The sequence below is a fragment of the Sciurus carolinensis genome, unplaced genomic scaffold (assembly GCF_902686445.1).
Source record: "Sciurus carolinensis unplaced genomic scaffold, mSciCar1.2, whole genome shotgun sequence".
Classification (NCBI taxonomy): domain Eukaryota; kingdom Metazoa; phylum Chordata; class Mammalia; order Rodentia; family Sciuridae; genus Sciurus; species Sciurus carolinensis.
The window spans coordinates 401,632-473,720 of NW_025920232.1; the positions used below are offsets into that span (position 1 = coordinate 401,632).

General features: G+C 37.8%; 1 pseudogene; it reads right to left on the reverse strand.

Moving 5' to 3' along the window:
* Positions 1 to 38,406: 38,406 nt before the first annotated feature.
* On the reverse strand, positions 38,407 to 52,886 carry LOC124975257 (5'-AMP-activated protein kinase subunit beta-2-like; annotated as a pseudogene).
* Between the last annotated feature and the right edge of the window lie 19,203 nt (positions 52,887 to 72,089).

Genomic DNA, 72,089 nt, shown 5'->3' on the forward strand with positions numbered 1-72,089 from the left:
TAATTTACTTTTTAGTGCACTTTTTACTGTAAAACATTTTGTGTGTGTTTACTAATTTCTTTCTTATCCAGTAAACATAAGCTGCATGAGGGAAGAGACTTGTTTCTTAATTCCAGATTCAAGCAAGTTTTAGGACCTTAAGCATCATTTTTGTTTTGGAATAAATGAAAACAATGGATAATAATTTGAAATAATGCTGCTTGTATTATTTGAAGCACAAATAAGTGAACAAGAACCCTCCATTATATGTCTATTGATGGAAAAAACATTCTATGTATGTGTGAATACAGTGTTCACTGACCAAATTGATCTACTCAGCACTGAAATTATGGAAAAGTGCAACTGAGGAATTGCATTTCTTATTTCCATTTGAATTAAATTTAAATAGCAACATTTCTACAATTTTAGAAAATACAGAATAGAAAAATCATAGGTGAAGGGGTAAAACTAGATCTATTAGCCTATTATATGACACAATTATTTCATGTGGTTAAAATTAAAGAAACTGGAATAGGAAAGACAGTATAATAAATCACACAGAACTTTATTATGTTTATACATGAATGCAACACCAATAAAAATCCACATCATGTGCAACCATGGGATTTGAATAAGTTATATTCAATGTATGTATAATATGTCAAAATATACTCTGCTGTCATGTATATCTAAGAATAAAAAATAAAAATAAATAAATTTTTAAAAATTAAATAAGCTGGGAGCAGTAGTGCCTGCCTACAATCCCAGTCTTGGGAGGGTGAAGCAGGAGGATGGCAAATTCAAGACCATCACCAACAACTTAGCAAAGGCCCAAGAACTTAGCAAGACCTGTGGCTAACTAAAAAATAGAAAGGGCTGGGATGCACCTCAGTAGTTTAGTGCCTCTGGGTTCAAATCCTGGTTAACCACCCCTCCTGAATTTAAATAATCTTCTTTAGATATTTGTCTAACTTGAAATGAGTGTCCAGGTATTTCTACATTATGAAAAATATTATGTGAACTCCCAATTGCTTGCTTTGAGTCTGGCACTATAGCTCAGTGGTAGAGTGCTTACCTAGTATACCTGAGACTCTTGGTTTGATCTTCAGCACTATAGAAAGAAAAAAATGCATTGCTTTAATTTTGGCTTACAATTAATTAATGTAATATTGAGAATTATGATCCCATATGAACATAAAATGTACAAATTTTTAAACTATTGAGATTTAAAGAAAAATAAAAATAAATATGAAATAATTATTTTCATATTGAAACTAATTTATGAAACAATTATTTCTAATACTGGCAGATACTTGAGATGAATTTATTTAAACAACTGAAAATAACAACATTGTCCTTTAATTTTATATAAACAAAATTGCCAATGAAATATTAAGGTACAGATTATATGTATTTCATATATATAAATTTTCAATTATGTTATTTATGATATTATGAATTGGGGAATATTCTCAAATTAGAGTCTCATGAATTTACATAAAGTACAAATATAATGTAACCTATTGTTGAAGTCAAATTTGGAATTAAACCATTAATTTTATCCTAAAAATTATAACATAATGAAAAGTTTTTGTGTTCATGTATTTGTATGTCAACAACTTATCACTTAAACCATCCATAAATAGTCTTTATTTCACTGAGTTATACATTACTAGAATCTATAATATCAGTAATAACACTACAAAAATTTATTTATATGTGTTCAAAGTAAAAATGATTGTTTTCTTATTTTTTCCATTCTGAGGTTGAGCTAAGCACAGTTTCCCATTTTTTGAAATAAGCCTCCTTCTGTCTGTGTTGAAAACTTTACTGTACCAATTTTCTGTGCCCCTGTGGATTAAAACCACTTTATCTATCTATCATATAATTATCATCTATCATTTTTTATTCCTAGTACTGGGGATTTAACCAGTAGGGCTTATCCACTGAATCACATTCCCAGTCCTTTTTATATTCTATTTTGAGCCAGGATAAATTAGAGAGCTAATTTACTTACAGCCTTACTAAGTTATGGAGACTGTTTTTGAACTTGTAATCCCCCTGTCTCTGCCTCTTCAATGGCTTCAATTATAGGTGGGTGCCACTGGATGCTGGCTCTAACCACTTTCTCTGTTTCTAATGTGCCCACAGCTCTTGAAGTCTCTGCTCTCTCACACTTGCACATTTAGGTCAGAGGAAATACAAAACAATCTGGCTGGTCCTGGATGCATCCAAGATGCCCTTGCCTATAAGAAGGATAATATTCTACTTCTACTAACTAAAACATAAAATTACTGATTTCTGAGTTAGAACCCATGGGCCAAATATGTGCATAAGGTTGATTTTGGTTAATGCACACTATAGTGTTCAGAAATGTATTGTTTTCTCTGCTTTTCTTTTTGCATTCACTAAAAAGATCCTGAGATTTAATCTTTTCAATTAGACATCATGTTCAACATTGAATCTTTTGATGGGATCTAAATGATTATACAAGTTCCAGTCTTTGATAAATTTTTCTGGACCCATAAAGACCTCACATTAAAGCTGAAGTACATTAGAATGGATTAAGGGAAAGTCAATTCTGGTTAGAAAATCATCAGCAATGTCTACTATGGGAAGAGTTTGCTACCTCCTATTGCCTGATGACAACAGAATTCCTTACTATAGGAGAAAGATTAAGAAATAATTTTGTGCAAATAAATTTTATTTTTTGTAAGGTAAAAAAGAGTATCACTTTAATATTTGAAGCAACTGATTTGTTCATTTGACTTTGATAATTTCTTGATGTTCAAAACAGTTTAACTCTTCAATCAGAACCATTACTTAATTCTTCCACATAAATATTAGTATGTTGCATTTGCATGGGATAGAAATTACAAATGAGTTATAGTAAATTAAGTTTTGAAAACAGCAGGTTATTACTTTAGACATGGTTTTAAAATCTGTTATCCTAGTTCTATGTGTTGGTACAGAATTTTTGGAAATAGCCTAATGCCTTAGTTTGTATGCCCTGCTTAATTATCAGCATTTATTCTGAGGTCAATCATTGTGTATACTATATCATTCTTTAGTCATCCACAAGAAACAGAACACAATCATAAACTAGTAGTTATATTAATGTAATGGCAACAATGTAATAAAATTACATTTAATTACTTTGATAATTTGGAGAAAAATAAATCTCTAAATTGTGGATATTTGTATGTTTCTGTATCAAATGTCATTAAATAATAATAAAATATATATAAAAGAAAACTAAGCACTGTAGAAAACAATAGTTTCTGAAAGCACCCAGAAAACCACTCTGGATGCAGGAACTCACACAAGAGATTTTATGAAGCCAAACAGCAAAGTGTCAGGGAGAAAGAGTGGGAGAGGGAGAGGAGAGAGGGAGGGAGGGGTGAAGGGGAGGGGGGAGAGAGTGCAAAGTTTGGGGAATCTGTTCTTAGGTAGTGGAAGTTCTTAGGCTAACAATCTAGAAAAGTAGTGAGTTATATCAATTAATTGTTCACAGTCAGTAACAATCTAGGTTGTAAAATGGTGGGAGGGCAGAATCAGGGGAGAAATGGCTACAGCCTTGCCTACCAACCATCCCTTCAGTATCAACACAATAAAATAAAAATGTCATACATCAAAGGAAAAGAGAATTTACCATGTACAAATCACTTCTATGAGAGAGAGAGAGAGAGAGAGAGAGAGAGAGAGAGAGAGAGAGATTTTGTTTCTTTCCACCCAACAATTTTGTAGGTAGTGTAAATTATAACAGTCTTTTCTGGCATGATCTAGGTCTGATTTATAGAGTTCAAGACTGACAAGTGGGGGTAAGAATTGCCATAGCTCAACTTTGGCTTAAGTTTTGCAGAGATATTATATATTTATTCCCATAGTAAAGTGATCCACATTTCATTTTATAGAGCACAGTGATGGATGTCACTTTGTGAGACTTGAAGTGATATTTAGTAGCTCCAAACAGTGAGATAGACTTCAACAGTTTAAACAGCATCCACCACTTATTGCCAAGGATGAATATGCTGTTTTTGGGTAAGTCTTAATTATGCCATGGCAAAAAATTTGCATTTTTCTAGAATGATTGATTAGTTAACTTCGTTTATAAAAAGAAACTTCTCTTGCACTGTTTGTAACACTGTAGCATAAAATAGAGGAGACTTTTCTTTAATAAAAAGAAACATGAAACAATGCTAATAGGTCTCAGAGACCTAATTTATTTTTCTCTGAGATGTGGATGAATTAGCTGCTTTATTTGTCATCATGCATTTTCACTTAGCCACAAATGAGTTCATGTGTGTTGAATCACTTCTAGATTGATTCCTCTCTTATGCCATATTCTGCTCTTTCTCTTGGTCCCTATCTAAGTGAACTGATCCTGAAATGCTATTTTTATACATTTGTCTTCTTGACCTTCCTATAACTTGCTAATTTTCCCCATTGTGAATAATTACACTAAATTCCATTCAACTTGAATCACTGGGATTGATTTTCTATGGTTTGCTAGCACTCAATTCAATTAAGCAGTAGCACCAGCATGGAGCTATCTACTAATGATTGACAGCTTTTTTGGATGATGACTTTTCTCATTTGGTCTGTTCCCTCCTATACTTCCAAAAGACTTACTATTTAGGCAAAATTCACCAAAAACCTGAGTAAATTGGAATCCTGAGAATCTTACATAATTTTATTTTATGATCATTTAAATCCAAGCAACAACCAAAATATGACTATTCAACTTTATGTACTCATACTTTATCCTCTCCTTCTCATCACGGTATACACAGCTTTAATTTAAACTATGGTATTATTCACCTCTAATTACCTCCCTACAACCCAAATCACACAAAATGTAAATTGATCAACAGTAATTCCATGCAAACCCATTAATGGTTCTCCAAAACCTACAATAGAGTGCTTAACCTTGCCCATGTACCCCCATAATTTCACATATGGGATGGTCAGTTTAAGCACCAAAAATGGTGAATATGAGAACAATCTCTTATATCAGCAATGCAAAATTAAATTTAGTTCCCTGAACTCATAATTTTGTTTCATGCCCCAATGAAATTACACATACAATTTCCTGTATCTAAAAAGGTCTCTCTATTCTTTTCTCACTTAAATAATCCACACTCATCCTTAATACCCATTCTTGTGTTTTACTCAAGAGGGAGAGTGTACCCCTACTTTTGTATCTGAAACTATGTGAGAATCTAGCTACACATACTCATTTGTAAACTTCTCAAAGGTCTAAATGGATCATATTAATGCCTGTAGGCAGAAATTTTAATTTTTAAAATATATTATTTCCCTGGCATAGTGGCACATACCTGTAATTCAAATGGCTCAAGAGGCTGAGCAGAAGGATCAAGTTTCAAGCTAGCCTCAGCAGCTTAGTGAGACCCTACGTAATGTAGCAAGACACTATCTCAAAATTTAAAAAGTTCTGGGGATAAGGCTCAGTGAATAAGCACCCCTGGTTTCAATCACAAGTATGCCCACAAAAAAAAAAAATGTGTGTGTGTGTGTATATATATATATATGATTCAAATTATATATAATATAAATATAATTTTTAAAAATTTATTTACTGGTGAAATTGGTAATTGAAATATTAAGAATCTTTTGTATATTCATACCGCTTTTTGTAAAAAGCAGTGACATTTTAATGTATGAATTAAAAATTAAATATTCCACTGTGTAATAATGAATATGATGCAACATATATTTATGTATATTCATGAAAATAATGGGCCAATTAGCATCTGCCCTGTTTTCCTTACAAATACAATATATAACAGGATATTTAAAAATTTGGTCTGAAGATTTTAGTCACTTAGTTGATTTATTATTTCTTACATTCTGTACAATATTTTTGTCTGGAAGGGAGAAGGTTTTAAAGATGTTAATAACTAAACCAAATTGAATATATTGTACATGCTAAACATGATAGAATCACACTTTAGAATCAACAAAATTCACATAAGCAAACCTTAAGTTATTTACAAACTTAACTAGCATTGGTGAAGGTGGTTTTACAATTTTCAGAAAGCCAATGGGTATAAATTTTTGAAGAAGGATTTCTGTAATTAAACAGGCTCAGAACTTGTACTAAACCATGTTAGATTTCTGTGAGCAGAGGTCTTCAGAGTTCTTATATTGCTTACATGATAAAAAGAAGACCCTTTTAAAACTCCGTGCTTCACAGAGGAAACTGGAGGGAGCATTCATTCCAAGGGTATAGAGGGGGAAGAGCAGATGGTGGGAGGTCTTTGTTATTATTGACATCACTTTCCTCCTCTTTAGAAGTTACAATGCTTGAAGCAGAGGTCTGAAGGGTCATTTTCTTGTCTCGGTTTCACTTTAAGCTCGCGCTGTGAGAGAAGTGACTTTAAAGCAGCGAGCTGCAGAGCTCTGTGCATAGGGGGGAGATTGGAGTAAACAAATCTCTCAAAATGAAGAGAAGGACTTTAAAGTAACCTGCAATAAGTATTTCTAAGCCTAAGATAGGGGACCCATGGGAGGACTAAGAGAGCCTATCTTTCAACATACAGAGAAGTATTTAGAATTCAATATGTCTCCTGTTTAGTGGGCAACTTTTGTGAGTCCTTACGTTATGGCTGTATGTCCACACAGTGTCTCCAGTAAAAATCTCCACAGAGGAAGATATTTTTCCAAATTCAGGGGGGTCAATCCCTTATGTGAATTCGCTGGGAGAACCGAAAGTGAAAGTAGAGTTGATAGCAGGGGGGTGTCTAACACAAACCAGCGGTGATGTGTACCTTTTCCCAGGAATAAGGCAATCAAAACAAATAGGGAAGAAAAGGGGGGAGTGTGTTGTGCCTGGACCTCTGGGTTGGTGTGCCCAAGCCCAGAACCACCACCAAAGAAACCACGAGGGAGACCAAGCCATATGCAACCACAGAAAGTGCCAGTTTATTCAAGCATCTGCTCGGGCATTCAACACAGACCAGCTTTGTAGTCAATGAGTACCTCAAGCACAAATTTACAAGCTGTTTTATACACTTCAGACAAAGGGACTCAGTTTCTCTTTTACAATTGCAGAGTTTTTGTCTTTGTTTGCATATCAGGCCATAAAAGTTTCAGCTGCAAAGTTTTAGTCACCATAGTAACCACTGGTCTATAGTAGGTCAGCAGTGAGTAGGTCAACTTGACCAAAGAGGGGAAATCCCCCATTACCCCTAGCAACAACCTAAATTAGCTGCCAGGGTTATCCTGTTGTCTAGTTAGGCTGACCTCAGCTCATCTGCAGCTTTTCATTTTTAAACCCTTTTTAGCATCAGCAGCTCAGGCAACTTTTTAAGCTAACTCATTGGGGCCTTACAAGTGTTCCTGTCCTCAACCTCACAGGACCATCAGCACACCAAACATGAAGGGGCCCTTACTAAATCAGGGGGGACTCACCATTCACAAGGTGCATGAGTAGACAAGGCACATTGGGTGCCAAAATGTAGTTATGCCAGGCTAGCTCAGATGCTGGTAAGGACATGAAGTCAAGACCCCCAGACTCCAGGAGTTGGGTGGAAACAGGCTTGTGGTGAGCAGCCCGCAAACTCATTTATTGTGGGATCAGTCATACATTTTATAGGTTTCTTGCCCAATCACAAGGTACCACGGGGGATCAGACCACCAGGTTCCTATACGAATTCCCTTGGTAACATTGAGTCAACTTGGGGCAGTTGTTTACTTTCCTAGGTAGGAGAAGTGGAATGCTGCTCCCTGCAAGTTTTCCTTACACACTTGAGACATTCACTGCTGACAGTCAAGAACTATGATTTCTCCCAACAATCTAGAAGAAAAATACATCATTAGATTATACTTGGTTTACTACTGAGTTCTGTTCATAATTTATCCTGTGTGAAAAAGTGTCTTTCATATAAGTTCAGGTAAAATCAGGCACAAGTGGAAAAATGACTTCATTAACTAGAATCTTTGATGTCCCAAGTTTCTTTTTCTAGTTCAGACTATCAATTATTCTTTATGTAAAAGGGCTTCAAAAGTTTGTTTCTAATACTCTGTTTGTGTTTCAGTCTATTAATGTTACTTTTCACATATGACCTGGGACAATTTATAAAACTCTTGGTGTGATCTAACCCATGTAGCCTAGAAAGAACTTTCAACTCTTCTATTTATACATTGATCAACAAAACTAAAATCAAATTAATAATAATATTAATAATTGTATGCAACATTCCCATCATTAGATGTTACTGTATCAAGGCCCAAATCAAAGTTCAAAGACTGAGGATCTATGTAATTTCAAAAGCACTCATGACTATTCATTCCACACATTTTGGTTATATATACTCTGCAGCTATTTCTTTAGAACAGGACACAGAGATTCAGTAGAGATAAAATGATCCCTGGCCCACAGTAGTAAGCAAAGCAGTCAGGTTGGAGGCTGGGACACTCTCACTCCTAATCCAGAGTGATGTCAGTTTAACATGTGAACTTCTGTCACATCCACTTTCTTTACTTGAACACTAGGTAGATGCTGGCTTTTCATCCTGAAGCTGTTTTTGACCAGGGAGAAATGACATTGTTGGACTGCTTTGACTTTTCATGCTGTGTATTTTTCTTCTGTGTTCTCACTCAGGCATCCTGATCTTGTCATACCCTAAAATTCATGTGGAAAATAGAAGACCTGGCCAAAAGATCACTTGGTGAATGGAACATCCTGAGATTCAGGAACCTGGAACCTAGAAGCTACTCAGTGTAATCAGGGCCTCTGGCCACTTTACATGGGCTGTTTGAGGACAAGTCACTTTGCCAACCTGTGCCCCTCAGCCAGGAGCTCATGAAGGTCTGTCCGTTGGTGGCTGTCAGCATGTTCCTGGGTGAGAAGTTACTTTAGACATTAGTAGATTAGAAATGACACATCTCTCCACTGTTGTAATTTCTTCCTTAATTGGGACAGCTCCAGGGTCTGATCTTGAATATTATATTGGAATTTTCTGAAGTAGAATACAGATAAATTTAGGTCTGCAGTATTTTACAATAGATCATCTGAACTTTGACAGAGATTTTGGTGAGAACATACCCAAGGAGTTCTCAAAGCAGAATTCTCTTAGCCTATGATCAAAGCAAAAAGAAAAGGGTGTGGGCAAAGACTTCTCCTGTATAAGACAGTGTTCTCTAAGATTCCTAGACATTCTCTAAAGTTAGGTGTCTTTCTGAAACTTCTACATAAAGATGCCCCTTCATTTTTTCATTTGGTCAAGGACATTTCCATGTGGTAATACACATAGTACATTGTGCCAGGATGGAATGTAAATCATACACAAAATATGTCCTGAATCATACAGCTGGGGTTAATGGAAACAATGAAAAAAGAAGAGATTGACAGACTCAAGAAGTCAGCAGCACTCAGGAGGTGATTGGGACTAAGAGTAAATGAGGCAGCACTTGAACAACATTATGATTACAACAAAGGTCACACAACTAGGTTGCTCACATAAAAACTTGCTTAATTTTATATTTAGTAATTATGTTAACTCGGTGCATTTTGGAAAAGTGGAAATGAATGAAGCTTTCCATATCAATTTTAGACCATCATGCACAACACGATTTGTTGATTTGTAGTTTTATAATTATTTGGGAGGCACGTGCCTGTCATGGGACATCATATGCTTTCCTGCTCAAATGAGCTCTTAGTTTCCCCCAGTTGAACTGCCAGAGTTGATTCACAGACTTTCCTACCTACCTGAACTGAACATAGCCCCCTTTCCTGAGCTTCTAGGCTAGTGTCAATCTCTCTGCTAGCTCCCATCCTTGCACTGAAACTTCTCCCCCAGCACATGATCATTGATGTCTTTGTCCTTTTCACATTCTGAAAAGATACAAATGTGCCTTCCTGAGTGGACAGCTGGACATACTGCTGTAGGCACTACCTTCAGATGAGGAGGCAGGCCCACCCCAGGGACAACAGGAACTTCAGGTCCCAGGCTATATGCAGGGACCTACACCTTTTGAAATCTCCCCAAATACATTGTATTTGATTATCTTCAATTTATATATGAGGAAAGAGAAGCTCAAAGACACAGGAAGTATCATAGGAGGGTAATTCAATGTATATGGCAATCAGATTCACATTTGACCCTGAATCCTCAACTACTGTAATACCAAAGCCCCTTGAGTCAAATACTAAGCTGGACAGGAAGCACAGACTATGTGTACACTCAGGAAGGCCCCTAGCACTACAGGGCTGAAGGTTCTCTTGTGTTCACAACTTCAAAAACAAGCATCTCCAAAGGTTTATCTTGACCCACTTGTGTAAAGTAAAAGGCTTAAGACTGTAAATGCCTGAGAGAAATATGCCTAACATGAATAAAGTTGTATTAATTTGGAAGTAATAGAAGAGTAAATGATCAGTGTTTACTCTATACCAGACACTGATGTAAAAACAATAAGAGAATACCTACATGACAACTCATAAGTGTAAGTACTATGATATACCACATAAACAGAGTAGGAAATCAAAGAAAAGATAAGAAATCTGGATTAGAGCCCCGGAGACTGGCTGGTGTCATACTCTATACACAGTTAATAGGGTCTTGAGGGATATATTTCTTCATTATTTTCCTACAATTATACTATGATTCTAAGAAAAAAATTACTACAATATGGTCTGCCTTTTCCCAAAGTTTATTTATTGAATTCCTTAACAACTTTCTATACATTTTTTTATTCCTTCCATATGAAAAAAAAATTCTAATAAATTTTTGGGAAAAAAATGTAGGTAAATGAGGCAAATTCGAGCCAGGTTATATCTTACCATTGTGATTAGCACAGGTCCTTTTCCCATGATTCCTTTAGTCCCAACAGCCCACCTTACTGATAAGCCACTGGGTTCCCATTGCCAAACTGAGGGTTAGAGGGAAGGATCTCCTACCTTCTGAGCAGCTTGGGTTTTACTGGAACTGACAGTCTTCTCCACCTTGCTTCATTCTCACCTTGACCTGATAGCACATATTTCAGACGATAGAGCAAGTTCTAGACTGGCTGGCTATCTAGCAACACTGAAGGTTCAACAGCTCAGGGATAGACCTATAGGGTGCTAAAGATTCTCTGATGTCCCAGAAAAAAATTTTTTAGTACCAGGGATTGAACTCAGGGTCACTCAAACACTGAGTCACATACCCAGTCCTATTTTGTATTTTATTCAAAGACAGGGCCTCACTGAGTTGCTTAGTTCCTTCCTTTCTGAGGCTGGCTTTGAACTTGTGATCCTCCTGCCTCAGCCTCCTGAGCTGCTGGAACTACAGGTGTGAACCATCACACCTGGAGGAACTTTATATTGCACCATAGGGAGAAGACTCTCCTGCATTCATAAGAAGAGGCTGTGTCCCTGGAAATGGGAATTTCTCACCAGCAGAGTCCATGGTCTTGAATTTGTCACTTTTGAATACCAACTGTTTCTGTTAGTGCAAAACTGTACTTGAGTTCCTTTAAAGGAAGTACTGTGCACTGTCACATTGGTTACCAACATAACCAAAAAGTGCTGTCCACTTAGTACTCAACAGAAGCTTCAACTGAGTGGAAAAGCATTAGTTCTGGACTCCTAGACAAACACACTTGTTATATTCCTGTAGGATCTGATATGATACAGAAATGATTCTTGTAAAAAAGATGTGAGCTATTCTTGATAAGAACAGGCAATTTATGCCTCCAATAGCAGTTAGTAGCTGGGACATTAACCATATTCCCACTCTACACCTGCTAGTAAACTAGAAGACACTATAGTCTTTGTGCCTCATTTTTCCATTGTCAGTAAATTGAAAGTAAAATACCAATCCCTAATTTGTACAAATATGTTGAGGTTGGAATTACATGAAAGAAGATGAAAATGAAGTTGGAGAACATCTTATTTCTCTGAGGAAACAGTTGATCATTCATCACTTGCTGACTCTGACCCCATCTACAATTTACAGTATTTCTGCAGCTGGTTGACCAGACAGTAGGTTGTAGATTTAGATATAGGAAATTTTTCATTTAAGTCTCGAAATTGCTGTTTGTTCTCTTTCAGTTGAGACTACAATTCCTGTTGATTTCTAGGAGATTCATTTCTGTCTATAGATCAGGTGAAGGGCTGACAGATACTGCTAAGATGACATTTGAGGCAGAAAAGGTACAGTTTGGGACTGCAGTGAAGAAACCCAAATATGTCATGGGTTAAATACAGATGAAATCAAATAAGTTTAATGAGACCTAAGGGATGATAATAGCCTAATCATTAAATTGCTTTTGAGAAAAAGTTGATCAACACCCTGTAACTTTGAGGAATCCTTAGTACACAAAACAAGGCTCCAGAGGCCAAAACTCAGAGCTGAAGTCTCTGTCTATAGTTCAGACTCAGACTCAGGAGTGAGAGGTAGGGCCAGTACACCATGTAACAGTCTAACAGATGGTTGGAGATGTCATGGAATGTGGGGATCCCCTGCCTTTCAGTTGCCTTATCCAGCCTGACCCACAGGCCACCTGTTCTCTTCAGAAGGTCATCACAGATGTGGATCTTCCACTTATCTGCCAATCTCAACAGTTGTGTAGCCTTATACCAATACAGCCAACCTCTCTTGCCCCAAACAACTAAGCACACATCATGTTTCTCCTTTTGCATAAGCAGAAATAGTTTCCCAACAAGTTATATTTTCCTCAGCACTACACAGGAGTCACCTCACCATTTCTTTAACATTAAAATGGATCTTAAGACTTTTCCTCAAGTGAAAAATGTAAATTTTGCCAATGTAAAACTGTCATGATGTTCTTTTCTGATCCACTGATTATTTCTAAGTCCCTTAGAATATATAGAAGAGCTGGACTCAGTGATGAATGCCTGGTATCCCAGCTGCTCGGGAAACTGATAAAAGAGGATCACAAGTTCAAGGCCAGTCTCCACCACTTAGTGAGACCCTCAGCAACTTCATGAGACCCTGTCTCAAAATAAAAAATGTAAAGGATTGGGGATGGTAATTTTCCCCTGGGTTAAAACTCTAGTACCAAACCTCCACACTCCCTGCCAAAAAACACAAGAGTGCTTAATAACTCAATGTAATTATAAGTGTTTTGGGGTTTTTTTAAATCAATATTATTCTTGTTATCTTCCATTTTTATATTGATATCTTTTATTTTACTGGGCATTTGTTGGTGTTTCACTAAACCTAAATAAAGTTTGACATCAGTGCCTCTTAACCTCCTCCTTTATGTTTCCTTGCTTTGTTTATTTCCTACTGTCACTAAATACTACATTTCATATTTGTTATGTATGGATTTCATTCTAGTCACAGAAGAGCTATTTCTAAGGTCATGTGATTAAAACATTCTTGTATATAACTGTGAGTACATGTAAATCCACCCAGTGTGAGACTTGTAAATATGATCCTATATTTGTTTCAGTTTGCTTGCATATTGAACAATATAGGGCCCATACAAAATACAGATGGACATCGATCTTTATGAGATGTGACCTTCTCACCTCACATCATCCTCCAATTACCTAGTGTAATGATAGTGGTGCTGAGATTTATCTAAGCCTGTAATGGAATTACTGACTTCTATTTAAAAAGCTACTATTGGCCCAGGATGAATTTGGTAGAGAATGGTTGCAGATCATATACTATATATTTAGTGTCCATTAGGTACAGTTTTGTTACACTCCTATTTTTAAGAAATAGTGTTATTCTAAGCCAGCTCACTTGCTGTTTCAGAATCCTCAAGTCCTTTCTCCACTACCATTTGGTCACTGTACAAACCCTCCCTCCTCCTGTGTCTCCTAACCTGAGTTGCATTTCCTGTTTTGGCCATAGAATCACAGTCATTCTTCCAACTTGTTTATGTGCATGGGGGGGCCTCAGGTATCCATAAGGGCAGTGGAAGTTTTGCTATTTTGTATAGGACCATCAATTGGGTCACTGGAGTAATATATTTTCTCCAGAAGTCTGTAGGTACTGCTAAATGCAGTAAATGTTCTCTTGCTATAAGACAACCACACTCATGTATTGAATTTCTCTGAATTTATTTTTTCAACAGGATCTTGATTTTGCACAACCATGTTATTGGATTGTCCAGTACATTGCTATGCATCTTCTTTTGATTTTGATACTATTTAAATATAATCTATGAATGGAAAACATGGAGGGGATCCATGATAAGTATTTGTGAACCTCATCTGTGGGACACTCATTGGAAGAGATTTTCCAGATTTCTTTTGTTCTAAATATTTTGGAGATAGATGCCAGTGCTGACTCTGTCCTACATTGCCACCTCCCTTCACCAGGTAGGACCTATTGTTGTTTAATATCAACGTTCTCACTTACTGAGAACACTGGATGCATTTTAAGCTCCTTTGAAGAAGGACTGGTATACCATTCCTCTGCATCCCCCAGGGTAACTAGCACAGTGCTTTATCCACAGGGGCTCAACAGCTGCATTCATTGAGTTTAACTAACTTAGAATGCAACTTCTCTATAAGTGAAGATTCTACATTTTATACACATGGAGAGGATAAATAAAGAAGTAAAACAGGAATGTTAGTTTATTCTTTACCTAGAACACAAGAGTCATCGATTATTATCCACTTGAATTTCAGAAAGTCAGAATTTTAGCCCATTTCTCCATAACTTTTTGCTACAAACCTGAAGACTTCTTCAATCCCTTCTCCCCATTTGAAAAGAAGGTTGAGAAAAAAGTAACAAGTTACACATCTAGGAATTTGGTCAATATTAGTTTGCATTGATGTGCAGAGAGGATAGGATAGTGAGGTCTAGAGAGAACATTGTGATAATTTTCACAAGTATGAACTCATACATCTCAATTTGTCTCTTTCTCCAGTTGGCCAAAACAGGTAGCTACTGATGAAATCAGTCTTAACTTCAGAACTTGACATTGTGAATTGCTCTGAGATTGGGGAGGATCCCTATGCCTTTCTAACTTTTACTTCTGGAAATCTTATTCATCTTTTTGTCAAATATACCTAAGAAAAACAACCCAAAGAAGGTAAGATTTATTTTGGATTATGGTTTAAAAAGTTTTATTCCATGTTTGGATGACTCCACTGGTTTGGGACTTGAGGAAACACAGAGCATCATGGTGGAAATTGTGGTGGACTAAAGCTCTTCAGTTCATAGCAGTCAGGAAGAAGGAAGGAGAAAGACACAGATGGAGGGGACAAGAAATACTATTACAGGGCTTGTCTCTAGTCACCTCCTTCCTCCAATACTGCCCAACTCTCTGCAGTTCACTCACCTCCCCATAGTCCATTCAGCTACCAACAGATTAATCCACTAGTGAGATTAGAGCCCTCATGGTCCAATCACTTTCTAAAAGTCTCACTTCTGAACATTGCTGCCATGGGGACCAGCCTTCATGAAACTAGTCTTTGGGGTACATTTCAAATCCAAACTATAAGAGAATCAAATCATGTTCTCATGACAAAGATCAGAAAAATCCCTAGAGGATTGATAATCTAACATTAGGACTTGCTATAAAGTTACAGGAAGCAAAATAGTATGAAATATTTGGGAAAAAATCAACAGAAACATCAATGGAAAAGAATACATAGACCAGACACAATCCTATAGAAATAAGTCAACTCTCTTTAACAAAGGTAAAATGTTAATTTAATGAAGAAATGATAGTCATTATAATAAATGGTGCTAGAACAACTAGACATCCACATTTAAAAATAATCTATACTGAGATCTTAAACCTTTCATAAAATGGATCACAGATAAAAATGTGAGGTGTAAAACTATAAAATTCCTTGCTATGGTGTGGATGAATTTTGAATATGTCCCCAAAAATTCATGTGATGGAAGCTTACTCCCCACTGTACCAGTACCGAGGTGATGGGGTCTTTAATTGATGGTTAGGTCCTGGGGCACAACCTTCAATGAGGATTAATGTAGTCCTCCAAGGATGACAGGACTGGGTCAGTTCCTGTGAGATTAGGTTGTTGTACAAGAGGAGTCTCCCCTGTCTTCTGCTACTTCTCTCACCTTATGGCATCTCTAGCACACACTTCCACTGTGTACTGCCATCTCTCATGTTGTGACAAAGCACAGCCTCAACCTGGTGCCCATCTAGCCTCTGGAAGAGTGAGCCTAAATAAACTCTTTCCTTTATAAACTACCCAGACTCAAATAATTTGTTACAGGAGCACAAAATGGACTAAGATGTCACTAAAGATACAATGAGAAAATCTAAGTGAACTTTTGTTTGGTGATATCTCTTAGATACAATATGAAAAGCACAATCCATGAAGGAAAAATGTTGGCAAGTTGAAATTCACTGAAAAAAAAAATTATGCTCCCTGAAAGGTGCTGTTAAGAAACTGAACAAACAGTACACAGACTTCGAGAAAATATTTGCAAAATTCAAGTTTGATGAAGGGCTGCTACAAAATATATAAAAATCTCTTAAAACTCAGTGATATTAAAGTAAGCTATCCAATTAAAAATGGGTAAAAGATCTGACAACTCACCAAAAAAGGTATATGGATGATGTCAAATAAGCATATAAAAGGATGTCCAAAATTATTTTTCATGAGTGGGGGTTGTAGCACAGTGTTAGAGTACTTGCCTAGCATGTGTGAGGCACTGGGTTTGATTCTCAACACCATATATAAATAAATAAAATAAAGGTTCATCAACAACTAAAAATTTTTTAAATTATTTTTCATTATGATATTGAAAATTAAACAAAAATGTGACAACTTTTGCATACCTCTAATAATAGCTAAAATTTAAAAGATTAACTACCAAATGCTGCCAAAAATATGGAACAGAGGGAACTTCAGTCATTGCTGGTAGAAATGTGAAATGATATAGTCTCTTTCAAAAACAGTTCATGAATTTATTACATTAAATGTAATCTTACCATATAATAAAGTGATTACAGGATGAGGTATTAACAAAAATCTGATGAAAACTTATATTTACAAGAAAACTTTACATGAGTGCTTACAGTAATTTTATTCATAACTTTAAAAACACTAGAAGAAACCAAGATGTCCTCCACTAAGTGATGGATGAACAAACTGTGGTGTATCCCTACAATGGAAGAATATTAAGAAACAGAATGAAGTGGGCTAAGGAGCCATGAAAGAATAAGGGGGAATTTTATCTAATGTGAAAAAGAAGTCAGTGTGAAAATTCATAGACTATCTGACATCCCATTCCAACTCTAGGACATTCTGGAAAAGTCAAAACCAATGAGATAGTAAAGTGATCAGCAGTTGCCAAGGGTGAGAAAGGAGGGAGGATAAACTGGCAAAGTACAAGAAGTTTTCTGTAGTAAAAATATTCTGTGTGACACTGTAATTGGGTTAAAAGCATTCCACATTTGTCATAACCCACAGAAAAATTCAGCACTAAAATAATATCTAATTTAGACCATGCACTGTAATTAATAAAGATATATCAATAGTTATCATCAATTGTAACAAGTATACATATTAAAACAAGATATTAATAATAGGAAAATTGGGTGCATGGAGAGGAGTATGTGGAAACTGTATGATCTGCTCAATTTATATCTAAACCTACAAGTATTCTTAAATGCAGGATGGGACAACCCCAAATCAAAGTGTTGGTGGTTTCCTGTGATGGCAAAATCAATACTCCTTTTAGGGGTGCACCAATCTGGATTCAGAGTCATTTCTTATTTCCATTCTTGAGCCCTGAATGTCCCCTGGAATCCAGATAGGTTGAGGTAGCTTCTGTGCTCAGAACAGTGAAGAGAGAACAGTGGCATCTGGTAGGAAAGGAAGAAACCACTTTGCAGGGCATACCCCAGTGAATATAACTGTTGAGCCTTCATGACATCCCAGAAGCAACCACAGGTCAAAGGAGAAGGAGAACAGTAGGAATGGAGGGTTACAGGATGAAAGATAAAAGAAACTTCAGAGAATGGTAAATTTTGACAGAGAATCAGAAGATGAATAAGAATCTAGATGAGGACTAAAGCATCCTGGTGTGACCTTGAACCACCTATCTTTTCCATTAACAGCCATGTGCTGATTATAGCACAGAGAAAAAACACTGTGGAATTATAAGCTGTTACCATGGGGGAAGAGGATGCTCCACAGCTCCTTCTTCTACTATGAAAATACATTCAAAACCCACTGGTACTACAGACTTGTCTTTGGTCAAATTTAGTTTTGGACATGAATGTCTAAGTCACTTGACACCCAAATGCTAATCCATGACTTTCTCCACCTATTCCTCTTCCCTCATAAACTACCTCACTGCAGGTTGCTGCCATAGCCCCTTGGTCTGATATAACCCATCTGCCATTCTTCAGTACACTTCACTTTTCAAACTCACTGTCAGTCTCCCAGGACCCAATAGTCTAGCATGTAGGAGGGACATGGTTGGGCCTCTATGTGCTGCCTCTATGCCTCCAGAGGTGGAGTCCACAGGTCAGGCAACTGAACTTTTCTCCACATGCCACTCCTCCCCTAGTGCAGGACCTGGCTCCTAAGAGCACCCAGTAAATGCTCCATTAAAAAAGGCATTCTGCCACAATATCCTGGTGGAGGATGCACCAAGAATTTACACATTGGGCATGAAATGTCTGCAGCAATAAAAAAAGCAGTGGCCATTAAATACTATACTCAGAGATTTCTCTCTCTCTCTCTCTCTCTCTCTCTCTCTCTCTCTCTCTCATTCAAACACACACACACACACACACACACACACACACACACACACACATCTTATACTATAGTCATTTTCCTGTGCTTTTCTGGACAGAAATAAACTATGTAAGCAATGCTGTTTCTCAGGCTCCTTAATCCCTTCATCCATTGGTGCAGCTTTTTTTTTTCGATTGTGGAAGAAGCTTTAGTATATGACCAGATATAAACACTTTTATTCTTTACATAGAGCTAAAAGGATCACCACCTAATCTCTATCATCTTGAAACTTTCAGCACCTTTAAGGCTACAAGTGGTTATCACAACTTTCTTTGGAAAGTCTGAAATGGTGGTGAAGATGGAAGGAATGTAGCTTAGGGAGAAAGGAAAGATGTGCCAAAAAGCAAAGGGGAGAGTGGGAGAGATAGAAATATGAAGAAATCAGGCATTCACAAGATAATTTGACTGCCTTTTCCTACCACCTAGGGTCCTAATTCTGCAGCTTTTCTGTGTTTGATTTTAATGCCCCCAAACCCTGTCTCCCTCTCTCCCTCCTTTATAGTGTGGAGACAGAACACAGAGCCTTGAGCATGCAAGGTAAACAGACTCTACCTAATCTTCAGGCATCTGTTTTTATGAGCTTTCTTGTCATTATTGGGAGAATGGGATAGGTTTGTTAGTGACTGAGAGCCAAGTCAGGACGTTGCTGGATTCCTTAGAGTTTCCTAGCAAGAAGCGTCCTTACTCCTTTGTCACTGCCTGCAGCAAATATTGCACAGGTGTTTATCAGAGGTGGACTGAAATTAAACTACTTTTCCTATATTCACTAATTTATAGAGGAAGAGAGACTGTGAGAGGAAGAGAGACTTTGCTTAGAGGAAGAGAAACTTTGCTTAGGAAGAGAAACTTTGCTTAAAGGAAGAGAAACTTTGCTTAGAGGAAGTTTTAGAGAAAGACAGGCTTGCTACACTTATCAGAGATCTATTTCTTCTTAGAGTTCTGCTGCTTCTTCTTGAAGGTGCATCCTGCATCCTGTGAATTAGTGCATCCTGCATCCTGTGAACTAGGTGCTATAGCTGCTTCTTCTTCTTACTGCTGCTTCTGCTTACTGCTTCTTCTTTCTGCTAGCTGCTACTTTTCCTTCTGCCTACTGCCCGCTTATATTCCCTCCAGGAATTGGAGGACCAGGCCATGCTAGTTGAGATCAGGTGAGGAGCCATCTGCCCTATCATGGCAAAGGTTAAAGTGAGCAGGCATGAGCAGGAGCACTTGGGAACACCTGTGCATGTGTTGTGTGTGTGGACTTAATTGAATACAGCTAATGATAAATCACCTGAGTATGCTTATGTTAATTAACCTCCTCACTGCCGATGTGACCAAAGCAACCTCTGGCTGGCCACCAGGCGCCATCCCAGTGCAGCCTACATGGCACAGCCCCCAACAATTCCCCCTTCCTTATATGAAATGAAAATCAAGCTGGCAGGGATTGTGCCTATCTTAGGTCCTGGGAATCCTGTCCTTACCAATCATCAAAGGATACCAAAGCAGAGTTGGCCCTTCTGTCTTAGGTTGGTACAGTGTTTTCCCATGGTTAGCCGTCTTTGACTACCGATCAAGCACACTAAGCCATATGTTGGGAGATTGTTCCACTTCAAGGGCATCTGTGGCCTGTTTTATGATCACATTATGAGCCTGTTGACTGGATTTGAGGCATTTGTACATGTAGAATAGAAACAACACAAGCATACCCAAGCTTATTAGTGTGGGACTTAAGAGTCCCTCAAATTTGGTACCAAATTCTGCTAGCCCATTTAGTGCTTCTGTGATAAGTCCTTCCAGTTTGATTTCCACCTTAGTGGTGTTTATGGTGAGGATTTGTTGTCGAAGCCTTGTTACTAGCTCGTTTAACCTATCTGTCTGTTGTGTGATCTGTGAACATAACAGTCTAAAGAGGTTCCCACTAGAAGTCACAAAAAGAAAAGGAAGAGCTAGGCACACAGAAGTATATGAAAAAACAATCATTTCACTCTCTCTACATATTTCTGTACTAACTCCATTAACCTTTTGATCAGTGCACTTCCCTTTACTTATAGACCCTCCTTAAAGGTGAGGCACCAACATGAGGGATTAGAAAGTGAGTTACACAGGATGAAAATAAGCAGCTTGCTTTACTGAGAAAAATATGAAAACCATCTGAGTGGCTAAATCAGCTTATGAGGGGCTATGGGTCCAGCCAATTCTAATTTGGGAATCGCCCAAGTGATGCAATCACTATCAGAAAAAGATCTATTACTCAAACTCTACAAGGGCTATGACAGCTGCTTCCATTTCCACCAATTGAGCTGATTTTTGAGTTGTAACCTGAATAATAGTATCTTGATGAGTAACTACTGCAGCAGCACCATTAGGAGAAACATTCAGGGCCTTAGGAAAGGATTGTTTCAAGGAATCATCTGAATTCATGATCTAACATTGTTCCCCTCTAAAGCTCTGTACATTTGTGAGATTTGAGTCAAAAAGCCATGTGCCCCAGTTTCTTAAATGATTTGGTAACATCTTGCCCTCAACATCAGTAACTAACTTGCACTTGTTAGCCCAATGTTTTCCTTTTCTGCACTTTGGGCAAAGACCTGGGGGTTGAGGGGCCTTAAGTTTGTCAATAGCTGCTCCTTGGCCCTTGTTAGGGCATTGTCTCTTTGCCACTGTATATATCTGTGCATACACTTTAGGATTATATTGATTGTGATTATCTATTGAAGTGTATTGACCTTCTCTTATTCAACATTCCCACCTGGAAACCTTGCTACTGTGTTTCTGCAAGCAGTTTCAACAGCTATTTCTTGACACTGAGCTCTCCAATTCAGATATTGTCCTCTAGATAACACTGCTCTGCATAACTGTTTCCAATTAGACATAATTGCCTCTTTAAGTTCTTTGTATTAGATTCAGCTCTCTCCTACCTGTTTTCCCTTGTTCTTAAACTTTCTGAATAATTGTTTTCTAAGTCACTACCATGCAATTATTCCTCACTTTGTTCTCTTTAACAGATCTTTTCTGTTGCTATTAGATCCTGCTTATGAAGATCCCCTTGTGGCACATAGAGCAGCTTTTCCTCTATAAACCCTGGGCTTATTTCTGCTAGAGTTTGAACATATGATCATGCAGTGGTTTCCTTATTTTCTAATTCTTCCCCAGTGTTTCCTTCCTCCCCAGAACTTTCCTGTATTTGGTTACCTCAGCTAATCTTCCTTTTTAATCTCTCCCAGCACTTCTTCTCCTTCTTGTAATATATTTTTCATGCCTCCTTTTTGAATTATCCTTTTAGACTGATTTCATGATATTTTTGAACCCATCTTTTACAAAGGCCACACAAATAGCAGTACGAACACACAAACAATACTAAATATACATTCCAGAGCTCTTTTATCATCTTCTTTATATTTCATCACCTGGTCAGTTATCCTGAGTGCCTAACTGCCTTAGAAAGACAGGGCCTCAGCTTACCTGAGTAGCTAACTGCCCTAGGGACAGGGGTTAACTGCCCTAGAGACAGGGTCTCAGTTTATCTTAGTTCCACACTGCCCCAGGGACAGGGGTTAACTGCCCTAGAGACAGGGTCTCAGCTTACCTGAGCACCTAACTGCCCCAGAGAGAGACAGGGGCTCAGCTTTCCTGGCCAGCTATCCTGAGCACCTAACTGCCTCAGAGAGAGACAGGGACTCAGCTTACCTCGCTACTTAGAGGAAGAATCTTGAATTTGACGAACACAAACAGCACAAAATACACGCAGTTTTGCACTTCACTGTCATGTCCTTTGTGACCATTAGTTTTTGACCGACCCCATTTCTTTTTACTATCCCTCACCCTTAAACCGCTCTGGCCAGAGACTCCTGCAAGGTTCCTACTTTCCCTGCTGTACTTATTCCTGGAGGTGAACTTTGAATTTTCCCTTGCCCTATTCCTGAGAGGTTCCTCAGTTTACTTTCCCCACCGTTCTGATTTCCTTTTCTCCCTTTCCCCATGCATTCCCCATCCCCTTACAGGGTGCCATTTGTCACTGCCCACAGCAACAATTGTGCGGGTCTTTATCGGAGGGGCCTGGAAATAAACTACTTTTCCTATATTCACTAATTTATAGAGGAAGAGAGACTGTGAGAGGAAGAGAGACTTTGCTTAGAGGAAGAGAAACTTCACTTAGAGGAAGAGAAACTTTGCTTAGAGGAAGATTTAGAGAAAGACAGACTTGCTACACTTATCAGAGAACTATTTCTTCTTAGAGTTCTGCTGCTTCTTCTTGAAGGTGCATCCTACATCCTGTGAACTAGGTGCTATAGCTGCTTCTTCTGCTTACTGCTGCTTCTGCTTACTGCTGCTTTTCCTTCTGCTTACTGCCTGCTTATATTCCTCCAGGAGGTGAAGAGTGGGGCCATGCTAGTGGAGATCAGGCAAGGAGCCAGCTGCTGTATCACAGCAAAGGTAAAGCGAGCAGGCACAAGCAGGAGCACTCGGGAACACCTGTGCACGTGTTGTGTGTGTGGACTTAATTGAATATGGCCAATGATAAATCACCTGAGTGTGCTTATGTTAATTAACCTCCTCACTGCCAATGTGACCAAAGCAACCTCCGCTGGCCACCAGGTGCCATCCCAGCGCAGCCCACATGGTACAGCCCCAAGACCCTTTCTCTCCCCTTGCAGGGCAACTGCTTGCAGGGCAGAGCCTCAGAGGACATGGGCACCAAGGTTCTGAAAATCCTCAGGAACTAGTCCAGATGGAGATACCAGGGTGGATCCCACTGTAGGCTTGTAGGACAGCCACACTTGGGGTAATGGTAGTCAGGTTAACCAATGAACTTCTGCATCACCATGAAGACTTTCCTCTTTGAAGGCCCCAGATCAGGTTTTTCACCTCCTCTGCATAAAGAGCCTTTACCATAGAGCTATTCTTTAAATTATTCTGCAAGTTTGTGCATAGACTTTGTGTCCCTTTATGAGGCCAAACATTTTCAGCTGCCAATGGCCAAGCTTCATTCCTTTTGAAGACTGAAATTCAGAACTTTTTTCTCTAGAAGATGTCCTTTCCTCTCTTTTCCCACCAGATCTGCCATAGCTTAAAGTATCTCTGTCTGATGATGAGGACACTTCCTCCACCAGTCTCCACAGGCTGGAAAAGGCAGATTATCCTCATTTCTCAGCCTCCAAACACAGATGATAAACTGCCTTGCTCTGTGATCATGTTATGAATGCTTAGTTGTGGCCATAGCCACCTTGACTTGAATCCAAATAAACTGAATTAGCAAACTTGCTGCTGTTTTTCTTAACAGTCTCCAATTAAGCCAACAATATCATTGAATTTTCCCCTTTTAATATGGAGACACTGAACAGGAGGGTACGTGTCTCACAGCTTCTCATGGTGGCATTGTAGGAAAATTACAGTCTTTGTTCCTCCTTTAATGTTCCATCCAGTGGAACTGGCGTGGAGAAAGGAGACACCACTAATCTTCAGTTTGACGAGATTTATTGTGCCCTCCCTGTTTCTCTGTCTCTTGCTTTTTTCCTCTTCTTTCTCTCTCCCTTTCCTCCCTTCCTCCCCCCAGCTCCTTGCTTATCAGCCAATTATAGCAAAGCTTTCTCTCATGCAGGAGAGCATGTAGGGGAATGCCAGCATAATACTATATAAATCATGAGCTGTCCATGCATGGCATAATTTTAGATAGCCAATCCTTGACCTGGCGTTAACACATCATAAGTCTCCAAGGAACTAGTAACAGCAAACAACCTTTTAGGTACTCCCTCATTTTTGCAGCCAGCACCCTTTGACTCACTGCCAGGTGCCATCTTGTTTAAGATGGCCCTCAACACTTTAATATGGAGGAAATTCTGTAAGCCCCTCTGTTCACAGGTCTGCAGAGAAGTCTTGTTCTTTTCAGTACTGAGGGAGAAAGCACCAGGGATAGACTCTGAGCAAGGAAAAGCAATGAGAGAGACCATGTACCTGGGACTTCTAACTGTAATATATGCATAAGACTCAAGAAAATAATCCTGCACTTTTATGGAAAGCAGATTGTTGCTAAAATTTGAGCAACTGACTTCCTTCTGCTAGGAAACAACAGAACCCCTGTTTTTAATCATCCAGTTTGTTCAGCCCTTGGACTTTTGTTGTTTGTTTAATTATTGTAAAGTGAAACTGCTGTTTTCTTCTGGTAAAAACTCTCTGTGACTACTAACATGTTAAGGTTAGTGTAGTCATCATCATAATCAGAACACAAGCTTTGTATCTTACAAAACCTTCCTCATGCTCTCTCTTTACCATCACATCTTTACCCCAAAACAAGTCTGGCACCTGCCAACCTATTCATCACCATAGTTTTGTCTTATTGACAATATCATAGGAACAGAATCTTATAATAACTAACTATTAAGGACTGGCTTCTTTGACTCAATACATGACTTTGAGATTCTTCCAAATTGTTCCACATACCAATAGTTCACTTCTTTCTTTATATTTTAGGTAATGGGGATTGAACTCAGGGGCACTTAACCATTGAGCCACATCCCCCAGCCGTATTTTGTATGTTATTTAGAAACAGGGTCTCACTTAATTGCTTAGTGCCTCGCTGTTGCTGAGACTGGCTTTGAACCTCCTGTCTCAGCCTCCAGAAATTCTGGGATTAAAAGTGTGGACCACCATGCCTGGCTCATTTCTTTATTTTTTTGCTGAGGGTTCCATTCAGTGGAAATATCACTGTTTTTCTGTTAATCAGTTGAAAGACTTTTGTGTTGATTTTAGTTTGAGGCTACTACTATTAGAACTGCTCTGAAAATTCCTGTAGAGAATTTTGTGTGAACATAAGTCTTTATTTTGCTAAGGTACAGATGTCCAGGAGTGGTCCTTCTGGATCATACAAGTATCCTTAACTTCATAAGAAACTTCCAAATCTTTTCCAGAGTGAATGTACCATTTCGTACTCATACCACTAATGTATGTGAGTTGCTCACTACTCTGAAAAGCTTATCTTTTTATATTTCTAATGAAAGTGCAGAGGTGTTTTACTGTGATTTTAATTTTCATTTCCCTTCTGTCTGAAGATATGGAACTTCTTTACATGTGCTCATCTGCTGAATTATCTGCTCTTGTCTTTTGTTTTTTGTTGTTGTTGCTGTGTGTTTCCATTTAATTTTTATAGTTCTTTATGTATTCTAGTCAAAAGCCCTTTGTCATATTTGTGCTTTATATATTTTTTTCTAAATTCATAGATTTTTTCTTAACTACTTTTTTACTAAAACAACTGTTAAATGAGTCTCAACAAATCTTAAGATTTTAATTTCATGACTACAAACTTGCAATGACATTAAAAAATAAAAATTAAATAAGAACTAAACAATTTTCAAGGAGGGGAAGAGGAGGACCCAGGGTGAAGGCTTAATAGTAGGAATGTCTACTCTTAAGAGAAACCTAAAGAAAAGAATTTTTTATTTCACATAGTCTATGGTCTACTGAAAGGACTCCAGTCCTTGAATCTCCAGTCACAACTAGTCCCTGGTTTTATGGCCTCAAGTCCTGAACCTCTCCCCTCAATCTAACCTCTCCAAGCCCAGCAGGCAGCCTGTCTGAAAGGAAAGATGATGAGGGGAGGAGGAAAACATGTACCTGCCAGTCAATATTAAACCATTAAATTCCAAGTTTCAATTCTGCCAATATCTCAATGAAATTGAAACAGGTCTATTAATATATTATGGAAAGTTTCATTCTAAAGCTTATATAATTTATTATCATCAATAATATCATTAATATTATTTGTAAATATCATCAATGATCATTTGACTATTACATTTCTCAGAATATTAGAACTCTAAAAATGCAAATATTTATTTTGAAATTACATAAGTTCTATATTCGTAGTTCAATGTAAATTTTTTGGTGTTTCATAAATGAGATGACAAGACATAATGGGTTAAGGAAAGCAGGCCTCTGATTTAGTGACTATATATATTATAAGGGATTTCCCCATGCCACTAAGAAGAATGAAAAGCAAATTAGCAAAAACAAACAAAGCAAACAGCTTCAGTCTTTCTGGGTGGACAGCATTCTTGGGTGGATCTGTCAGGGTTCAAACGACATGCAAGAGAGAGGTACCACAGTGGGCAATTGCAGTGTCCCAACCCGGCAACTGAAAACTACCCTCTTGGCTCCTTGCCATTCCCCTTCTTTTCTCTTTCTCTTTTCCTTGCTCTTTTCTCCTTTCATGACCTTCTGTGGCCTCTGACTTTCTTTTCAAACACTCCAAAATGAGCTCCTCCTCTCACAATATTTTTAGGGGTTTTTATTCCAGCCTTTTGTAACCATGGACAGTTTAAAAAATGGGAAAAAAAATCAAAACTTCTCTGAAGTATGTGGTGGAGACCATCTTAACTAGGTAGGAAGATCTTTAAAATCATCCAAGTTTCTCTGTGAAGAGGAAGGAATCACAAAGAACTTTTCATGATCTTCTCCAGTGGTGTTTTGTGGGCAGAGTCTGGCAAAAGAATCACAGAGTCTTGTGATTCTAAGGTGTGTCCCTGGAGCTGCTCAGGCTCCTTTCACCTCCACCCAGGACAAACTGCCTTGGGACATCGATACTCAGCCCCTGGGACACACAAATCCAGGCCCATTTTTCTACTTGGCAGAGTTCAAGGCTTCAGTGGATTCTCTACACTGGGGTGCAAAATTCTGGGTAACTGCGGCCCCTACTGGCCTCAGTGGAGACTTGGAAAGTCAGGATTTTTCAGGCAAAATGGTGACAGGTAAGAAGCCAATGAAACCAACTTAAATGCACCCAACTCATTCAAACCCAGGACAGAAAATCAAGTCTCATCACCCTGCCTCTAAGCTAAGGAATGGTATTTCATATTTCAAGTAATTTCTACTTGTACAGAAATAGGACAATAGGTCCAAATACGAGGAGGAGTTGGGGTGGGAGAAAACCCTAAGGTGAAGGATTTGGTGGTCAGAGACTGATGGTCACCTGAGGACCCAGGGGGACTTATCGGGTCACTTGGCCCCTTGGCTGAGGTGTGGGGAATTCCAATGTCAGTGAGCATGGAGGCAGCAGAATCACTGAGATTAGCACATCCCAAGCTCAGACACCCAGATTCAATGCATACCAATTTCACAGTGGTTGCTGCCTGAGAATGGTCCTCAGGTATCTGAATTAATGAGCCAAGAAACAGGGCGGGGGACAAGGGTTGTGTGGTGCAAAGGACACAGGAACCTGAAATATCTGCTACCCTCAACTGCTTTCTTTCCTAGACAGAAACCCTTCTGTCCAGTAAAGCAGGATGTGGAAGCAGAAGCTGTGTCTTGCTTACAGAATGAAAGAAAATGGCTATTATCCCAAATAATGGAAAGGTCCCACCAAGACTTGAACTCTGATCACTGAATTCAGAGTCCAGAGTGCTCACCATTACACCATGGAAGCACAGCAACCTAACCTGCTGGCCTCACTGTAGATTTGCAAATCCTTTCTTCAGCTTCCATTGTACTCTAGAATTCCTTCCCTGGGTCCTTTTCCTTGTCAGACAGTATTCGGATACCATGAGTCTACAAAGGGAGGAGGAGTTGCACCCCCCATTCCTCCCCTTCTCTCTGCTCATTCCTTTAGGATTGTACTTCAGAGAATAAAATTAAATCCACTTTGAGATTAAGGACATGCAAGAGTATTTTAGGCCTCCACCAAAACCACCAGTTCCTCCTAGATTGCTAGAATTTCCTACCATGACATAAAATTCCTGCCCCACCACCTAAAGTTTTTCTTTACTCTTCTTTGTAATTGTCTTTTTTGCATTAATTATCCAGAGAGTGCTGATGATCTTCAGAAGTGGATTTGGGATTCACTGTTATTCCTCTTTTTCCTCTCCTTTATCCCCGATCCCTTTTTTCATTTTTCACCTTAATCTCCATTTTCCTATTCCTCCACCTCCCTCGCCAGTAGTACTCACTTTTACCTGCTCCTCGATCTCTATTCAGCACAGATTATCAGAATGTTGGGAGGGTGCCATGGTCTGAAAGAAAGGTGAGGAAACATTCACCATTGCAAGCGGCCTACTGCTTCTAAGGTCAGAACCCTGTGCAGATCTTTGCTGCAGAGATAGAATGAGACAGTCCCAGCTTAGTGACTTAGCGTCACTAGGCAGTCCTTACCTGGTAAACACAGGAGTTAGGTTGACACAGAACAAACCCGGAGCTAAGGCAATTCAAAGGTGAAGAACCTTGGGTTCTACACAGATTATGGCTAACTCACCAAGTCCAGCAAAATTGATACACTTTGCATAATGCTCCTTTAATACCACAATTGAGAAACAGCCAAAGTTCCCCTCATGGCTACATCTGGCATGGAGTACAATGACAGGAACTGCTAGCGCAGCTGCCTGCTGCCTGGCAGAGAAGTGTAAAGTCCAACAAACACTAAGGAAATACAGAAAGAAATAGGCATGCTCCTCTCTCCTGGGTACAAGCAGTGTTGAGAATGCAACTATCTGGCATTTTAGGATTCAGACTATGAGTCTCCGTAGTCATTGGCAGGTGAAGAAAAACTAATTTACAAAGACCTCTATCTTACTGCTAGCCCTTCTACCTTTATACTTTCAATTGTATGGCCAGTAACTGTGCACAAACCTAACATCAGAGCATTTGGATTTTCCTAACTCTTGAGTTGAGGATGGGATCTTGGACAGGTCCCCTAGTCTGTTCATTGGGGAATTAGTAAGCCAAGAGTGGCAGTTTATATGTGATTAGCAGTGGTTGCTCTAGGAGAAATGAATATGAAGGAGCAGAATTTAATTTTTATCTATGTATTCTCTTGTATCATGTGAATAACTTGCAAAAAGAACACATTCATGTGTTTCTTGTGTTTAAAAAGATAAATAAGAAAAAAGAAAGATGACTCAAATGCCTATTGAAGGTAATTTAATTGGAAAAGGTGAGAAATTTATTTAGAGAGACAATACTGAGAGGCAGCCAAAGTCCTCATAATATCCTACAGAATAAAGCTGGAGCTCTACACAGACAGCTAGCTGGGACATAGGAAGGTGATTTAGGCACTGTACTAAGCAACTTCCTCCTGTGAGTGTCTTCTTCTGGAATCTATCCCCACCCTCTTTTTCTCTAAATGGCTCTCAAGAATACCTTCTCCTTCCTAAGGCTGGTCTGTACTTGTGGAAATACTATTTGATCACATGGATTAATGATTTCATAGTAACTTGACCCTATTTCCCACATTACAGATGACCCAGTCATATAAACACAAGGGAGCACTTTGCAGCCTTAAATGTGAGGAGCTTCTCTTGGAACTGGCATGGATATGTTTTTTTATGTGAGAGGGGAAAAAAGCAAGGTACAAAGGGAGTGTGTTAAGGGAAAAGGGGGTTAGATAATATTAATTAGATGTATTGTTTATTCAGGAACAATATTTTGCAGACAACTGAGGGTTTTTTAAATCTAAGCGTACATGGTAATGGATCTAAGACTTAGAAATAACAAGAACTTTCAGGACTTGAGTTGTGTCTCACTGGTAGAGCACTCACCTAGCATGTGCAAGGCAGTGAGTGGATTCTGTTCTCAGCACCACAATAAAAATATGTAAACTGGAGATATTGTATCCAACTATACTAAGAGTATTTTTTTAAAAATGACTTTTATAAGTATATCTTAATCTAGTTATTTTTAAAACCACATCAATATTTTATTTATCCAAAAAGGGTGGAAAGGATAACCTTAAAAACAAAAGCAGAACAAGTGAACAATATATCAAATAATAATATAACCACATAAAATTTAGTTCATGTAAATTTAGAAGGCAGTGGTTGTCTTTCTATGGTTCAGTATATCCTGAGGAAATCTTGAACTGTATTTAGTAGGTTTATTGGTGCCAGAGGAATTGGTATAATAATTCTGGATCTGTTTTGTAAGGATAGAGCAAATCAGTAAATGCTTTGAATTTTCTCTGGAACAAGGTTATCAACTTTGGCAGAGAAGAACGAAACTATGAAATGGAAGAAGTTAGTGAAGAACCCTATGGTGTTGGGTGGGAATTGTAGATAGATATATCAATTCATGATACCCACTATTAGAGCCTTGAAGCAATAATATCCTTGAAGCAAGCAGCAGTGAGCATATATAGAGTTCACACCTCGGTTTCTGAATACCATTTCCTACTAAAGGAAAGTCAGATTCCTTGTCTAAAAAAAAATCTGTGCTTTGGGGTTGGGGCAATAAAATTGCAAGATAAACTTGGTACACCTTCTTGTGCCCAAAGATTAATAGGGACCTTTCCTAATTTCACAGATGCCAACTAGGAGAAGTCCCTCTAGTCAAATCAAAGACCACTGGAACATCAAAAATATAATAGCTATAAGGTATTACAACATGTTGAATAAAAAATTATTCCATATAATATTCAAGCTACATACACATAGTGGAATTTATAATGATTTACAGAAGCACTAATTATGAGACTGGGTTGTATTGTAATTCAGTGGTAGAGTGCCTGCCTAGGTGTGAGGCCCTGTGTTCAATCCTCAGCACCACATAAAACTAAAATAAAGGTATTGTGTGCATCTACAACTAAAAAGAAATTTTAAAACAGAAGTGCTAATTATGTACATAAATATTCTTGTTAATATATAGGCAATATAACTAGATACAAAGGACTGAAAATTAACTTATTTTTGGAAACTTCATAAAGTCTATAGGTTGTAATTTGCCATTTTGGGTGCAAACAGTATTTTCTTTTTGGTTTTACTAAGATTAAGGATTCAGAATTAGTATTTACCAGGATTTATCTGTTTCATCTAAAACCATAAGGCTCCTTCCTCCCTCCCCATTCACATTCTTCAATGTTGCAAGCCAATAGGAAGAAATGTCTTTCACTACCTATAATACAGTCTGGAATTCTGTAAGGAATACACCAGATAAGAGACCATTTCTGTGACAGGACATGGCAGGCATCATTTCTATAGATGAAGCATAGCTCTTTTACCTTATTAGTGAGCTTTTATGCTAAATTAAATAAGACTTGTGCCTTGGTTATGGATATAATATATTTAATTATGTTATTGCTTTAGTTTTCTATTGCTGTGAAAAAAATACCTGAAAAAAATCAATTAGAATAGGAAAGACTTGTTTTGGCTCTTTGCTTCCAAGGTTTCAATCTATGGCTTGCTGGCTCCATTGTTTCTGGGCCTGAGGCAAGGAAAAATATGGTAACAGAAGTGTCTAACAAAGAAGGCAGCTCACCGCATGGTATCTGGGAAACAGAGTGAGAGAGTGAGGAAAGGGCCTAGGACAAGATATACCTTTCTGTGGCATACCCCCAGTCACCTACTACCTCCTATAAGACCCCACCTCCTACAGTTTCTATCACTTCCTAATTCATCAGTGGATTAATTCACTGATGAAGTTAGAGTCTCATGATCCAACCACTTCACAGAAGGTCCATCTCTGAATACTGCTGTACCAGGAACCCAACCGTTAACATATGAGACTTTGAGGGACATTCTGGATCCAAACTGTAATAGTTATGATAGAAAGATGCTATACAGATTTAATGCTATTCCAACTAAAACCCCAATTACATTTCTCATAGAAACAGAAAAAGCAATCATAAAATTTATCTGAAGAACAAAAGACCCAGAAAAACCAAAGCAATCCTGGGAAGGAAGATTGATCCAGGTGGTATCACAATACCAGACCTTAAACTCTAATATAGAGCAATAGTAAAAAAAAAAAAAAAAAAGGCATGGTGTTGGGACTATAACAAACAGGTAGACCAAAGGTACAGGATAGAAGACATGAATACATACCCACATAAGTACAGTTATCTCAGAGTAGACAAAGGTGCCAAAAACAAACAATGGAGAAAAGATAGCCTCTTCAACAAATTGTGCTGGCAAAACTGGAAATCCATATGCAGTAAAATGAAATTAAACTCCTATCTCTCTCCCTGTGCAAAACTCAACTCAAAATGGATCAAGGATCTAGGAATTAGGCTTAAGACCCTTCACCAAATAGAAAATTAGGCCTGAATCTCCATCACATTCCCTTAGGAAGAGACTTCCTTAACAAGACCTCCATAGCCCAAGAAATAAGTACAAGAATCAATTAATGGAACAGACTGAAACTAAAAAAACTTTTTCTCAACAAAGGAAACAATCAATAATGTGGTAAGAGACACTACAGAGTGGGAGAAAATCTTTCCCACACATACTTCAGAGTACTAATCTCCAAAGTTTATAAAGAACTTAAAAAACTTTACACCCAAAATACAGAGAACCAATAAATAATTGGGCTAAGGAACTGGGCAGACATTCCACAGAAGATATACAAATGATCAAAAAATATATGAAAAAGTACTCATGATCCCAAGTAATTATTAGAGAAATGCAAATAAAAACCAACCTGATTTTATCTAACTCCTATTAGAATTGCTATTATCAAGAACACAATCAATAATAAGTGTTGGCATGAATGTGGAAGAAAAGGCACATTCAAACATTGCTGGTGGAGTTGCAAATTGGTGCAGCCACTCTGGAAAGCAGTATAGAGATTCCTCAGAAAACTTGGAATAGACCCACCATTTGACCCAGCTATCCCACTCCTTTTACACCCAAAGGACTTAAAATCAGCATTCTACAGTGATGCAGGCACATCAATGTTTATAGCAGCTCAATTCAAATGAGCTAGATTGTGGAACCAACTGAGATGCCCTCAATTGTTCAATGGATAAAGAAACTGCAGTATATATACACATGGGAATATGACTCAGCCAAAGAAAAGAATACAACTATGGCATTTGTTGGTAAATGGATGAGGTTGGAAAAGATCATGCTAAGTGAAATAGGTCAATTCCAAAAAACCAAAGGTCAAATGTTTTCTCTGATAAGTGGATGATGATATATAAAAAGGGGGTGATTGGTGGGAGAAAGAGAAGAATGAACTTTGAATGGTGTAGAGGAAAATGGGGTGGGAGGGGTGGGAGATGGAAAGATAGTAGAATGAAACAGTATCACTCTGTATATTTATGATTAGATGAATGGTGTGAATCTATGTCATGTACAACCATAGAAATGAAAAGTTGTACCCCATTTGTGCACAATGAGTCAAAATGCAGTCTGTAAAAATAAAAAAAAGTAAAAAATAACATACTTAAACTTTACCTGTGGTTTATCTGAAATTCAAATTTAATGGGGTGTTCTCTGTATTTGATTTGGGTAAACAGCTATTTACCAACTAGAAGTGAAGCATTTCAATATTTTAACACTACATACAACAATCCTTTGTGTCACCCTGTCTCCATTCTGGTCTGCTTTGCCTAGAAGGATTAGTTATTTATAAGTTGAAGCCCTCCAGCAGAATGGGACCTTATGTGTCTCTTTCATCTTAGTACCTCTAGTAGCAAGTATTTTATAGCTAGAAATTTGGAATTTTATTACACAAAGGACCACAGGGAAAGGCAAATGGACTGAGGTCATCAGTAAATTGGTTGCAGGATCAGAACCAGCCCCCTGGTGATCATGGCTGGCTCTTCCTCCACATTTGGACCTCTCTCTTATGCCTGAAGCTTTTAAGAAACTCTCATTTCTCTAGAGATGGAGGCTTCCCAAGGAGAGAACTCAGAAAAACTGGTTCCAACCCCCTGTTCTGTGAGACATTACTTAAGGGACATGGACGGTGGTCTCTATTGTCCCTCACTGCCAGAACGCAGAGGTTAATGGGTCTTTCAGTGATGTTGAATGGGGCAACTGCAGAAGAAGAACCCAGACATGGTACAACACCTCCATCTATTGGCCAAAAAAGCTGCAGCCTCCTGGGCGCCCGCCATCCATTGGCTTCCCCAGGTCCAGGAAAGGATTAGCTTTTGAGGGTGTTTGCTTTTACACACTCACACACTCTGTCTTGCTCTACTCTCAGAAGCAGATGATTTCTTGTTCAGTCCTTTCCTAAAGTCAAGCACTCAATCTTCACCCACACATCGCACCTTCCCTCAGTGGCTGCACCTCACCCTCCTTCACACACACTCTCCCCCTCATGAGATGGCTGTGTCTAGGCTGGGTACTGAGAGCAAAGGCCTTGATCCCACCCATACCCTTCACCATCACTCAAGGAGAGGGTCTGGGAACAAATGGCAGCCATGCACAGCCCTGCCCACATGGCTTCATTCAAACTAGTGAAACCATGAATGAGGATGTTTCAGGGCTTAGCTGGATTTGCAAGTAACCAAGGAAGGATGATGTACATTCATTGTGGGGGAGTTTGTAGTATGTAACAATAGAGAAAGGATATTCTTTTTTATTTCTAAAGTTGTTTTAGTTTTCAAGGTACCTTTATTTGTTTACTTATATGCAATGCTGAGAACTGAACCCAGTGCCTCACACATGCTAGGTATGAGTTCCCCTGTGCTACAACCCCAGCCCTGATCATGGATTTTGAGACTTGCTGAAAGTGAAAAACACCTCATAACTAAGTAATCTGGTAGGATGTGCATCATCCAGGCCTTCTGCTGCAGGAATATGCCCACCAGTCTGGGGAAAAACCAAAGGCCACCTATATAAGCCATTTTGGATCAGCTTCCTGGCAAGAGGGGCTTTGCGACAAGAGTTCCCCTTTTCTCTTGTTGAGCTGGCTTTCCAAATAAAGTCACCTTCCTTGATCAACACATTGCCTCTTAATTTAATTGGTCAATCATGGGACAGACAGCCAGATAGTAATTCTGGCAGCCATGTGAAATGCATTGATTTTTTAATTTAAGCAAATTTGAATCCTTCAACTGGTAAGTATCAAATAAGCAAACTGTTGCATCAATACTATGGAATTCTATTCTGCAATAAAAAAGTAACCAACTACTGGTACACACAACAATAGAAACTTTTTGGTTCAAATATACTAATATTTTGAGCACAAAAAGATTAAAAAGGGATGTAGCTTAGTGTGGTTCACATGGACAAGACCCTGAGTTCAGTCACCAGTATATTTAAAGAAAAAAAAAAAAGGCTACTGACAACTCCATTTATATGATGCCCAAGGAAAGCAAAACTATACCAATAGAACAAACAAATGGGTGGTTGCCAGGATGTAGGAGGGGTTGGTCACAAAGAGGCAGCACCCAGGGGCTGTTTGAGTGATAAAACTGTCTTATCTCTTGTCTGTGGTGGTGGTTACACAACTGATGCATTTGTGCCAAAAAAAGATGAATTTTACTACTTGTAATTCTACTTCATAAAACTCATCCTTGAAATAAAACAATAAAAAAGGAGATCAGAAAAAAAAGAATAAAAGAAACAAATATGTGTACATATATATGTCCATGAACCAATTGGCACAACACACACACATGAATAAATTCTTAATGAAAGATTAAGGCATTGTTCCCACTGAGGTGGTCAAAATTGTCAGTTAGAATATATATTCACTGTAGGACTTAGTGGGCTGCCTGGTGAGCTTACACAGCAAGGCAAGTCCACAGCTGCTGACACAGCGCTCTGCCTGTGTGAACCTGCTAGGTGTCACCTGGAAGTGGCAGTTAGGAGGCAGGCACTGGGTTTGCCCTGTAGTCTGACTTTCACCTTAGGCCTCAGACTGCCTACAACCAGTTTACCCCAGGACCTCGTTGGGCTTCTTCCTAAAAAGTTGGGCACAGAACATGCCTGTGGGGGAAGGCAAGGAGACATGACAGCACCCCCAGCTGTCAGTCTACTAGCCTACTCAGCCATTGGCCCACTTGTCATCTTGTGTGTGGCAGTCATTGGCTTAATCTGTACCCCGCAATTTTTTTTTTTTTTTTGCAGTGCTGGGGATCCAACCCAGGGCCTTGTGCTTGCAAGGCAAGCACTTTACCTACCAACTGAGCTATCTCCCCAGCCCTAGCCTGCAAATTTTAACTGCTCAGCAATTGGCCCAATCATCCTTAGCCCAGACAATTCAAGTACTTAAGTGAAGCTCCTCCACCATACTGTCTCTCACAGGTTCTCTCTTCAGGGAAGACACTGTTAGCCTCCCTAATAAAATACCTTGTGTGAGTTCACTCATGTGGAGTGGTTTGTCTTGGTGCCTTTTTACTTTTCATTCACTGTTTATGTCCAACTGTCTTTCTTTGCATTTGTTCTTGAATGATGTACTGAACATGAGCATAAGGACAAAGGGTTGTTTAAACCTTCCTCTTTTTGTTTTGCTCACCAAGTTGCCAGTTGGAGTTCAAAATTATCTGCTTCCATTCTCACCAGTATGAGGTAGAGTGGGATGGGAAGTCCTGTCAGTTGAAGATCTGTCAGCACAGAATAGATCATTGTACTACTCCCAGAGTGTGGCTGCTGCAGAGATCTTAGAGTGGAGTTTCTGTAGGTGGGGCTTAGGTCTAATCAGGTCTCAGGGGTGATGACTGCTCTGGAGAAACTGGATCAACACATAGGGTTCAGCACTTACCCTATCTCTGCTGGGAGTCTGGATTCCAGGAGTCACCACTCGTGGGACAGGGAAGCTAATTCTTGACCCCTCTGCTGCCTGTAAACACAGCCTTTCCAGGCTTCTTGGGTTTGGTCCTTGAGCTTATACACCTACCTGTTCAAATTCCTGACCTGGTTCTGCAAGGCACCAGACTCAAAGGGGAAAGTGAATCAGGCTCCCCTTCATCTTTCTGGTTTGAATTCCCCTGGGTAAAATATGCTCTGTGCCCCAAAGCAAAGGGCAGGGGGCAGTTGTCTAATAGAAAAGCTAAAACAGACACATGGACAGAGAGGGAACCAACTGATAACAGTGAGGTGTGTATAAGGTGTGTATAAGAGGAAGAGATAAGGAAAGGAGAAAATTCCAGAGACCATAAAAAGAACAGGCCAAACCCATCCAAAGGATTCCCAGTTCTGGGGCCACTTCTCTTCATAAAAGTCTATCTCTGTTACCTTTGGCAATAAACCTGCTTCTTGCTTGCTATCTCTGTGTCCAGTTCTTCAATTCTGTGTTGAACATAGACAACAAAGCCAGCACCCCAGATAGTAGCATAGCTGCATTTGCTCAGATCTCCCAGCTCCTGCAGCAGGTGCTGGAGCATGGCCACCTCAAGATGCCTCCTGCCTCAGCTCTTTGGCACCAGTTGGTAAAAACCATGTACAGTGCAGGCTCTGGATCAGCTAAGGGCAAGCTTCTTTTCTGATCTCAGAATTTTCTTACAAAATCTGTTGTGTTTCTCTGCATTCTCCCTCCCTCTCTTGAACCAGCACTGCAAACTGCTTGGCCCTAATGTAGTCTTTTTTTAAAAACAACTATTTATTTATTGTTTTACAGATTGTATTTTGATTCATTGTACACAAATGGGGTACATCATTTAATTTCTATGGTTGTGCACCATGTAAATTCATACCATTCATGTAATCATACATGTACATAGGGTAGTGATGTCTGTCCCATTCCAACATTTTTGAAACCCCTCCTCCCTCTCATTTCCTTCTACATAATCTTGTATCCAAATTTCTGAGTCTCTAAGATACTTTGATGGCCCAATACTGTTTTAGTGAAACCCCTCCTTCACCAACCTCTGAAAGCAGTATTCCTGCTGCTCGAATCCCAGTTCATGGAACAAGGAATACAGAATTCCACTAATGCTTCATCTTGAATTCCCCTGCATTGTTCATTTTTAAAAACCTTTTTCATTTTGAGTGGTTTGTATTGTTTTGCAATTGTTAGCACAAAAAGACTGATGTGGACACAAGCTTCACAGATAAGTTCTTTATTCAGGAATGAAGTCATATGCAGGACTGGATGAGGGGTGGGAATGGGGTGACACCACTGGACCCACTCTCCTGGTAGAAGATGGGCCACTGAATAAAGGAGGAGAAAGGGTTTATATAGGTTATACTGAGAGGTGACTTAAGTAATGAGTACTCTTCCTGGGCACTCAGAAATTTGGGGTCAGTCTTACTGGGTGAAGTGGGAGTGGGTCTGAGTCAGCAGTTCAAGCATTCAGGAAACAGCTTTGTGAGAATTTGAAAATTTATTTTTTACTGGGAAATATTTTTACTTGAATAAGAATGGAGGGGGCTGGGGAGATAGCTCAGTCGGTAGAGTGCTTGCCTTGCAAGCACAAGGCCCTGGGTTTGATCCCCACCACCAAAAAAAAAAAAAAAGAAAAAGAAAAAAAGAAAAAAAAAAGAATGGAGGGTCTGGGGATAGTGTTCAGTATTTATCTCTTTCCCTTCAGGGTGCCATTGTACTGTCATTGGGGCAGGATTTATCTGGGGAAGGATAAATGCTTTGAATTCCTTTCTATGGGATTTTTCTGTCATTGGTCAGGAATGCACTGGGAAAGGATCAATGCTATTAATGTATGTCTTTTTTTTTTACTCCGTTTTCTCAGGTCTCACTATTTTGGGGTTTTTCATTTTCCATATCCAACAGCAATGTTTGTCTGAGTATTTTTCCTCTCATGATTTGTAGTTATAATCTCTTGAAGCTGAAGTGATATAAATATGTACATGTGTGGACATATAGTTAATCTTTCCAAATATGTAGAAAAAATTATATCTTTCAATATCCATTGTCTGCTGTGTCTATTCTCTTTAACTTTTGAGTCAATTTCAGTTATTTTTTCTCATCATGGTATAATTTTCCTATTTTTTGAATGCTTCTTTTTTTATTAGATATCAGATATGGTCAATTTTATCTTGCTTGGTGCTAGGTTTTTTTTTTTTTTTTCTGTTCATATGTTTGAGCTTTGTTCTGAGATGGAGATATGTCGAAGTAACTTGACCCCCATGACTTGGCATTTTAAGATTTAGATTGCACATTAGTTTTTCTATGGCCACTGTGACAAATTACAGCAAATTCAGTGGCTTAAAACAACACAAATTATCTTACATTTCTTTGGTTCCTAACTCCAAAATGGGTCTCTCTCAGTTAATATTAAAGTTTCTCTCTCTTGGAGGCTCTAGGAGAGAATTCATTTCCTTAATTTCTAGCTCCCAGGGGCTATCTACATGGCTTGGTTTATTATCCTCTTTTTCCAACTTCAAAACCTGCACATAGGTCAAGATCTTTTCATATCACATCACTCAGAGCTTCTTCCATTTATAGTTGGGTCCAACTGAATAATCCAAGGCAAACTCCCCATTTCAAGCTAACCTTAATTCCATCTGAAATCTTAGTTACACTTTGGCATATAAGCTAACCTAATCATAGATTTTGGGAATGAACACAAAGATATCTTTGGAGGGTCATTTTTATGCCTACTATCAGCATTAAGTTTTGAGAGAAATGTTCCCTAATATTAATGAAAAACCCTTCTGTTCTGTACTCCATGTTCTCAACTTAGGCACTTCAGTAGACTGGAAATTCATTACTCAGAAATTTACAGTCATAACTCAGAAATATTCTCAGGGTAATAAGCTGAGGCAATCAATTAAAGGGTCCACCTCATTTGTTTCCCATATTTCAGAGGTCATCATTCTTCCTTGCTTGGAATTTAATATCTATGGTTGTTTGAATGTATCTCCCAAAAATTATGTTACAAAATTAAATTCCATTATAGTAAAATTAAGAGGCAATTAGGCCATGAAGATTCTGCCTCATTAATATATTAAAACTGTTACTGTGAGAATCAGTTTATTATCATAGGAGTGAATTCCTTTTAAAAGATTAAGTTTGACCCTCCACATGGGATGACATAGTACAAAGGCCCTAGTCAGATACTAGCCCCTTGTTCTTGACTTCCAAGTCTCCAAAACTGTAATAAATAAGTGTTTTATATGTGTATGTGTACATATACATATATAGTATATGTGTGTGTATACCTGGGATTGAATCTAGAAGTACTTAACCGGAACCATGTAACAAGCTATTTTTAAAATTTTTGAAACAGTTATCACTAAGCTGCTTAGGACCTCACTAAGTTAGAGACTGCTGGCCTTCAACTTGTATTCTCCCTGCCTCAGCCTCCAGGGTTGCTGGGATTTCAGGTATGTATCACCATGCCTGGCTTCTTGGCAAATTTCTGAATCTTCAGTATTCTGTTACTGCTGCACAAGTAGACTATGACAATGCCTGAAAACTACTGGTTCATATAATGTGTCTGGAATGTTGTTTTTGGTGGCAGGGTAAATATAGTTCATGTTATTCCATCTTGACTAGAAATCTTCCTAGTAATTTTTGATTGGCTGTCAATCATGATAGCTGTTTACCATGTTGAGAGGTGGACATTTTTTATTCTGACAGGTATCCTTGAGTTTTGTTCTGGTATTCAGTTTGCTTCTTCAAAAACATTTTGGGAAGCTCTTTAGTTATAATACTCTACCTTACTTTAATACTTGGAAAATATTTTGGAACCATATGCTTTAGTTGAGTCCCCTTGCTTTAGTCTTTATGACTTTAGCATCATACATCTTTAAGAGATTTTACTCTGCTTCTTATAAGCTTTTGTGGTGTCTATTTATACTTCCCATATAGTAAGTGTCCTTTGGGGTAAAACCGGCTGCATGTCTGAAGTCCTTCAAGTTTCCAACTCCCCTTTATTAGCTCATACTTCTAGGAGCTTTATTACCTTAATAGATATCCTCTGACTAGGCAAAGGTCATTCACAGTCCAGATACATAATCAGCAAATGGCCCCAGAAGATAAAATGACTATTGATCTCAGTTCACCTTGAACAGTTCTACCTTTTTTCCTGAACTTTTAGTTCATCTGGTTGTAGTTGCTACCACAGTTCTCTGCTGCATCTGAAAATAAGATGCTACTCTCAGAATCTTCTGAGCTCAGACTAGCTCTTGATCTGGTGGATCTCTGGATTGTCAATTTATTTTATTTCATCTATAGATACTCTAAATGTAAATCACTCTCCCAGACAATCTACAGAATGCAACTCTACTAACTGAGGAAGAGAAACCACATTCAGGTTATCACAAATATTTCCAAACATTTGTGTATTTAAAGTGTCCTTAGCCAGTCCAAATTCCCTTCCTCTTATTTTCTAAGGCCCTGTTAAGGACAACACCCATGCGACTATTCAGTTCTAACTCCCAACTTATAATTGTGACCCAGAACTTCAATTTTGTAATTGATAACAGAAATTCCTGAAAAGAAGAAGAGCTGTAGTGTTACAGTTCTGAGTTATCAATGGGAATGGAAGTCAGAATTTCCCCCTTAAGATCCAGGTACACAGGACTACAGTAATATTCACTCCTTTAGATACCCAATATCTTTACTTGATCTTCTCACAAACTGTCACTATTAAGAACTTTGGAAGCAGTAATGAAGGGAAAATAGATCCCAAGTAGTAGAGAAGTATGTGAAAAACTACTTGGGGTCTTAAAATACATAGCATATTACCTTAGGCCTTCTGATTTCTGACAAAAGGAAAACTCAAAACAGGAACTTCTTTCAGAATATGAATGAGTGCTTGAAAAGTGCTAACAGAACATAAAACATGAAGCAGTTCATCTTCAGTCAATTTAAGTGCCCTGGAGGCACAGGATATTAGGCAAAGGCAAGTGGCACTCCAGAATTGCATATGTGTGGCTGGATGGTTACCACAGAGGACAGAGGGAAAGGAGAAGAGAGATTCAGGATATCCCCAAGCCACCTCTGTCACTGGTCCTTGTCACTGTCAGAGAGGTGGGGTAGGTATAGAAGGGATAAAGTAAAAGTTCACAAGTCAAGTAGACCAGAAAAAGATGCTTTAGAAAGCACAAGCCAATTCAAGTTTGGCCTCGATGGAATCATGGTGTCATTTTTTTTTCAGTAGTAAAAAACCCAAGTCAATCTAATTTAGAAACCAATATATTTTCCTACCTTACACCCCATACTGTATTATCCATAATAAATGCATCTCAGGTTAACACTTTGACCAGAGTATGCTGACACATAGCCTAAATATGACAGAAGGTGGGTAAAAATTCAAATTCAATTGGTCATAGGGTGTATGCCTGTAATACTGGTTACTCAGGAGGCTAAGGCAAGTTCAAGATCAAGCCTGGGAAACTTAGCAAGGTCCTGTCTTGAAATTAAATAAAAATGCTGAGGTGGAGCTCAGGGGTAGAGTACTTGCCTAGCATGCACATGCCCTAGATCTGAACCATAATAAAACACACCAGCACACACAATTCCAGCAAAAATTATGTAGAAATGAGAAGCAGGTCAAAGAAAGACCTATTTGGTAAACATGGTATTATGATGCAGAGGATATAACATGGAATTAGGATAAGGAGAATGAATCTCAGTCCTTTCTGTTAATTACTAGCAATTTGACCTTCTCTGAGCCTTACTTTATCTATAAAACTGGGGTTAAAAATAATAGCTCACAAGGTAATTATAAAAGTGAAATTCAAAAATACATTTTTAAATTACCTATATTACCATGTAATCTATTACAGTCGTTCTACCAGTGATTTCCCTAATCTAGCTACACACATCTAAGAAATAAAAGCAGTGTGCCATGCATAGTGATGCATGGTTATAATCTCAATGACTTGGGAGACTGAGGCAGGAGGATCACATGTTCAAAGACATCCTCAGAAACTTAGTGAGGCCCTGTTTTGAAATAAAAATAACAGAAAAAAGGTTATGGATGTGACTGGATCTTGATGCTCTTATTTGAAATCTTTAGAGATGGAGTCACTGAATCTGTATGCTCACAAACTTTCCCAGGTCATCCTGATCATGATCAGCTTAGTTTGACAGTCACAGAGTTATATAACTTTATTCTAACAGCCTGAACCCAGACATGACAAGATAGAACAGAACAGAAATTTTCATCCCAGAATCTAAAATAGCAGAGAAAACAAGGAGGACTCTAGAGCTAGAGGGGACAGGGCAAATCTGGTCACATTTCTCCTTTTCCTACTGTACAGGATACAAGTAAGCATTTGGGTATATATGATAGTGGCACCTAGAAGTAGCTGAATTCCACAATTAAAATGGGAGAAAGAAGTCTTACTATCACATTCAAGATTTTTTGAACCAGAAGCTAAACCTGACTTTCGGCAAATGATGTCTTACTACTATGAACTCAAATAAGTAGGTGGTATAAAAGTTCTAACCACTCAAAAAGAAACTGGGTAATACAATAGACTGTTCAATCACTGGACAAGTCAGTTATCTAGAACACAGACACAGTGAATGAAATTATAAACAAATGACCCACTGACTAAAAAGTAAGTTCTTCTTAACCATTACTGTCACCTTCAGGTAAAATGAAGTAGCTGAGCAAGTAACCACTGCACAACATTTTACCCCTAACCTTTCATATAGCTGAGATGTGAGGAAACAAGGACACCACTTGCCTTAATAGATAATGCATAGAGATGGTTCAGCATAACATGGGTGGGCTCAGGAAGTAAGGCTGGATCACACTAAGAGACACAAAAAAATTTTAAAAGAATACATTGGTTGAATGGACAAAGCATCAGCTTACTCTTTCTCAGAGCTTTCTGGGACTGTTAAGAACACCTTATCTTTATTTCCTTTCAAAAGTTTATCTGCTCCAGTATTTATCAATAGTACATTCTTATTACAGAAAATATGGAAAATTCTCAGTTCATGGCAGAAACCCTAAGTATCAAGATCTGCTAATCTTAACACAGCTAAAACAAAAATCTTACCTACAACAACTATAGAAGATTTGCATTGTGGCAAAAGTAATCTTAGTGAAAGTCAATGAGAATAAATACAGAAGTCAATTATATGCAAACAAAACTGGTAACTCTTTTGCATATCCCCAAATGATAGGTATCCCTTACCTCATGTTGCAATAGAAATCTCAGAAATTAGTTCTAGAATACACTGTGGTCCTGATTTTTTTAGGAACAGAGACAAGTATAAGCTTTGATTTTAGTTCCTGAATAAGCTAACAAACCAGGCTTGATAAAAGTAGTCTATAGTGCTATTTTTATGTATATGATTTATAATCACAATATACCTTTATAGTAATCCCAACCTCTAGGATTACTAAATTTTGGCCAAACTGATCCTACAGTTCCCCAGATCCCCCAGCAATATTCTCAGGATACTTACAGAAATATTAGTGTCCTTGTTAAGAACAAATTGGAGTAGGTGAGGAAGAAGGGTGGGTGGGGATTTGAATCTCTCTTCAGATCAAAATACATACATTTCTTGACCATAAGGCCCAGGAGTTGAGCTGGAAAGATCTAAAAGATATTTCCACAAATATGAGCAAAAGTATAAAAATTAGGACAAAGCATAGAAAAATACATGGCCACTAATGTTAAATATATAAATCCTGGATCATAACTTTTAACCCATTTTGTCTACAAGTGTTAAGAAGTGCAAGGAAAAATTTTCCTAACATGGCAACAAGACTCCATGAAGAGGAGAGGGGCCATCATCTTGAGGTAAGGAAACAGCTACCCTATTTATCAGCTTTACAACCTTGGAAAATGACTTTACCACAGTCAGTTTCCTCATCCATAAAAATAAAAAGAATCTTTGCCCTATTTCCAATGTTATTGAGGAAACTAAAAAGATAATGGATGTGAAGAGGCCTTGCAAACTTTCAAACAATGTGAACCAATTAGACTTCATTTTTCCTCCACCCAAGCAACACTTAACAAAGTTACGGATTCTAAGATTTCTGATACTACAATGACTGCAGCAATAAGAACAAGAGCTATGTAATAGCCATTAGGGAAATGCAAATCAAAACCACAGTAAGATGCCATTTCATACTCACTAGGATGGCTATAATTACAATGACAAACTAATGAATACTGGCAAAGATGGAGAAGATGGAACTTTCAAACTACAGTGTTCCCATTACCAGTGGGAATATACAATAGCATAGCCACATGGGAAAACAGTTTGGTATTTCTTCAAAGAGTTAAACAGAAAGTTACCATGTGACTCAACAATTACATTCCCAGGTATATATTCAATATATATGTGTCCACATGAAAACTTGTATGTTAATGTTTATGGTACCAAAAAACAGAAACAATACAAATGTCTATCAATAACAAATAAACAAAATGATATGTACATACCATAAAATATTATTGTGTTATAATTAGATACATGTTTCAATTTGGATGAATTCTGAAATATTAAGCTAAGTGAAAGAGTCTCACAAAAAATACCATGAATAGACAAATTCATAAAGACAGAAAGTAGACTTGTGTTGATAGGAGTATGAGAGAGGAAGAAATGGAAAGTGACTGCAAATGGGTGCAGGGTTTCTTCTGGGGATGATAAAAATGCTCTGGAACTAGTGGTAATGTAACACAACTCTGAATATACTAAAACTTATGAAACTGTACAATTTACAGGATAAATTTGATGGTTCATAAATTATACTTCAAAAATGGAAAAAATAATGCATCATAGAAGGAAAAATTTAACAATAAAGAAAACTGATTTTGTTTAAAGATTTAAAAAAATGTTTTATAGTCTCCAGTGGAAGATTATAATAGTTCATTTAAAGAACTGGTTTCAGTTAAACATATGAAGCAAAAACAAAATTAATAAATATAGTGATATTATACAATATTTTAAAAACTCTCCAAAGCACATCTAGCTATTATGTCATGTAATACACAAAACACTGCTGGGAAGTACACAGAATATTTTTTTTTCCTTTACATCATCATCATCATACAAAAAAAAAATACAAATTGGTTAAGTAACTGGCTACACTAAATTTGTGCAAATTAAAACCTAATAAAAATGTACTCTAAGGCTTACCTGAATGGATTGGGAAATTAGGTAAAAGAGGGAAGTGAGAGAGAAATATCAAAAGTATGCTAGTCTTCTCTCTGTATATTTATGATTGATTATTATTCATTTGTTGCTTTTCCAGAATCATATAATGCAAAAATGTAGTTACCAGTGGCCTCATAATTTAATTTGGGTATCTTTAAACACTTTTAAATCTGTGCCCAGCAGCCAAAAAGTATGTCTAGCTTCACTTTGAGAGCTTATATAATGAAAACAATATTATCCAAAATTTCCTAAATAATTATTATACTATGCAGTTTTAGAAACAACATGTCACCCTTATGACCTGTGATTATTAATATGTTCCACTTCAGGACTTGTGATTGCTGAGAAACACTGAGTCCAACCCCTGATTTTACTGTTATGGATACAGAACCAAAATAATTGAGGGCCTTGTCCACAATGGTAAAACTAATTAGTGGAAGAGGCGGGTTTTGAATTCAAAGTGAGAAGAATACTCAGTGTAAATACAGTGCACAGTTCCTTAGAGAGGCATAGCTATTACTGCAAAGTAGCAAAACAGTAATTATAAATGTGGTTTGGAGAATATTTGCATTACTGACATAGTAAATTAAGTAGAGATGAAGGTCTTGGAAAAAATAATATTATAGGAAACAAAAGGAGCTGGGGTTATAGCTCAGCTGATAGAGTGGCCTTGCAAGCACAAGGCCCTGGGTTCAATCCTGAGCACTGCAAGAAAAAAAAAAAAGTATATAGAGATCTTTTCCAATACCAGGGGATTTTTTAAATAAAAAATTTACAAAATTTTGATTATATGCAAAAGAATTGCCTGATATTGTGTGTGTGGTTGATGTTTTTAAGCTACTTTTCCCCAATGACTAAAATACTTGTAGGGTCTCATAAAACTACAGAACTGCTAACCGATTTATCAAACTGGCAGATTAAGCTGAGGCAGCTTAGTAAGACAAAAAAGGCACATCTAGTCTCTGCTGGGTGATAATACCAGAGGTCAATGGAAAACTTGAAATATTACTAGAAAGACTTTTCAAACAATAGACTATAACCCACTATTGGGCTTTAAAAGTACAATAGCAGCCATGTGTTGTGGCACATGCCTGTAGTCCCAGTGACCCAAAAGGCTGAGGCAGGAGGATCTCAAGTTCAAGGCCAGTCATAGCAATTTAGTGAGACCCTGTTTCAAAATAAAAGGGGTTGTGGTTATGGCACAGTTGGTAGAGGGTCTCTGAGTTCGATTTCAGTACCTGAATAATAAATAAATAAATAAATAAATAAATAAATAATATTTTTAAAAAACAGAAAAGAATACATCCAGGGAATAAAGGCAAACATTATACCACATATTACACTTCTGTATATCTGTGCATGTGTATATTGGGCTGCAATCCAAAATAAATGTCTTACTGTAGATACTTGGTTAAAAAGTTAAAGAACACTAGACAGACTTTTTTGGTATAAAAAATAGGATCTAAATGTTTATATATGAAATGTTTGCACATATATAAATTATTCAGAAGATTCCTGAGAAGAAATAGAAATAAAAAACAAAATTAAAAGATTACTTTCAAGAGGAAATTTAAAAACCACTTCTGCATTACAAGAAAAACAAGGCAAAAGAGAGCAAATATTATAAAATTACTTCAAAAAGATGTCTCACAGTTTTCCATGAACCTAGATTTAAAGCACCAAACACCTCAAAATCAGATTTCTTGACATGGGTCAAATTGGTAATTGTGCCAACCTGACTGGTAACCATAGACTGAAACATTAAACAGAAAAAAATTTTGAGTTCCCTTTTCAAATCCCTTTCTTCCATCCATCCTCCTCTCTGCATCTATTAAAGGTTACAAATGATCACACTCAGCATCTCCATCTTTTATTGAGAGGAATCCTTTAGTGTAAGAGAACTGCTACCATCAATTCAGAGAGCAATGATAGATAAAATGAGGCTGCTAAGTCATGGTGACCTTTGGAGATCAAAGCCTTACCTCTGATGGATCATGAACCCACTGTCCAACCTCAAAAAACTTGTATTGGTTCTCTACCAGCAGGAAGATCCAAGATGGCAATGAAGTCATTATGTCTATAAAAGAAAACAGAAGGTCAGTCAAGTTCCTTTAAGAAGACAGAATATAAAAAATTGATAATTATAGTATTATCCCAATGACTTCCCATATCCCTTAAACCACTGTGTCCCTTGTGTAAAAAATAATGTATATATCCAATATCTTTATCTATATCATCTTGGATATATGTTTCCAACTCTTCCAACAACTTTGTTTCTTAAACCAATGCCTAGAAAAAAATAGTCAGTGATATCCCAAAATGGTTCATCTTGGTAAAATTATTTTGCTCTAGCAGAACAGATCCCTCATAAGTATAAGCACCTTAACAGATTTGGGATATAGGAGTCCTTAAGGTACTTTCCATATTTTGGTGAGCCATTACTGGAAAATGACCTATCTGGTTATCTGGACCATTCTAATAATCAGTTAATTTATCATTGCTCTGCAAGTAACACATAACACTACTCGAATTTTATGGTGCATTTTTCTTTAGTGTAGAAGTCACAGCAACAGATTCTATCAGTTACAGCCTTCCTCCAAGCATAGAAAAGACCTGTGTAACAACCTTCTAAAGAATACACCCACAAAGCTATTATAAATTCTCTTGAGGTAATAATACTCTAAGTGGTAATGCATCTGACTCACAATGAGGTTAAAAAATAATGCCATAGATACTAAGTGGTCACAGAATAGAGCATATTCCAAGGAAAGCATCTTGAGGGTGGAGATGGAAAGTCTAACCTGATCACTTCTATTAGAAAGGATAACAGATCAGGCACTATTCCTGGACCTCTCAGCCTCAACCAAGACACTTATCTTCACCTCTTAATCAGTAGAATCTTGGTGCTCCAGTTAGTAAAGACCCAGAAATGAAGACCTCCTTGCCCCCTCTCAGACCAGTGGATAACAGTAGGCTGGGTCTCCTGGGTGGGCTTTTTTGAGTCATCCAAATCCTGCTGCCATGATACAAACTCTTGGTCCCCAGGGAGCTGTAAGAAGGAGTAGATTATCCATAGAATAAATTGTGACCCAAGAATTCTTAAAAAGATCATTCTCCTTCTTAGAGTAGAGAGAGGTGCTAGGCTTCAGCTAAGGAAATAAGCTTTATAATTAGAATAAATAAGATTTTTACAAACCATAGAAAAAGAACTCATCTTGAACCAAAAATGGTCAAATGGCTTATGCTCAGGTGCTGCATATATCATAGTCTAAATTTTGAGTTTGCATATATTACTTACCTTTTCAGAGCCTCAAGCTTGCCCTTAAAAAAAAGAAAAGAAAAAGAAAAACCTACTCCCTTCTGCCAGTTTAATTCATAGGCAGGAAATTATAACATGCTTCTGAGTATCTCTTAAGAGAGAGAAAAAAAATGAAAAAAAAAAGATGGCTACATTTATAAAAATTAAGTCAGGTATATATTTTTCAAAAGCAACTATAAACAGATCTCAATCATGAACTGTAAAGAAAGTTACAGATACCAAACTTCATAAAAAATTATAAACTCTATTTTAGCCAATAAGTTACACAAAGAAGAGACATTAAAATTTTAATATTAAAGGTCTGCGGAAGTAGCTCAGTGCCAGAGCACTTGCCTAGCCTATGCAAGGCTTTGGGTTCAAGCCCCCAAACCACAGATTAATCAGTTAATTAATTAAAATAGAAAAAGAACCATTGATTTTATAAAATGGAGAAATGGTGGGAATGTAGCTTAGTGGTAGAGGACTTGGCCTAGCTAGTGAGAGACAGTACCAGAACCAAAAAGTGGTTATGAAATCATACTTGCTCACCTATGACAGATTTATTCTATTTGAGGTATAGGAAATGAAAATTTTGGCACCTCAAACAGTGAAAGACAATAAAAACATTTTCCTTTAACAAAAACAATTTTATAATCAAAATATATAATCAAATAAAGTTTGCAGGATTCTGAAAAATATTAAGTCCTTAGTTTTTTTTTTTTTTTATTACCATCCTTTTAGACCAATAGTTGGCAAACTGCAGCCAGTAATCCAGGTGCTTTTACAAAGTTTTTACTGAAAAATAGCTACGCTCATTTTTATGCCTATTATCTACAGCTGTTTTCATGCCACTGTGGAAGCAGTTGTGAAAAACTATTATCTACATAGTCTAAAATATTTACCATGTGGTCCCTTTCAGAAAATATTTGCTAAGCTCTGCATTAAACTGGTAACAGGTAAAAAGGACTTTACACTGTTAAGTAAAGATATTACCAAACAAAATAAAATGCATTAAAAAAAAAAAAAGACCAGCTAATTTACTTAGGATTCTTTTGTGTGTGGTGGTGGTGGTGGGAAATGGAAAAGCCTACTTTCCATACAGTTTCTCACTATTCCTCAAAACTACAGTCTGAGAAACCAGGCACATGATCTAAAATAAAATTCAAGGTCTGTGGATGTAGCTTGGTGATAGAGCACTTGCCTAGAATGCATGAGACTTTGGGTTCCGGCCCCAGAAGCACAGATTAATTACTTAATTAACTAAAAGAAAGAAAAAATCTGAAAAAAAAAACTGAAGAGACTTTTACAATATTACAAGGAATTAGCATAAGAGAAAACCTAGTATCCATATTCTAAAACCAATGCATTCTGTTCGACAGGCTGCAATAGACAGGAATTTTTGCATATGCCTAAGAATAACCTAAGATTCTGATTCAGACATAGGATCTGGGAATCTATTTTTAAAATCATCCCTGATAAGACTGTGATTATGTTAAAATAGAGAAAAAAACTCTTCTTTTGAGGTACATCATAATTTTTTATGACATCTGGAATTTGCTTCAAAAAATTGGTGGAAAAATATTGGTGGAGTAATAGTAGATTAGCGTATGGAAGATATACATTCATTCATGCTTCCATCTATCTCTACACTTGGTGAGAGGTACACAGAGTTCATTATACTGTTCTCCCTACTTTGTGAATGATTCAAATTTTCCCTAAAGTATTTAAACAAATCTCAGGTGATTCCTTTACATAAATAAGATTGAGAACCACTGAATTAGTCTGCTGAAAAAGGCTGGCATACAATGGAGGCCCCACTGCCATTGTTTCTATCAATTATTTTACAACTTACAATTTTTCATTTAGAACCTGAAAGCCACAAACTACTAATGCTCCAACATTTGGAGCAAAGACCTTCCACTTATGACATGACATTTCTGTGGTAGGATTGAATGCAACTGACTAGAAAAAACGTTGATTACTTTAAGTAAAACAGCAGAAGCACTGATTAAAGAGGCAAAATAACAATTAACATTATAGTTTGAAGAGGCTTTAGTAAAATACAGAGGGAAGAAAAGGGTCGGTCAAAAACACTTAGATTTGGGTGGGACCATAAGAATTATATGAGCCATTTTCTTGTTTTTCAAAGGGCAAGATTGGAGTGAGGGAAAGAATGATTCAGAATAGGCCCCAATTCACACAGAACAATTTGACTTTAATTCAGGACACCAATGACTTCAGTCATGGTTTGACAAATACAATGTACTTAAATCCTGAGTCATTGATGTAGGAAAGGGGGTAAAAGTACAGTGAGGTTGATTACCTTGGGAAAGCTTTAAAGAAGTAAATATAGATAGCTGGATAGACAGACCACATGATGAGGAAGACGTTCCGAAGTGAGAGAGGAAAGAAAGGAATGTAGAAAAAACCCCATGAAATGACCCTTTCAACCACTCTTATTTCTTCCTCTATGATGTTTTCAATTGGTATGCAAAATAAACCATAGCATCCAAATTCCATGTACTACTGCTGTGGCAAATAAAACTAATTTCTCTATAAAGCCTCAAACATATCCCCCAATTGCCTCAATCCCTCCATTTTTCTATTTCACCCCTGAACAGCCTACCAGAAAGAATTAAATGTATTTATGCTAACACTTCTAAGTTATTAGAAACATTAGGATGCTAATCACATTGCTGTCATCTTCCAGTTCCATCTGCCTTTTCTCTTAGGTGGGAAACACAATTGACCACTTCCTGTAACTCCTTCAATTGAAAGCAAGGTTTTCAGGGAAGCAAAAAATTGTTGCTTTTAGGCTAAGGAAAAATTTTGAAGGACTACTGTGGAGTGGAGCTATCTGGGAATCACTGGCTCTCCCACTTGAGAAGTTGACCTGAAAGCACAGCTTGCCTGAAAGTACAGTCATCACAACTACAAAATATAGGACAAAAATTGAACAGTCAACTAAATGATGTCCTTTATTGATCTACAAGGAGCCAAGGAAAGGAGGAGGAGTCCAGAAGCCAAGCAGCAGCTGCACCACCATGGTAGGGGGCGTGGAGACGAGTACCTTGGAATCTGGCAGGCTGAAGACACCTGTGTCGGTGATGCTCCCCACCATGATCTTGTGCTCCTTTCCCAGGGCATGGCTACATCGCCCTTCATGCGTGCAGCCTTGGTGCCATGATGCTCCCCAGACACCCATTCGCTGGTGGTGTTTTCCATGGCTGCAGCTCTCTTCCGGGGCCACTTGGTGCGGAGACCTACGACGGTGAGGAACAAACACCCAAGCGGCCGCGTCAGGGGCACACCGGCCCCTCCTCTGTGCCTAAGGACCCGGGAAGGGAATCCCCACCACAGGAATCCGTGACCAGTGGTCCCCAACCTCCCTGTCTACAGGGACTCCCACAAGCCCCCCCCGCGGGTCTCCCGCGGCCCGCACTCTGGAAACCCACCCTCCGGACTCCCCCACAGTACCGAGCCCACTCCCGCATCTGATCACCTCCAGCGATGTGCTCCCTTTTCCCGGGAACATGGGCAAGTTGGCCATTGAGCAGGTAAGGCCACCAATAAAATTATTGAAATTGAAGCCGCACCCCTGGCCAGGGATCTGGGTTTCCTCCTAAACTGGCTATAAGACCCATGGCAGAAAGCCACTCCTGCATGCTCCTGCTACTCGCTGCCACGGCTCCCCGGCCTGCTGGCCTCTTTAGCTGCCGCCACCTTCATGGTGGGCGCGCAGAGCCTCCAGCACCTGGGGGGAGTGCTGGACAGGGACCGCCCCATGGGAACGCCATGCCCAAAGTACCAGAGCTGTGGGCCCCGCGCTGCCTGGTGAGTGGATAGCTAGGAGAACGCCAGGGTTCGGTGCCACAGGACCGATGCAGCTTTCTCTATGGCCGCCTCACGTGGCCTCAGGTATGTGGAAACATTTTGTGAGCCACGTCTCTCTGAGCCGTGACCAGGAGAGGAATAATACCATGGACTTCATCTCCAGGCAGAGGGAATTAGAGGTCAAGGTTTGAGGCTGATTCTGTGCAGAGCCACAGGAAGGACTAGTCAGTCCGAATTGGGGTCCTGGGGAATAATTTGAGGTGGATTGTCTAATAGTAGATAGACCCTAACAAATTAGTGAATTGTTAGAAGAAGGAGAATGCTCTTATAAGCTATGAAATAGCATTTTTGCAATGATTAACTCCAGAAAAAATAAACTCCAACAGAAAGAGCAATAAAAAAAAATAACATTAGAAAATGTATAAAAATGTCACAGATGATTCCAGGATTGGGAGGAGTCCAAGATTTTATGATAATGGGACTTATCATTCCCTATGAGCAACATTTATTACTCAATATGTGTTTTATATACAGACCAGCAGCATTCATGTATCACCTGGGAGCTGTTACAATCTAAGCAGGATCCGAGGTCCCATCCTCATGTACAGAACCAGAATCTGCTTTTTTTTTTATTGTAAACAAATGGGATACATCTTGTTTCTCTGTACATGAAGTAGAGGCATACCATTTGTGTAATCATTCATTTACATAGGGTAATAGTTTTTGACTCATTCTGTTATTTTTTCCCTTCCCCCACCACTCCAACCCCTCTTTCCCCTCTTTCCCCTCTATACAGTCCCTCCTTTCTCCATTCTTGTCCCCCTCCCACCCCATTATGTATCATCATCCGCTTATTAGCAAGATCATTCATCCTTTGGTTTTTTGAGATTGGCTCATCTCACTTAGCATGATATTCTCCAACTTCATCCATTTGCTTACAAATGCCATAATTTTATTATACTTTATGGCTGAGAAATATTCCATTGTATATATATACCACATTTTCTTTATCCATTCATCAATTGAGGGGCATCTAGGTTCGTTCCACAATCTGGCCATTGTGAATTGAGTAGGTATGAACATTGACGTGGCTGTGTCTCTGTATTATACTGATTTTAAGCCCTTCCGGTATAGACCAAGGAGTGGGATAGCTGGGTCAAATGCTTTCCAGAGTGACTGCACTAATTTGCAGCCCCACCAGCAATGTATAAGTGTACCTTTTTCCCCACATTCTCGCCAACACCTATTGTTGCTTGTATTTTTGATAATTGCCATTCTAATTGGGGTGAGATGGAATCTTAGGGTATTTTTGTTTGCATTTTTCTTATTACTAGAGATGTTGAACATTTTTTCATATATCTGTTGAATGCTGGTAGATCTTCTGTGAAGTGTATGTTCATTTCCTTTGCCCATTTGTTGGTTGGATTATTTGTGTTCTTGATGTAGAGTTTTTGTAGAATCTGCATTTTAACAAGTGCATTATGAAGTGTGAGAATTACTTCTTTGACAGCTGTTAACAGCATAGATCCACACTTGATCCCTTTTCATATTTTGCACACACTGTGTAGAGAGCAAGATTTCAGTAAACATTTGCTGAGTGAAGAGTACAGGAATACTGCTCACTACATTTCTAACAAGATATGCCACTTAGATGTAGGGATGGGGAAGGCAGTCAAAGCTGGGGGAACTCCAAGTCACACAGGCCATGGTTTCTGAGTGAATGGCACTGTTTGTTGTAAAGTCCGTTCTTGTATTATGAAGTTGAAAAATCTACTTAATATACACTGCACCTCCATTCTTTGTTCTGTTTCTTTATGAACTAATCTTGCTGTTGATCAAAAACAGTTTAAGGGAGGAGGTGCAATTTTACCACAACTGCTTGCTCACCCCTCCAAATTCTTGATTGCCTGAGTACCTCTGTCGGGGTGCCCGGGACCCCTGGCCCTAGGTGTGGTAAGGCTAAGATGGCGCTTGGCAGGCTGCCAGTATGGTTGACTTTTGCACAAACAACTGACATCATTTTGAGGAAATTCCAGGGATTGGTTGAGTTCCCTCGTGGACAGTGCATAATCACTGCATGTCTGCATTTACTGCCTGTATCTGTTCATGCTCTCCCCTCGTGCTCAAATGCTGATTGGTTACAGTAATGTTTATATTGGAGTGTAAGTTCCTCAAAGGAAGAGAACAAAGAAAGAACTGAGAGGAAGGGGGTGCGCGCAATAAAAAGGCTGAAAAGAACCAGGTGTCGTGTCTCTCTGCGGGCGGGGAGCGCGACAGATGGTGCCGAATCCCGGGAGCCCTAAAAATAACTCTAGAGTAAGTATAAGGTAAGTATTTAATAAAGTAAATTAAACAGTAAAAAGGCCTTAAAAGTTCGCGGAACAGCGACTAGTTATAAAGGTTCGCGGAGCAGTGACTAGTTATAAAGGTTCGCGGTGCAGCGACTAGCTATAAAAGTTCACGGAACAGCGACTAGTTATGAAGGTTCACGGAACAGTGACTAGCCAAGGGGTTTTTTGTTGTCTGTGTGTATGAAGTGGTGGTAGATTTTCTGTGTAGTAAGTGTCTTTGTTACATCAATTGTGTGGCTTGTTTGTGTGCTTGGAGCTCTTAGTGCTGTAAGATTTAATCATAGGAACAGAACTGTCTAAGACTAGAATGCAACAGCCTCTTAGGGAGTTGCAAAAAAGTCATGGAACGCCACTAAAAGCAAAAACAGCTTGAACGTTCCTTGATACCATACAGAAGGTCTCTCCGTGGTTTTTAAATGAGGGGCTATTAAATATTCCACAGTGGGAACATAATATAGTAGCCATAGTCCCCACAAGTATTGGGAGATAATTGTTTCATGATTTTCTACATTCAAACCTAACCTGATTTCTCAACCAGGAAAAAAAGGGTTAAAAAGTCCTGGGTGATCCTCCCTCCCCCCTGCCTGGCCTTGTCAAGGCCTGCATTGGAATGTAAACTACAGCAGTCTCAGCGGGAAGGGGGGAGTAACCTGAAGAAAAGAAAAAAAAAGGTGTCCGTTTTAAACTTCTACAACTTATTTTCTAGGATTCTTCGTTTGTTTTGTTTTTCTTTAATGCTGTATTTTTGAGCTCATAATTTTGATCCTACATACCTAGGTTAATGATTTTTTTTTCTTTTTGATCAGTTCTATTTTTTATTCAACTGAAGTTTTTGAACATCTGTTTCATTGCAATGAACATTTACCTATAAAGTTACAAGGCCTTTGATTTTGTGTTATTTGTATGTCGTACTGTCTGGTGTCATGTCTTCTCTGCATCAAAACTGAGCTCTCCTAAATTTAAAATTTAAAAATGGATCCAAATACTTTTATTCACGTGATTTAAAAGGGTTCAATTTAAATTGGGTAAACTAATGAAAGTAAAATGTCTTTAAAAATAACTCACAAGTCTCTAGGTGGTCAAGCAAATAAAATATTGATGTTAATAAAATGTCTAATATCAATTGCTTCTAGGACTTTTCTTCAGCAGGAAAGAGGCAACAGATCCTGTTCAGGACACTTGTCTGATATCTTGGTTTTTATAAAATAAATAAATTGGAGTTAACATGTATGGGATTACTCAAATGTGTTTGTAGAGACGTCTGGTTAATTTACAAAGTTAAAATGCTAATTGTTAAATAACATCAAGTACTTTTAACTCCTTAAATTACATGGGGTAACATACTTAAACATTATTGGTGTTTTCATAGGTTGGTAAATAAAAAGGGTTTACAATTACTTTGTGTCCTCACTAAACTAAAAACAAGGTTACTAAAAGTTATGTCCTAACAAGTGAAATTCTATATATAAAGGGTCCCAAAAGTTTCAACTGTGTTTCAATTAAGAGTACTATAAATAACAAAATATTTAATCTTTTAAAATAGAGTAATTTATCTAAATTCAAAAATTTCATAAGAGTTGTATCAGAATGTAAACAAAAAGGGGTCAACAAATAGAAAAGAAAAAATAAAAGGTTCTGGGTTTAAAAATATATTTAATAAAAAAAATGTTTCTGGATAAAAAAGTCTGTGTGTAATAAAGGGCAAGTTTCAACAAGTCTATGTGTAACTAAGTTGGTTGTATGTATGTAAAACAGCTAAAGCTATTTAAGGTTTTGCCTAAGATGAAATACTAATGTTCTGATATAAGCCAAAGTTTAATCTATATGGTAAAATGACATGGTAAAATAACAAAGTTTTCTTAAAAACACTAATTCATTCTTAACTTTGTGTCTCTTAAGTTTTATTCTTTAAAACAATTGTCTTAAAAATAGGGGTTTATACAATTATGGTTAAGCAACTGTTAAAAATTGTACTACGTTATAAAGTCTAAATTTTTCTTTAAAATCTAAAATTGGTAAGAACCAATTCCTCACTAAAATTAAAATAACTCTAACCACAGATGTACCTTATAACCCACAAAAACAAGGTATTGTTGAACATACACATCTCACCCTCAAAAATACTCTTTATAAACAAATAGGGGGAATAAAGGAGACCTTCAGGTCCCCTAAAGATAAACTTTCTCTTTGTCTCTTTGTTTGAGGTTTTTTAACTCTGTAATAAGGGTAACCCGGTGCTTTACTGGAGCTGCGGCTCAGTTTGTGTGTTTCCACGGAATAAACTAACTTACAACCTCTTTTTAGTCTCTTAGGAGGAACAGTTCAACTATGTAACAAAACAACTGCTTCTCTCAATTGTACTTCAGATTTGTGCTATCTCTCAATGTTAAAATGCTTCTAGGTTCCTGCTGGCAGACTTAATGTGTGTTCCTACCTTCCCACCAGTCCCAGTCTCTGTTACAGATACAGAGTTACCAGTGCTACTGTCAAGACTGCAGCTGCTACATTAACAACTACTGTACAGACAGCAACCACAGTGAACTGCTTAGCTGAAAACACTGCCACAACTTTACGAACTCTAAAAACTCTAAACCAACATTTAAGAACAGGCATTCTCCTGGTGAATCAGAGAGTGGACCTATTACAAGAACAAGTGGACATATTACAAGAACTTTTGGGACTGGGATGTGTTTACTCTTTAAGAGCTGTTTGCGCTACCCCCATTGTATATGATAATTCCAGCACCGCAGCTGGGTTATCTAAAAAATTGTCAGCCTATCTTACTTCTACTTGGTCGTCTCAATTTGATAATCTTACCTCACGACTTAGGGCTAAAATTGTCAAAGTTAATTCTACTAGGGTACAAATTGCTTCTATGTCTGAGCTGGCTAAATGTTTTTCTTCTGCTTTCAATTTTGTAAACAGTGGGCAAACCTTGGCACTTTGGGGTTTTTACTCCTCTTTGGTATCTTTTTCCTCACCCGCCTGGTTGTACAACTACGAGCCACCCAACAAATGGACCAGATTATTTTTCATCAGGCCATGACTGCCCTAGAGGCCGGCAGTTCCCCACAAGTATGGCTCACGATGCTGGACCGGTGGTCAGAGACGGGTAAGGAAGGAGGTGACACCGTACCAACCTAAGACAGGAGCTGTAGCATGCTCTGCAGTTATCCAATGACGGGTAAGGACGGTGGTTGACCACTCCGCCTAAGACAGACACGGTCCCAAGCCTTAATTTTATAATAAAAAAGGGGGAACTGTCGGGGTGCCCGGGACCCCTGGCCCTAGGTGTGGTAAGGCTAAGATGGCGCTTGGCAGGCTGCCAGTATGGTTGGCTTTTGCACAAACAACTGACATCATTTTGAGGAAGTTCCAGGGATTGGTTGAGTTCCCTCGTGGACAGTGCCTGATCACTGCATGTCTGCATTTACTGCCTGTATCTGTTCATGCTCTCCCCTCGTGCTCAAATGCTGATTGGTTACAGTAATGTTTATATTGGAGTGTAAGTTCCTCAAAGGAAGAGAACAAAGAAAGAACTGAGAGGAAGGGGGTGCGCGCAATAAAAAGGCTGAAAAGAACCAGGTGTCGTGTCTCTCTGCGGGCGGGGAGCGCGACATACCTCCTTTTGGTTATCCTTAATTTTCCCCTCACCTCCATTTCCTTTGTCTTTCCCTGGCAACTGACTGGGGATTGAACCCAGGGCTTATGTGCATGTGAGGCAAGCAATCTACCAACTGAGCTATATCCTGAGTCTTGTTTCTGTTCTCTTAGAGGAAGAAAAGCAGCAGCAAGGTGATTAGCTGACTGAGGAGAGAAGACAAGTATTTGATGTTTGAACAGGTAGGAGGTGTGAAATAATCATGTAGAATAGTAGGATAGAGAATTGACTAGAAAACCTAAGTGTTATTGGCAGATCATACTGAAGGTCTAGGTATGTTTGGTGTTTATGAATTTAAGACAAGCCAATTTACAATAGTGGTATTTTTGTCTTACCATATTTAGTTTTTTGGGTGCAAGCATATACCAAGGTAAAATTTATCCAAGCAGGCATGGAGAAGGGCAACAAAAGAGTTGAGAATGCATAGCAGGGTGGGATTATAATGTTGGGTGGTGGATTTTAAATCTGTTGGTCTGAGAAATGAAGAGAAGATTGATGGAGGACCCAGTGGAGTCAAAGAACTGGCTGATGGCAGTAAGAACCAGAGGGGATGAGCTTAGTAGGTAAGAGATGGTTTGGAGAATAGGATGTTTGACATTGAGATTTCAGTGATATTGCATTTATTAGCACTGTCTTAGATATGATCATAGGTGTAGGTAGGTGAGATGGATCATAAAATCATTGGAATAAGGTTACAGGACTGAAAAATGAGATGACAGAGAGTAATAAATGCCCACTTTAATATTCATCCTCTCTTCCTTTTTAATAACCTTGGCATATTGCCTTTCTGTGTACACACACACACATTTCTTAGCTTCCCTGGTAGCTAGATATGTGATTACATTCTTCCAGTGAGATCTTAGTGGAAATTCTATATGAAACTTCTGTTAAATCTCCTTAAAAGAAAGGGTATGTCCTTACATTTATCCTCCCTTCTGTGTGACTGTTCATTGACTGGCTGAAATCCAGCAGTCACCTTGGACTGTGAGGTAGCTGAGGATAGTATAGCAGAAAAAAGAACTATGGAGCTGTTATATATCAGACCTGTCTACCTCTGGACTTTTTTATATGAGAGGAAAATAAACTTCAGTCTTGTTTACATCATTTTATGGGGCTTTTCTATTATATAGAGCCAAACCTAATCCTAACTAATATATTGGATTGATGAAAGTTATAACCTAGATACTAAAGTCAACTGCAGGAGTAGTTATGTTTACAGAGAAAGGCACAAAGCTTGATACTAAAATATTTGCAGAATGAAGGGGAGTAAATGGGTCTGAAAATACCTACAATGAGGAGAGGTGGTGGCCAGTACTTCAAAGGAGCAGGATCAAAATAAAAAGCAAAGTGGGATATAAGCCTTCTTCATTCCTCATGCTGCCTAGAGTTCCTCATTGCTGTTTCTCTTTACTTTATCGAATCCTCCTGCTCAGTTAGATTATGTTTTTTTTAGATCAACTTAATTTGAGAGTAATCAGGTAAACACATAGTAATAGAAATGAATGGTATAGTTAATGTTCTTCTTCTAAGAAAATTTCACTAGACTGTAGCTCTGGGTCAAATCCTGAATCAAATAAATACATTTTTTAAAGTAATTTTTAATTTTGAAATAGTTTTTGATTTAAGAAAGGTTGCAAAAATATTTCAAAGTTCTTGGATATACCACACAAAGTTTTCCTTATTGCTTACATATTATTGTGCTACATTTGTCACAACTCATAAACTAATATTGACACATTATTATTAATCAAAATGCCTACTTTATTTATATTCACCTATTTTTAAAATTGATCCTCTCTTTATTCCAGAATATCCATTACATTTTTATGACAGATCTCCTTAGGTTCCTCTATACTGTGACAGTTGCTAAAAATTTTCTTGTTTTTGATGACCTTGAAAGTTTTGAGGTGGTCAGGTAGTTTTTAGAGTATTCCTCAACTTGAGATTGTTGATACTTTTATCATGGTTACACTGGGTTATGGTTTAGGGGAGGAATACCACAGAAGTAAGTGACCTTCTTATCATATCATTTCAAGGGTACATACTGTCAGTATGACTTATCACTGTTGATGTTAATCTTGATCACCTAGCTACAGTGGTATTTTTCAAATTTTTCCACTGCAGTCACTTTTTCCTCCTTTCCATACTGTAATTTTTGGAAGGAAGTCAATCTATGCAGCCCATTTAAGAAGTAGAAAATTGTGTTCCATCTCCTTGAGAAGAAACTACATAAATTCAGAATTCTTTTGTATGGGAGAGATGTCTGTTTCATATCATTTATTAATTTATTGATTAATTTATTTAATCATTTATTTATTTCACTATGGACTCATGTATTTTTGTCTTATATTCTAATACTATGTTATCTATTTTATTGTTCAAATTTTCCACTATATGATGGCTCTGGTGTCCCTTTGACATATGCTTATTCAGTTTCTGTTTTTAGCACTTTCTTACTCTCTGGCATTAGAAGAATGCATTTTTCTTTGGTAACCAGATTGAATATAATTGGAAAATTTTTATATAAATATGCATAAATACATGTATATGATCTTAATGTAAAGAGCAAAATATGTAAGTAGAATATTAGTATATATGCATCAATAACCAAGGTTTTGCATCTTGAGTTGTTTTGAGTGCAATATTCTATTCACATCTTGCTTTCAGCTTGGTTGAGAAAATGAGTGATGATTTCATTTTTTGGTAGCCTTACATAACAGAAGCCAAATCAATTTAAAAGAAAACACTTTAAAGAGGAAATTGGTGTGTTATTAGTAATAATTAGGAATTATTAGGAGATTATTAATTCAATACATTTACATTCTAAAACAGGTAAGTTTATATTATAAAAGGAGAAAATTTAAGAAGAGAACTTCAATTTATTTTTGAACAAGAATAATGTGCATATCAAAAATACTAGTTCTACTTTAATAGATCAGAAATCTCTTGTATCATAAATATTAGAGAAGGAAAAAGACCTAAGTAATAATATCAACTTTCAGTACTTTAGTTCTTGAAATGGTTTAATGATAGGCAGCTGTCCAAATAATTATGTGAGGGCTGGGGATATAGCTCAGTTGTTATAATGCTTGCCTTACAAGCACAAGGCCCTGGGTTCATTCCCCAGCACCACAAAAACAAAAACAAAAAAATAAATAATTTTGTGATCAAGAAGTTTTATCTCTCACATTTCTAATTCTCTTATGTACATTTGTATTTGTTGGATACCTTTTAGTTGTTCAAATTTATCCTGTAGTAAAATAATTGGCAGCAATCCAAACTTATAAACATATTGCACAACAGTTATTAATGAATATACACTTGACTGGTACTTTCAGCACCTTTCCCTATGGAGTTCATTGTGCTTGACCACTGACAATTTCTCATGAAGTATAACAAAGCAAAACTTCAACATATGAGAAAAAAATATCAGCAGAAGCACTGGATGTAAACCCAAGTTCCTGCTTTCTATTTCTTTACTCTGTTTTTGAGAACTACACAGTATGACATAAGAAAAAGTGGTATTAGAAAAATATTCCTACATTTTAGACATAACCTTTTAAAATTCTTATTATTTAGAATCTACTTGAAGGAATGTGAGAAAATTAGAGTAGGAGGAGACAAAATACATTTGTAGTTCATATTACAATAGTTGGCAGATACTTATTTCCTAAAGTAAAACTCTGATTAGATTCAATCTGGGAAGAAAGAGATCAAAAAAGATAGGACAGCTACTTAAAAAAAATTCCAATTTCTAAACCAAGTAGAACCCATGGGTTGATGCTAAGTTATTAAAACAAGCTATGAGCCTAGAAAGTTGAAAGTAATTTCTTTATTAAGAAAATAAAGACATGTTGCTTAGGGAGAAGAGCAAAAATGACCTGACCACTTATCAGGTACATTAGTAAACAATAAGTAAAACAAAATGTTTTATAATAGACAACTATTTTAAGATCATTATTTATCTCTCAGAAAACATATATTTAGTTATAATATTAAAAACAAACAAAAATTGAGCTTTTAATAGAAAATCAAATCCTATCAGAATAATTACATGGAATCAGACATTTTTTTAGAGATGCTGATATAGGGTTCCCACCATAATATTTGATAATCAATATGCCTAAGGACATAATGTAAAAATGACCAAAGAAGTCCCTGAGATCACAGTCTAGAAATTATTGAAAGAAAAAAGTGACAGATTACAAAAGTAAGGGGGGATGAATCAACACAGATAAAAATCCAGGATTTTATTGTAGAAAAAACCAGAAAGAGAATCAATGCTTCTGAAAGAAAAATAAAAGGATTTTCTGGGAAATTTGAAGCTGAGAGTTGTTCCATTTTGTAAGGTTTGGAAGCAATCTCTATACTGAGCTTCCCAATGAAAGCCACGGCATTGACAATGGGACATCTAAAAATAAACCATAATCACCTCAAAGAAAATAACAGCTAACATAAACCTGTCCATTGTCTTTGTTGAAGCTATGAAATTACTCTTTTCAATTACTCCTGTCTTCATAGACTTCCTGATATAACCATCTGTGGTTAAGATGGTTTTTCAAACCCCATCCCACTTTCCAGGGACATGTAGCTGAAACTGGAGCAGAGTACAGAGTCCCCAAAATAACTGTAATGCTAGCTTGGGGTCAGTGAAGGCCAGAGACAGGTTAGGCTTGACTCCCACCAAAACAGTAATCCCTTCCATGCTATCAATGTAGTCTCCCTGAATGGTATGATATTGACTCTCCACGTACCTAAAAGTAGAGAAGATAGAAGCCATGGCCTATCAACAAGGCAATCAATTACATGATCAATCAATCAGTGATTTCTGAGTGCTGGTATTGATATTATATTGGACTATTAGCTGTAGTAAATAGTGAAAAAAGATATTTGTCAGCATCCTTAAAAATCTTACTAATCTCCTAGAAATAGATAAGATATGTATACACATAACAGAACTCAAGGGTTTTGCTAAATATTGTGGGTTTGACTGATAAAAGAAATGTGAAAAGGAGTACTTAAGAGAGAGCTATGCTAGGCCTTTGAAGGATGTGAAAGATATAGATAAGATGAGAACAAAGAAAAGTATTAAAAATCAGGGAACAGCAGCAAAGTGAAAGAATAAAGCAGGAATGGGTCAAAGAATATTTATGGTCATTGCCTAAATTAGTAGAAAACAAAAATGGAGAGCATTCCAGATTCAGAACACTGATGCAAAAGAGGGAACTCACCACAAAAAACCCCAAACATGGGATTCTCAATTATTTTATGAGGGCAATGGTGGTGGGGTGGTGGGTGTCCACAGATCAGAGCTTCCCAGGGAAAATGTTAACCTGGAATCCTGAAAGGATGGGGGAGGGTGACTTATCCTACAAAAGGAAGTGACCCTCCAGATGGAACCAGATGAAATGATTATACCAAGTGCTTTTGGAGAGCTAAAGAGACTTTTTAGTGGGAAAATATGGTGAACAGTAAAATATGTGGAAAAAGTGTGACTAGGAGACTTTCACTTGGTACTTTCTGTAATAAAAAGAAGGATTGATGGAACATGAAGGAAATAAAAGGAAAGTCAAATTAAGCTGATTGAGGAATCCAAAAACAAGGACAGGAAAAAATGATTAGAAGATAAATTTTAGGTAGAATTCTTGAGATGGATTTCTGAATGAACTGATAGATGATCAAGTAGTACTTTATCAAAATGGGGCTGGAGTTTCAAAGAGATTAAATAGGAAAGAATTTGAGAGTTTTGCTTTCTGGAGATGATATTAACTCAGTTGTTTGTAGGTGTGCTTTTATATATCTCATAGCAGTAGGTCAAGAGCTGGAGTTTTCATGAAAGTTTCACAAAAGGATTTACTAGTTCCAGCCTTGCAGGATTGTTATGAGGATTAAATAAGCTCCATGTACATGAAATGTTGAATGTGACTGTCAACCCTTAATAAAGTTCAAATTATATCCTTGGGGACTGCTTATAGTAAGAAGGTGGTGGGACAAGAATAAGTCAAAGGAAGGACAGCAGAAAAGTCCAAATTAAAGAGTTTAGTGCCAGAAAAGAAGGGAAAGAAAGCACTGCAAGGGAAAATGTTTAAAAATGCCAAGCTCAGTAGTGAGAGATTGGAACCTGGTCATGAATGACTTTCAAGGGAACAGTGTCAGGAGTAAGGAGGTGAGTTTAAAATGTAGGGACTCTGGAGAACAAGGGGAGAGACCGGAGAGCATAGGATATAGAAACTTCAGATGCTTTGACAATTAAAGAGGGGAAAAAATAGGAGAGCACCTGGTAAGGATAAGAAGATTAAATAAAAAATTACTTTCTCTTCCTCCAAGATAGGGGACTTATGCTAGTATAGTCAGTTGCAGAAAACTACCATTTTGGGGACTTCAGCAATCAATTTCCAATTTTCTGAATAAAAACAACCCTAGAATTGAGCTCAAGTTCAGACTTTTGAATCACTGTGTTCACCAAAGCACAAAGCAGCTAGCTGATGTTATTACCTTACCATGTCACATTGACTTTTCATGCTCCAAGCCAGTCTAACCTGCATGTGCTATTCACCTGATGATAGCCAGCAAAGCAGTCAGTTCAGATTTGTAAATCTACTTAACAGATTTGAAATTATCATTAATTCAACATAATATTCCTCCTTTTGGCAGCTCTATTACTGCTTCAAGTAATTCCTTCCAAAATAACATACTTAACTTTTTTCTACATGAGTTTTTTCTATCTAACTTTTAAGTCCATAACATGGTCTTTATACACTTTTTTGGGTTTTCTCTCCTTTCTCATTCACATTGAAACTGTTAGTGATATTTTCCCATTCAGTTGTCATCAATATTGTTAGCTTTTTAATCAGAATTATCAAATTAACAAGAGGAAACTGAAATGTAGTAAAATATTGCTTGTACTAATAAATATGTGGAAAAAGTTACCATACATCATCCTTGGAGAATTTCTATTTTTTTTTTTTTGCCATTTCCTCTTGAATTTTAGTTATACCTGCCATCATTTCACTTTGTGAGGAAAATTTCTTTAGCCCTAAATTAAAAAAAATTAAAATTTGAGTGTAAATTACCTCAGTAAAAACAATGATCCTATTAACAATTACTGTGTTATGAGAAATTCAAAGAAATATAGAATAATTTTCTGTACTCAAAGAGATTATACTTTGCTTGATTACCCAATCCTGCCACAATCAAAATACAAGTAGAACACACCTAATTGGAAAAACAGAAATCTGAATTGTTCCAAACCCCAATATTCTTTGAAAACTGACAAGATGCCACAAGTAGAAAATTCAGCACTTGACCTCATGTGATAGCTCACAGTCAAAAACAGGCACATTAAATCTATTGAATAAAATTACCTTATGGCTATGTTTATAAGGTACATATGAAAAATATGTGAATTTCATTTTTAGATTTGGGTTCCATCTCCAAGATAGGCCATTATATATATGCAAATATTTCAAAATCTGAAAATACATGAAGTTCAAAACACCTGTAGTCCTAAGCATTTCAAATAAAGAATATTCACCTGTATCAATATGTGTAGCTTACTTTATTCTCCTTTGTCTTAACATGCTTACTGTACTCTGCTTTCCACCAAATACCTGCCTCCTCCCTAACATAGTCTTTGAATTGGTAAATGAAATATGGACACATGGAAAAGACAACTGGTCTTAAAATCACAAGGAAAATGAGATACAAGGTCAAAGGAAAGTGGATGTGGTGACACAACCTGCAATCCCAGCACTTGGGAGGATGAAGTAGGAGGATAATTTGAGTCCAGGGGTTCAATCAGTCTGAGTAATGTAATAAAACTCCATCTCAAAAAAGGAGGGGACTGGAGAAATTCACCTACACAGGTATCTTAATAACAAATGTATTTTATACAATGGAGAGTAAAGGAAGTAAACATAAATTCTCAATCATATTTTATGCTAAAGTCCTATGGAAGATAAGCCTCACCTTCTATCCTCTTTTATTAGATAGGAGTTTGTGTAGGGGTAAGGCCAAGGATAACTCATAATAATCAATCTTGACAAATACATTTAAGCATTAATGTACAGTTCCTGTACTAGGATCTAACACCAAGGACATGGCCAGACAAAGGCAGAATCACATTTAAATTTATATAAACAACTATAGCTCAATTAGCCTTTTGCCCAGATATATAGCCTTATGACCAGATATGTAGGCACTATGCATGTAAAAAATTTAAGCCACAATCCTAAAGCGTTACTCTATAAAATTCTGGAATGTAGAATTTCAGTACAGGAATGTGTCTTACTCAGTCCAATCCTTCATTCTACAATAAAATATCAAGTGATAATCTCATTCCTCTTCAAAATCTCTAGTCTTGGAGATCTCACTTCCATCTAAGGAGATGATATAATTGATTGCTGTAGTTGCTGGAACATTATTTTTTGTACTGATCCCCAAATCTACTTGTATTCTGCATCATTGGAACTAGTTCTTCCTTCTGGAGTCAAGAATTGAATTTTAACACCTGACAGGTGTTAAAATATGTAAAAAGCACCTGTCATAACTAGTTTAATCTTCTCATTATCTGTCTAACCAGCACAGGTTCCTTATATAACAGGTTTCATGTTCTCTGCCATTCTAGTTGCCCTTTTCTGGGCACACTGCATTAACTATCCTGATAGACTCCTCCTGAAACACAGAAGTCAGAAATTCAATACTCAGAGCTTACTGTGCTTTTTGATGTCTTTTCTCATTTTAGCTACAGAAATTATTAATTATAAATCAATAAGGAAGAATGGGAATGTTTCCTTTGAAATTAATCACAGGGAGGCAGTTGCCAGAGGAGGAGCTGCGTGGTGAGCTGCTTGAACTCAGAGTGAGAGCTCCTGAACACCAGTGGCCTGCCTGGAGGAGGACCGTGGTGGGTCTCTTGGTCTAGGAGCCACTGCTCCTGAACACCCGGGGGGCTACCACGAGGAGGAGGAGGAGGAACAGGGCGGGTCACTTGGACTTGGAGTGACTGCCTAGGGCTACCTGCAGTTGGCAGGAGGAGGAGACACGAAGTGAGTTGCTTGGGCTCCTAGTGACTGCATCGGAAACCAGGCCGCTGTCCGGAGGAGGAGGTGTGAGGCGGGTCTCTGGGTCTCGAGCTATTGTATGGGGCTCCAGGTGGTGGCTCAAAGGAGGGGCTGCATAACCAGGTGATTAAGTGCAGAGCAGGGTCCCAGGAGCTAGGTGGCTTCTTGCTGGAAGAGCCGCACAGAGACACGCCTAGAAGTTTCCAGGGCTGCGGGCAGATTCTCTGGGAGAGGCAGCCTAAGGAGACTTGCCTGCTAAGGGTGAGGCTCCCAGGCCCAGGAGGTAGGTCCGGGCCCCTGGGAACGTTGCAGAGGAAGACAGCCCAGCCCAGGCAGTAGTTGCAGATTGAGGGAAACCTCTAGGAGGGGAACTACCAGCGAGACCTCCCCACCGAGTGAGTCTTCCCTGCCAGGTGAGGTTTTCACACAGGGACAGTAAAACCAGAGACACAGACACAAACAGGCCTTGCCTCAGCCCACAGCCTATTTCCCCATTGGATGACCATTGGTCAACAAGTGGAGGCACCTCTGCCCACTAGCAGGGAATATACACCACCTGAGGATCACCACCCCTAGAGAGAAAGCTTCTTCGTAGAGCTCTGCATTTTCAACTTCCTCCAAGACTTCAGGCTACTGAAGGATAAGATGGGATATACTAGCAATCTTCAGGGACATTATAAGTTGATAGAGGAAATCTGCAATATCTTAATGACCCATTTATTCCTGAACAATATGAGAAAACAAGGGAAGAAAATGCCCCAAACAAATCTAGATGTTACATCAATAAAATCCAACGAAAGCATGGCAGAAGAAATGACAGAAAGGGAGTTCAGAATATACATAATTAAAATGATTAGGGAAGCAAACGATGAGATGAAAGAGCAAATGCAGGCATTGAATGATCGCAACAATCGACAGTTAACAGAGCAAATTCAGGAAGCAAAAGATCATTTCAATAAAGAGAGATATTGATAAAAAACCAAACAGAAATCCTTGAAATGAAGGAAACAATAAACAAATTAAGAACTCCATAGAAAGCATAACCAATAGGATAAAACACCTGGCAGACAGAACTTCAGATATTGAAGACAAAATATTTAACTTCGAAAACAAAGTTGAACAAACAGAGAAGATGGTAAGAAATCATGAACAGAATCTCCAAGAACTATGGGATATCATGAAAAGGCCAAATTTGAGAATTATTGGGATTGAGGAAGGCTTAGAGAAACAAACCAAAGGAATGAACAATCTATTCAATGAAATAATATCAGAAAATTTCCCAAATCTGAAGAATGAAATGCAAAATCAAGTTCAAGAGGCTTATAGGACTCCAAATACACAAAATTACAACAGACCCACACCAAGGCACATTATAATGAAAATACCTAACATACAAAATAAAGACAGAATTTTAAAGGCTGTGAGAGAAAAGAACCAAATTACATTCAGGGGAAAACCAATATGAATATCAGCAGATTTTTCAATCCAGACCCTAAAAGCTAGAAGGGCCTAGAACAACATTTTTCAAGCCCTGAAAGAAAATGGATGCCAACCAAGAATCTTATACCCAGCAAAACTGACCTTCAAATTTGACGAATAAATAAAATCTTTCCATGATAAACAAAGGCTAAAAGAATTTACAAAAAGAAAGCCAGCATTACAGAACATTCTCAGCAAAATATTTCATGAAGAAGAGATAAAAAACAAAGAAGCAAATCAGCAAAGGGAGGAATTATCCTAAAGGAACTGTCAAATAAAGGAGGAACCAAGATGTGTCAAAAAATAAATAAATAAAATTTTAAATATGAACCAAATGACCGGGAATACAAATCATGTCTCAATAATAACCCTGAATGTTAATGGCCTGAATTCATCAATCAAAAGACATAGACTGGCAGATTGGATTAAAAAGAAAGATCCAACAATAGGTTGCCTGCAAGAGACTCACCTCATAGAAACAGATACCCATAGACTAAAGGTCAAAGGATGGGGAAAAACATACCATGCACATGGACTCAGCAAAAAAGCTGGAGTATCCATCCTCATTTCAGATAATGTGGACTTCAAGCCAAAGTTAGTCAGAAGGGATAAAGAAGGACATTTCATACTGCTTAAGGGAAGCATAAATCAGCAAGATATAACAATCATAAACATCTATGCCCCAAAAAGTGGCTCATCCATGTATGTTAAAAAAATTCTTCTCAATTTTAGAAACCAAATAGACCATAACACAATAATACTAGGTGATTTTAACACACCTCTCTCACCACTGGACAGATCTTCCAAACAAAAATTGAACAAAGAAACCATAGATCTCAATAACACAATCAATAATTTAGACTTAACAGACATTTATAGAATATACCATCCAACGAAGTGTGAATACACTTTCTTCTCAGCAGCACATGGATCCTTCTCTAAAATAGACCATATATTATGCCACAAAGCTAATGCTAGCAAATACAAGAAGATAGAGACACTACCTTGTATTCTATAAGATCATAAAGGATTGAAGTTAGAAATAAAGGAAAGAGTAAAAAACAGAAACTACTCCAACACCTGGAGATTAAACAATATGCTATTATATGACGAAAGGATAACGGAAGATATTAGGAAGGAAATTAAAAAAATTCTTAGAGGTAAACGAGAACAAAGAAACATCATATCAAAATCTCTGGGACACTATGAAAGCAGTACTTAGATGAAGATTTATTTCATGGAGTGCAGTTAATAAAAGAAGTAAAACTCAAAAAATGAATGACCTAACACTACAGCTCAAAGCCCTAGAAAAAGAAGAACAGACCAACACCAAAAGTAGTAGAAGACAGGAAATAGTTAAACTCAGAGCTGAAATCAATGAAATTGAAACAAGAAACAATACAAAAAATTGACAAAATAAATAGTTGGTTCTTCCAAAAAATAAACAAAATTGATAAACCTTCAGCCACACTAACAAAGAGAAGATGAGAGAAAACCAAATCACTAAAATTCAGAATGAACAAGGAAATATCACAACAGACATGACTGAAATACAAAATATAATTAGAAGCTATTTTGAAAACCTATACTCCAACGAAATAGAAAATTTCGAAGTCATCAACAGGTTTCTAAAGACATATGAATTGCCTAAACTGAACGAGGAGGACATACACAATTTAAATAGACCAATTTCAAGTAATGAAATAGAAGAAGTCATCAGAAGCCTACCAACAAAGAAAAGTCCAGGACCAGATGGGTTATCAGCCGAGTTCTACAAAACCTTTAAAGAGGAGCTCATTCCAATACTTCTCAAAGTATTCCATAAAATAGAAGAGGAGGGAACCTCCCAAACTCATTCTATGAAGTCAATATTACCCTGATACCTAAACCAGACAGAGACACATTGAGGAAAGAAAATTTCAGACCAATATCCTTAATGAACATTGACGCAAAAATTCTAACCAAAATTTTAGCAAATCGCATACAAAAACATATTAAAAAGATAGTGCACCATGATCAAGTGGGTTTCATCCCAGGGATG